Consider the following 72,089-nt stretch of genomic DNA (forward strand, 5'->3'; position numbering starts at 1 on the left):
ATCATAGGCAACGAGATGGCGGACAGCCTCGCCCATAGAGCGCTGTCTGGGAATCCTTCAAGAAAAGTGCCTCAAGAAGACGGGAGACTCTTCAGAGAAGCGGTGTCGTGCCACTTCAGTTCTTTGTGGAGCTCACCTCACAAGCCATGTGTGATCAAGGGTCTCCAAAGAAACCAAGCAACCTTACTGCTCCGCATTCGCACGGGCTCTGCTCGTACCCCTGCGTGGATGTTTAAGACTGGCCTGGCGTTATCACCATTATGTTCAACGTGTGGTGTGTGTGGTGACATCGAACATTACCTAATGTGCTGTACTGTATATAACGCGGAAAGGAGGGTGTTATTCGGGTCCCTAAAGAACACAGGACTTCCTCACAGTTCGCTTCAGGACATAGTTTTCCCGCGCGGGAACCGGTTGTGTAGGAAAGAGGTCTCTCGCCTTCTGTTAAATTACCTACAGGACACGGATTTGGCTTCCACATGGTGAACTGAGGAGTGCACATTTGTAATTGGGAGGTCTGTGTCGGATTACGTGATTTAATTATTTTAAGTGTCGCTACGGTGGAGCAATTGCCGGCAGCAACTGCAAGGCTAATCCCACCAGTAGCCTACAACAACTCAACTCAACTCAACTCACTCAACTCACACGGCTCCTCCTCAAGCCTAGCCATGGCTGCCTATGTCTTGTCCGCATGCCACACCGTACAAGTAATTTGCGGCCCGTGCAAAATTTGCGCGAACCGCGTTCGCTGGTGGTTTCATCCGTGCTGCATTCCCGTGTCTCTACTGATGGAGGTCACGTAATAAGCTTTGGAGACGCGGTGAAACGAAAAGCGCTTGCTCCCTTCGGCACTGCCGGTGCTTTTTATTACGCCTGCGTTGCGTCAGCCAGTGCTCCGGTTCATTCAGCAAAATCTGTTTATGTGTGCCTGTGCGAACGTGACTCCCTACTTTTTAATTAGCCAGCTTATGTTTACATGTTTATGCCGCCGATAAAACGACTAACCTTAGGTCGTGTAGTTGTCTATTACTCAAATGCCTTTGCTATCAGAGCTTCACGTTGTGGGCGAAACTGTGACTTATTGTTGAAATTAAGATAAATGAAGCAGCTTGTATTTCTAGTCAATCACTACGCTTTTTTACATATGTACTTATGAAAGAATGGTCCTGCCAGCCCAGTCAGCTGAAACTGTAGTATCCAGCGAAGCTGCTGGTAAACACCACTACAACTGCTGAGGGGGATACAAAATACTTTGTGGCTTTAGAGTAATCGGAGTAATCCAGTTATGGAGTAAGGGGAGTATTTATAATTTTGTCAGCACACTACTGCCCATAGCAGTGCTGCAAAAACGATGAAATCAGTTGATAGGTTAGGTACTTTATAAGCTAACTGCTAGGGACGTGAATCCCCACGTCGTAAGCTGTCGTCGCAGTGGCAGCTTGCGCAACAGTAATCTTTATCGAGAAACGTGTGCGGGTAGCATTGCATTCATGTAGGTACAGCAGACAACATTGAAATCAGTTGATAGGCTTTATTTTATATGCGTAAGGCTAGGGTCGTCCCTCCCAACGTCGCAAGCTTTCGTCGCCGCGGCATCTTGAGCAACAGTAATCTTCACCACCACGCAACGTATGCGGGAAGCGCTACGTGATTCGCATTGCATGTAGGCGCAGCAGCGCCTTACCACCAATTATGCGGTTCGGATGGTTGTTTTGAACTTGTTTTTTATTCATATGTATGCTGTTACGTATTTTCACGATTCACAAGCAGCAGGAACTGAAAAAAACAGGGAAGGACACTTTAATTATAGGTAAACTGAAAAACGATTAGGCAGGAACCTCGTCTTCTCTTCTGCAATGCGCGAGATCTTCGTCTTTCTCTACGTGCCGCGTATTGGATGTGGCATTTGCCTCCCTCCAGAGGGAGAGAGAGAGAGAAAACATTTATTTATCATGAGTTTGGGCGATTTCCTCGTAGGGTGGAGCCCTTAGTTCAGGGCCCCATTGGCTCGCGCCACTCCGCGTGCCCGCCGGATCAGCCGTCGCTGCTCTTGCGGGTCTGAGCTGGTCAGCGCAGTCTCCCAGGAGGAAGGGGAAGGTGAAGGAATAGGGGAGTAGCCCGGAGGGTGTGGGCACTCCCAGGTGCAATGATATACGGTGGGCTTTGCTCCACAATAGGGACAGTATGAGGGATATTGTGTGGGGTGGAAGAGGTGAAGATAAAAGAGGCAGGGAAATGAATTAGTTTGAAGCTGTCGCCACGCGACGGCATCTTCTCGATTAAGGGAATTATGTGGTGGAGGGAAGTGTTTCCTAGTATCTCTGTAATATTGTAGGGTTTCAGTGTAGTTCAGTGGTTCAGTCGGTTCGTCGTTTGGGTTGGACAGCTCTTCCAATGGCGCCCGGTTAGTGAGCTCTCGGGCTACCGCATTAGCGCGTTCATTGCCATGGAGAGAGGCGTGTCCAGGTGTCCAGACGATACGCACCCTGTGTAACGCTGAGGGGTGTAATGATGTAAGGATGCGGTGTGTGTAGGGTGTCACCCTCCCTTGCGCCAAAGTCCTTCAGGCGGTCTGAGAATCAGTGACCACTGTGATGGGTCCATCCGGCGCCGGCATGGTTGAAGCGTGTACGATGGTTAGGGCAATAGCAGCCTCTTCCGCCGTGCCACTGTCTACAGTGTTGAGCGTGGCCGAAGCTCTCAGAATGTCTGCACTGTCTAGTACGACTAGACATAGGGCACGTTTTTGTGGGTAGCGGGCCACGTCGGTGTACAGGACTGGAGTGTTTGATTTGTCATCGCCAAATAGGCGAGCCAGGGCTTGTGCTCTTGCCTTTCGTCGACCTTTATAACGGTCAGGGTGCATATTCCGGGGAATTGGGGCCACGTGAATTTTGTTGCGAATGCTAAGCGGAAGAAGTTTGCGGTTTTCCTGTTGTGGTTTTCTTGGTATTTGGTATCCTAGCCGGGATAGAATGTGGCACCCTTGCATTGTTCGTTGCAGACGTTGCAATTGGCTGTTAAAATGACCTTCAACTAGTTCGCGGATGGTGTTGTGTACCCCCAGGCGTAGTAGGAGCTGCGTAGACGCATGTTGGGGTAGTCCCAGCGCTGCCTTTAGTGCCGTATGGAGGAGGGTGTCCATCTGGTGCATCTCAGTCTCAGTCAGATTATGATAGAGGAGGTGGTAGGTTAATCGGCTAATTATGAGGGCTTGCACGATTCGGAGTACGTCTTTTTCTTTCAGTCCTTGTCGGCGGTTTGTAATGCGCTTTATCATGTGCGTTATTTGGGTAACTTGTTGGCGGAGCACGTGTAGGGTATGTGTGACCTTCCCGTTGTGTTGTATGTGAAGTCCTAGCACACGTAGTCTGTCTACCCTTGGAATAACGTTGCCATTGAGATGCAATGTGATGGCTGGTGGAATATCGGCGTTGTTCTGTTTTTTTAATACAAGCAGGAGCTCCGACTTCTCAGCTGCGCATGTGAGTCCTCCGGCTGTTGCATACTCTTGAACTATATTTACGGCTTCCTGTAGTGCGTCTTGAATGGCGCCGTCTGACGCTGTGGTCACCCAGATTGTAATATCATCGGCGTACAGGGCGTGCTACACGTTCGGCAGTTTTTCGAGGAGCGGTGGTAGCTTTGCCATCGCCACGTTGAACAGGGTGGGTGAGAGAACCGAACCCTGGGGAGTCCCTCTGCCGGAAAGTTTTATGATATCCGACCGCATATCACCTAGGCCGATGGTGGCTGTTCGGTCAGATAAAAAGGCTCGGACATAATCATAGATGCGCCTTCCGCATCGGGAGAATGCAAGGTTGTTTAGAATGAGGTCATGTGAGATGTTATCGAAGGCTCCTTTGAGGTCCAACGCCAAAATGGCTCTTGTTTGAGCTTTACTAGGACCATCCACAACGTCCTCCTTAAGTTGTAGGAGTATGTCCTGCGCCGACAGACCTGGCCGATAGCCGAATAAGGTATTGAGAAAGAATTGGTTCGCTTCGAGGTGAGGCTGGAGGCGATTTAGAACTACGTGCTCGAAGAGTTTGCCAATACATGAAGTCAAGGAAGTGGGTCTGAGATTTTGCAGGGACAGCGGTTTCCCGGGTTTCGGAATTAAGGTGATATCGGCGTGTCGCCATTCCTGTGGAAGCGTTCCGTTTTGCCAATTGTCGTTGTAGTATGCAGTGAGTTGCCGTATGACCTGGTCGTCGAGGTCCAGAGGGAGCATCGTCCTGATGCTCAGCTAGCGGCAGAAAGATGTCTCAGACGAAGTGTGGGCACTTCGTTCCGAACAATAGGGCTTCATGCGCACAATGTACATGACTTCTCGTGGACGCTGCTTCGCCCTGGAGGAAGCAGGACTGTCAGGGATAACCCCATAGTGATGGTCACTGAGGCGTCTTACAACCTTGTACGGACCAAATTATACCTCCTGAGTACATTTTCTGAAAGCCCTCGCCGACGGATGGGACTCCAAAATCACACTTTCTCGCCTGGCTGATATGTGATGTACCGGTGCCGTAGATTGTAACGTCGAGCGTCGTAGTCCCGTTGGGCGATTCTCACGATGGTGAGTTGTCTCGCTTTTTCAGGCCGTTGAGTGAAAGCTTCAGCGTCCGTGCCTGTATCACCGCATACATGTGGCAACATTCTATCGAGCATCGCTGTCACTTCACGGCCATGAAGAAGGCTAAATGGTGCCTTTCGCGTTGTTTGCTGCTGCGCAGTTTTACAAGCGATTGTGCTGTACGGTAGACTGTCACCCAATTTTAGTGTTTCACGTCTACGTACACACTCAGCATGTCCGCGGTAGTCTTGTTCGAGTGCTCTGTTGGGACGTTCGTTTGCGGGTGATAGGCTGGCGTCGTTCGGTGAGCCGTGCCGCTGAGGCTATCCACAGTTTTAGGAGTGTTGCCGTAAAGGCAGTCTCTCTGTCCGGTATTATCGCCGCTCTGCGCACCGTCTCTCAGAACCACGTTTTCAGTGGAGGATTGCGCTGCTTCGACTGCGTTGCCACTCGGAAGGGCCTTGGTTTCTGCATAGCATGTCAGGTTAATCAGTGGCAACTATTACCCACTTATTGCCTGTATTGGAAGTCAGGGATGGTCCGAGAAGGTCCATACCGATTTGTACGAATGGGGTTGTGAGCACTTGGACTGGTTGTAGTAGCCCAGCTGGTTTCATATGGGGTGGTTTGCATCGCTGACAATCGAGGCACATGCGCACGTAATGTTTCACAAAGGCCGCAATTCTTGGCCAGTAATGTTTCTCTTTGACTCGGGCCAGTGTTCGCGTGTAGCCAAGGTGGCCAGATATCGGTTCATCGTGGCAGGCTTTCAAGACCTCATGACGGATAGGCGTTGGGACGACAAGTAAGTGGCTGCTTCCGCTTGCAGAGAAGTTCTTCTAGTAGAGAATATCATTACGGAAGCAGAATAATGGCAAGCTTCTTGCAAATGTTTTTGGGCGCGCTTGTAATCCGGCCTTCTAAAAAAAAATCAATTAACGGGATAAGTTCGCTGTCTTCCCGCTGCTGACAAGCGCTGGTGGCCGTGTCTAGAACTTCTATAAACGCCATGTCTTCGTCATCTTCTGTGACTTCGTGCTCAATCGGTGACATTGAAAGGCAGTGGGCATCGCAGTGTTGTCGTCCGGATTTGTACACCACTGTCATATAGAATTCTTGAAGCCTTAGGCTCCAACGTGCTAGTGGGCCAGGCGGATCCTCCAAGTTCGTCATCCAGCAAAGCGAGCGATGATTGCTGACAACACTGAAGGAACGGCCGTAGATATATGGACGAAACTTCATAACAGCCCATACCACCGCAATGCGTTCCTTTTCTGTAGTTGAGTAATTAGACTCAGCACGTGAGAGCGTCCTGCTTGCGTATGCAATGACTTTCTCGGCTGAGTCTTGTCACTGCACGAGCAGAGCGCCTAGACCTACGCTGCTAGTATCCATATGAATTATAGTAGGAGCGTCCTCGTCAAAGTGAGCCAGTACAGGAGGTGCTTGCAGGCGCTGTCGGAGATCATTAAACGCTGTTTGTTCTTCTTCGCCCCATACGAAGGCAACGTCTTCTATTGTAAGGCGTGTTAACGGTGAAACTATATGTGAAAAATTGGCAATAAATATTCGGTAATACGCAAGAGGCACATGAAACGCCTCACTGACTTCTTGTCCGTTGGCGCTGGAAACTTTGTGACAGCTGTGATCTTGTCGGAGTCGGGGCGGAAGCTTTGATGACTCACAACATGACCTAAGAACTGGGGTTCCTCGAAACCAAAGTCACACTTTTCTACTTTCAGTGTTGAGCCAGCGGACCATATGATTTGTAGAACTGCCAGCAGCCGTCTGCGGAGTTCCTCGAACGTTTCCGAAAAAAATATGACGCCGTCGAGGTACACAAGGCATGTCTGACACTTCAGGCCTCACAGAACCGTATTCATCAGTCGCTGAAAAGCTGCCGGGTTTGAGCATTAACCGAAAGGCAAGTTCCTTGAATTCGTAAAGCCCATCAGGCGTTACGAAAGCAGTCTTTTCTCTGTCTCTCTTAACCACCTCGATTTGCCAACAGCCACTCTTTAGCTACATCGACGAGAAGTAGCGGGCATGCCTCAGCCTGTTGAGCGAATGGTCGATACACGGTAATGGGTATACGTCTTTCTTTGTCACCTGGTTCAGCTATTACGGTAGTCGACACAAAAACGTAGACTGCCGTCTTTCTTTTCGACCATCACTACCGGCAATGCCCACGGGCTTTTTGATACTTGGATAACATCGCCGGCGACTGTTTTCTTCGCGTGATCTTGGATAGCTTCGCGTTCTTTTGGTGTTACACGGTACATGTTTTGTCAGATTGGTCTCACTGACTCCTCCTTGATAATCTGGTGCTTCGTCAGTGGCATTTGGCCGACCCAGGATTTCGACGAGAAGCAATCGCGAAACTGGGGCAGCAGGTCCACAAGGCGCTCCCTTTCCGCTTGTGATAAGGTCGCGTTCACGTCAAGAACAGGTAACGGCGCCGAAGCGCCTTGCTCTCCTTAGTGTAATGCAAGGCTGCGCCTTTTGCATTGTGTCACCATTCCTTGTTGAAGTTTATCACCAGTACTTCTGTTTGTCCACGCATTACTTTGACGGGACGAGACTTCTGGGTACGGCAACACCTTGAGTGAGCAAAAGCGTAAATATCTGCTCGGCTATCCCTTCCCCCTCGAACTCTGTGTCGCACCAGGCGGAAACAAGACGGCAAAATAACGGTGGTACGGTCACGTCGTCTATGATGCGCACGGACTTGCAAGGTAGTTCTGCATTTTCGTCCCCAGAAAAGGTTAGTACACCTTCTGGTATGTTGATGACGGCGCCGTACTTGCGTAAGAAGTCCATACCTAAGATTATATCTTTGCAACAGTCGGGAAGATTAACAAAATTTGCGACGAATGAAGAATCGCTATGTTGATCCTTGCAGTACACTTGCTAGTCGGTGTCAGCAGCTGGCCTCCAGCACCACTAATGTGCGGCGCTGACCACTCCATTTTCCAAGTGGCAAGTCTGTCCACCAGTTTCTCACTTGAGAGGGAAAAGTTCGCACCAGTGTCTACCAGTGCCTCACGTTATGGCCGTCAATTGATACAGTAACATCGGCGCTAACAATCTCGTCTCTCGTCAAATCATCCGGCTGTTCCGGCTGATCATTCGATGGCAATGGGGGATTTTCGCCATTTTGACGTGTGCCAACCTTTCCCCCTGAAGTCGCGGCCTTCGGTTTCCCCGACGTGGGCTGGATGATCGCCGTCGGTCCACGTCAGTGGAACTGCGTCTTACAGATAGAAAATGATGTCCCGGAGAAGGAGAGCACGACCGGTACCCGAGAGAACCGGCTCGCCAGGTCGTCGAATTCGCGCTGATGTTCGCTCCACTGGGGTCTGAAGCACGACGAGAAGCCGTGGATGGAAATGCTTCACACCCTCGCGACGCGATAAGGACAATGATGGCAGATGCAGCCTGCTTCCCCACAGTGGAAGCACAAGGGCCTATAATCAGCTGTGCGACGAATGTCGGTTCTGCGCAGAGGTGCCCTCAACCCCCCCCCCCCCCCGCGCATCGGTTGTTCCCTACAGTACCAAGGCGATGCCGGTGCTGACTGCTAGTGATGCTGCGGCGTCGGCACCGGAGGTGGCAGTCGACGGACAACATCTGCGTAGCTGGGATGCCACTTCTGGGAAAGTAGCTCAGGAGCTGAAAAGGCTTGCCTTATTTCTTGGCGCACAACTTCAGCCACCGACGCTGGTGTACGTTAACTTGGCGTGGCAATGAGCTTCTTTATCTCTTCCTGAAAAAGTTCGCGTATCAGTCGGCGCAAGGAACCATCTAGGGTGAGCGCCACTGCTGCGGCGCTTGCCGGTACACTGCTGGTCAGGTAACCATAGTGGTGGCAGCGTAAATGAAACACGCGCTCTATGGCTGTCGATTTTTTAATAAATTAATCGACACTTGTCGGCGGTTTCCACACAACACCAGCAAATAGCTGCTCCTTTATATCGCGCATGAACTGGCTCAGTTTTTCTTTTTTTTTTGCTTCGGACATATCCTGGTCTGCACGACGACAAAGACGAGCCATGTCCTCAGTGAACATGACAACAGTTTCATTCGGATTTTGAATACACGATCCAAGAAGACGCTGGGCGTGGTCTCACCTTTCGGTGCCCCCGAACACATGGAGGAACTGGCACTGGAACTCATCCCAGCTTGCCTAGATTGCCTCGCGATTTACGAACCACGTGCGGGCTCCGTTTTCTAGGAGAAATACACGTGGGGTAGCTTCTGTCCAGCATGCCACTCATTATGCTTGGTCACGCACTCGTACTCCTCGAGCCATCTTCTGCGTACTCATAGGCGTTGCCGTAGAAGCTCACGTAAGATCAAGGAATCAAAAGAGTCATCAAAAGAGCCTCGTGGACCTCGTGTTACTCGTGGTAACAGGCAGACTTCTTTGTATGGGACCAAATTCTGGGCTTCAGTCCTAGTAGGCGACACCTGGCGCAGTGAACGGGTGTTTCGACACGCGGAAAACGTCCTGGGCTTGATCTGAAGCTGTTGACAGACGTCCCAAACATTTACCCAGCACTTCCACCAGTGTCACGATTCACAAGCAGCAGAAACTCCCGAAACAAGGCAGGACACTATTTCAAGGCAAACTGAAAAACGGTTAGGCAGGGACCTCCTCTTCTGTCCTGCGATGCGCGAGATCTTCGTCTTTCTCTCCGTGCCGCGGATTGGATGTGGCAGTATGTTGTATGCGGGATTTAAAATAATGTATGCACTGTTTTCTTCGCTTTCCCGAGTCCTTGTAGCCTTTACTTTTCGGTGGTATGAGCCATTGCATTCAGGGATATGAGCCATTGGTGGTGACAGTTCTCTGTCGACGTTACGCCACGAATAAATCCCGGAACCCTAGCCGTGGACCGTTTTGCTGTAAAAATATTTAATAAAATTAAAAACGCACAGATCAATTTTTTGCATTCGGGAATACGCAAACAGTGCTGAAGGAACTGCTGCGACACTAGAGTGGAAGTTTTCGTGAATACTTTCAGTTGAAGCAAAGTCCGCCGCCGTCGTAAGAGCACAGGTGCGTTTCGCATATGCTCACGGATGAGAGTCACAATTACGTGCGGTTCTCCGCAGTCGATATTTATCAGATATGTCCGTTGAATGCAAAGAACCGTTGAAGCGCTTGCATAGTTTTGGGAAGTGTAGTACTGCTTCTGATAAGTTCGTCCCTTCGGTTGATCGCTCATTTACTCATAAATTCATTTCACGAAACTATGTGTGCCGCTTTTAACCTTCTTTTTGCCTATTTTTGCCCTTTTCCCCCATTTATGTTTCAGCTACGTATGCGCTGTACGAAGCGATGCGCATGTATTTCTTTACATAACGATGTACGTGCGAAGCTGAAGAACGAGAACAGGAAGTGCAGCAATACAAGGCTTAATGAAACTATAACTTATTCGTTCAAAGATGGTATCTATCGTAAGAAATTTCTCTAAAGTTTACTATTCACATTTTTGTTGTTCCACCGCCTCAGCCAAGCGAACATTTTCTTAATATTTGGCAAGTTGTCTGATATGCCTCCCACTTTAATCTTTCAGAAGTAACAGCGTAAAGTTTGCGTCAGACTTCTGATCTATATTTGCTTAGTCACGACTAACTGCATATACGAGAACCATTTCTTCACTGTCAAGCTTATCGCAAATAGAAGTAAGAAAAAGACAATGAACGGTCAACTAGGCTTCGTTAAATATACTCGACAAGAAGGCAATCAGGAGTTCTTAATGGCTCCTCCGCTGAGAAACATGACACCCCAATTTCCCAGCTTCGCTTCACTGTCTGTTTTATTTGTTTTATAGGTCGTGTCGGACTATCCTTTGCCGCTTCTCAAATTAACTCGCTCCGCTGACGTGCGCACACTAAGTAATAGGCAGACACTTTGCTCTGCTTATTTTAGCGTAAAGGAAACTTTCGCTTTGTATAGCAAGAATAGCAATAAGCGAGCCGTTACCTAATCCGTTTTTCTCACGTTCCTTTTTTTTCGTAAGTAGACCTGTACAGCAGCAGTAAAAATATTCCATTCTTTCTTCTTCCTCGTATGCGCCACCTATGGCTGCAACCTTAATCACAGTGCTGGTAAAATGTGTTTCACGAGCACTGTTTTACTGCAATGCTTTACTAGCATTTTTTTTTTCTCTATCGATCAGCGCAAAGGATAACGAACGCGCACGCTTTTATTTTGTTGAAACGTTGACGGCTGTACCTAGCGAACCGTTCAGTTGCGGGGTGCGATTTAGGAAACACGACAAAAATAGCATGTTCCAATATTTTAAATACACAATTCATTAAAAGAAGAAACCTGCGTTAAGCAGGATGTCGTTAGGTCCATAGACGTGCTAAAATTAAATTCTATTGTTTAAGGTCCAACAACTATGCAGTAGGTTAAGGTGGTGCTATGATGAAGATAAAGTTACCTTCATTTCTGTTGCTTCTGAACTCGTCTCGGAGTTCTAGAAATAGTGTGTAAACTTGCCTTCCCCAAGCCGCGTATCTAAAAAGTGCTAAAGAAAAACACAAAAGCTTTAGTGCTTTGCGATGGCAACAATACGAAGTTACAGCCATTCTGGAAGGACGCACTTGAGTAAGAGTGCGATCGTCGAACTGACTTTGCTGCGTCGGGGCGCGTAGCCTCGATCGTGGGGCTTGAAATGCCGATAAAATAACACTCAGTTTACTGTCGGTGCCGATTCTGAAGCCACTGAAATGTTCTAAGCCACTCCTGTTCACTAAAACAACCATTCTTCCGCTGCCAACGACATCTTCTTGTTTATCTGGGGAAAACGGTTCGTGATTGTCAGGAATGCCAAACGCGCCGCGCTTCGCTTGAGTGTTCAATTCAATGTTGTCTGGTATTCTCTCGCGACGCTTAATCACGTCAACGTCAGTTTTCAGATATTCGCTAAAATAACAAGTAACTAATGAACTAATGTACTGGCTGATTAACCAATTAACGCCGCCATCGATTCCCAATGGCACTTTCGTCGGCCAGCAGCGCGCCACCAAAGTGACACTCACTGCGGCGAAGTCCATTCGCTCAAAGTGTGTCCGCCTGACTCCGCTTTGCCCTCATGATGCAACCACCTATGTATTGCGGCCTTTCTTAGCTAAACAAAAGCTTAACAGATGCTCTCCGCGTCGCATGTGCATCCTCCTTCTAGTTCAACAAATAGGTTTCCTTGCTGCTTTCTTTTTTTCTTTTTTTTTCTTTTTTTTGAGCAAACTTTTCTTTGCGTATTCCTACGACTTCCCCGCCACCACCGGCTCACATGCCTCGTCAGGGGGTGATTAGAGCAGGTATAATTTATACGACAGGGGCGCGGGATTGTGGCCCGTGAGACCTTTCCAACGAACTCCGGGCGTGTCGCCACTATGCCCTCTGGAATTAAAGGGCTTTCAACATAATGCGCTCTGGAAGGCTGTATCACGCATGGGCCCCTAGCAAAAGCATTGCAGAAGCTGAAGCGCTTACCTTTGTAATCACGCGTAGCAGCCCAGAGGGGAGATAGAATGGTCGAAAGAGGAGACAGACCGAGGCAACTCCGTGACGATATTGGTAACTGACAACCTTGTCTCTGTTCTCTTGTCGCAGCTTGCATACATGGAAGGGTCGCGGGAGCGTAGGAAGGCGCGGTAAGAAAGGCTGCTTCGTTTGGAGTCTGTTCAATAAAAAAAAAACGGTACTACTAGGCTTACTAGACATGGCGACAAGTGCGGACAAACTATAAGCAATAATCAATCAATCAGTAATAATGATAATAATAGTAGTAGCAATACTAATAATAATTTTATTAACAAGTTTTGCAAGTACAATTACAGAATCAGATTCGCCTAAGCCATCACAGTGTCTTGTCACGCGGAACACGTCAGTCAGCAACAAGACTCAGCCACAAAAACTATTTTACAAAAAAAAGCTGAAGAGCTACTCTGACAGCTATTCGCGTACGATCAAATACAAGGCACAAAACCAGGTAAAAGCGGAGAACACGTTTCATAATGACGTGGATAAGAAAATATGGCGCCCATAACCTACCCACTTAATTTCCTGTAATGTTTTGCAAATATCGTGTATACATTCGCAAGTAGAAATTCACAAGTAGAAAGGGCAATAATAGGCTCGAGTATGTCTACCAAATTTGGTACGTGTGTGAAGAACTGATAAAGCGGGTGTATGACTTAAAGAAGGGCGACACACAGTGGGTACTTCAAATGTATTGGCCCAGAAATACTTGAGTACCACTGTCTGAGCAAAAAATGTTCGTAAATTCGGCAATCTTAGCACCTGAAAAAGGTTCACATCTTGGGGGATGCATACGTCATAAATATCCCTTTCTAACATGCATTTAAGAACCCATTTACACGTTGATGTCAAATGCCAGAACAAGGAACAAAATAAAGTTATTGCATCTCTGAGTGCACTGTTGGCTAAGGATTGCGCCAAAAAATTTCTTGACAGACAGAGGTAAAAATGCTTTGATGCGATAATCGAAAAAGAAGACGAATAACCATATGCCCAAATAGTTAACTGAATCGGAAAAATTTATTGGAGGACAAGAACAATTGACATATTGGGAGGTGGGCAAACAAAGTACGAAAGTGAGACACTCTTTATTAGGCTGTGAAAGCAAACGAACCTTGGTTAGAATGTTTAATGGCAACCCCGTTTATGTAAAATCAGTCCATTAATTTTCCAGCGTCATTCTGAAATATTGAGACTGCATTTGGAAAAAATTGACGCGCGTGGCCACAAGTGCAGTATCATCTGCACTTGTAGCCTTGTAAATATTGAAATAACTTGCGAGTGGATAGCGCATTGCAAGTGTCCTTAACCTACACATTAAAAAGTAAAGGAGACAATATGAAACCTTGTGTGGCACACCGGCCTTCATAAAAGCGCCGGAGCTGCAAATCTTTGAAATAGGAAATAGGAAATAGGTTTTATCTATTGCCGAATGGAACTCGCTACCTGCAAACATTGTCTCGCTTACGGAATCATCATCATTTCATGCAGCACTGCTAACCTTTTTAGAGTGTGTCAACCTGTCAGATCCCACGTTTTCTGGAATATTTATATAAACAGTGTTTTCAAGTGCTTGGCATTGTGTAAAATTCATTCCGTTTCATCAGATATGTGTCTGTGTAGGCTGTTTACCTAAGTGTTTATCCTTAACCTCGTGTTCTGATGGGTACTGATTGTTTGCATCACATTTTATGTTCTTATGCGCGTTTCACGCTACTAAACATTGTATAAATTCGTTACCCTTTTCTTTCTTTCTTTTTTTTTTGTTTGCTTCTGCTAGATGTTTTTCATGGTTCCTAATGCCTTCATATATTTACATTGTACAGATTTCAATCATGCTTGAACTTTTTCGTCCCCCCCCCCCCCTATGTAATGCCCTAACGGGCCCTTAGGGTACTCAAATAAATAAATAAATAAATAAAAATGGAAATAAGCTGGGAACGATCTGTAAGGAAATTGTGCAATAACCCAAGAAAAGGACCACGAAAACCTAAATTGTATTCTTCATCAAGCAATATAGCATGGCACACCGAGTCGAGCGCTTTTGCGACATCTAAAAAAAAAAGTGTCCAAGATATACGATTTCTTTCAAGTGAAGAAAATAAATTATCACTAATTTCTTTTAATAACGCATGAGCGCCCTTTTACAGTACTGACAGTACTGACATTCTGAATGTCAGTACTGAAACAGTACTGACATTCAGAAAACCCTCCTGATTTATAAATATAGCTGTTCATTACTTAGAATATCTGTTTTTCTAAAGCTATTGGTTAACTAAGCAAAGTGTAAATGGGGCGATAATTATGCAGACATTTAGCATCACCACCTTTAAGGAGTGGCCGAACTCCGGCTGTTTTTAACTGCGTAGGAATGCTTCCGCTTGTAGTTATCTCGTTTAGGACTTGTAACAGGATGCTCTTCAGAAAGCCAAAGTTCCTGAAAAAAAATCAAACATGCGAATTTTATCGATTCCTGCTTACTGATGCCGGCCGAAGCTGCCTAGTAAAGCTCATTTTCCGTGATAGTGGGAAGGAAAGCGGACCTCATTACCGGAATAGTAGTGTTAGCAGTGTAGCACGATTGCTTAGACACTGCAGAAAATTGCGCGAAGTATTGCTTAATGTTGTTCACGACTGATGATAAATCTGAATAAAAATTACTCTGAATATCGTTAGTGGGATTAGAAGATAAAGCTCTCACCTCATGTATCAGAAACCACGTTTCCTTGGCATTGTTATGAGATTGATAAAATAATTTCCATGGTATGAACGTTTGGCTGCGCGAATAAGAGCATTTACTTTATTTCGAGTAGTTTTGAACTGTGAATGCTGCCTTCGTCTGCAGCGTTGCCATAGTAGGCCTTTGTCTTATACAGAGGATAATATCGCACTATCCATCCAGGGTTGATTTGCGTGGCGTTGGCGAACGTAAACTTTCCATTAAAATGATTTGAAAATAACGTCCATCGAACGCTAGAATTTAGTTTGTAGTTCGGACCTATCAATGGTTTCGAGCAGACCTGACCAGTCGAACAAGGTGACCAGTTTATCAAATGAAACAGTATCAATAACATAATGGCAAGCGTTGGGTCTCGAACATGATGATGACGAAGAAGAAAAGCGCAACTGACAAGCTGCAAAGTAGAGATCAGTAACATTTGCTATAACACTGCACGGTGAACTTACGCAATCTCCGTGCGGATCTCAAAGTGATCAATGCAAGATTTCGATAAATTATAAGGAATTCATTCTTCCCTAGTTGGAATGTTAATAATACTTTCAAGACCATATTTTGCAACGACATCCAAATAATCACATGGCGAGGGTATTGTGGAATTAGGAATGTCTATATTAATATCGCCTACTAAACATATGTTCGGACCTAACGTCGATCCTCCGTAAAATAGCCTCCAGCTCATTAGGAAACGAGATCGGGTAACTTGAAGGTGGTGAAATATGGCTAAGCTGGTTTCACATCTTCAGTACCAAAGATTCCGCGCTAGAAAAATTAGTCGCTACCTGCTCCACGCTCCAGATATCTTGTACGAAAACTGGAAATCCCCGACTCTTTGGGGGCCTTGAGTGAAGCAAAAGGAAACAAAACCCGGAAGAGTGAACAGGTTGGTCTCAGCTGAGAACATATTTACTTCGCTAAGAAGAACAACGTCCACTTTGTGTAAAAGGCTGTCAACGAGAGAGCAAAAGGCGTCCCAATGCTATCGTATAATGCGGATATCAACATGAACAGTGTTAACTGCTGATGGAAAGGAAAAATGACGATAAACTTTTTCAAAGTCCACCAACCTTTCGCACAGGGTCATGAGGTAGATTTGAAAACTCATCTCCGCCATGGATGATACGGTTATGAGTCCTTACGTTAAGCGCACAAAATCATTCACGTGGTTCCCACGGATCAAAGAAGCACCCTCCTACTTCTTTGCAAACACATTTCCGTCATTGGTGCAAACATATTTTTAGTTATTTTCCTTTCCCTTTATTTCCGGCATGCCAGAACAGCTCCCTGTTTGTGGCTGTTAGCTTATCATTTAAAAAAAGCCTGACATCTTTATCTGATCTGCATAATTACTTCAGTTCATGGCGCCAATCCATCCAAGTTTCGTTCGTGGATATAGAGGCAAGCTTAACCAGAATGGCTGCAATTTTATCTTTTCAGAGCGCAGGTCTTGAGCGCCCGTTTCTGCGGCGAGCATCTGCCTCGGAGTCGGTGTAACCAAGTGAACGACTGCAACAACGAACAACGAAAGAGCAAACGTGAAGCGGGAGACGAAAGACGAGAGCAGCGAATGGTGGACACCAAAAAGAGCGGCCCCTTCAGTAACGTGCGCGCGCGAAACTGGTGTCATGCGAACCCGCCCGACTGCTCGATGCGTACTCTTATGTGGTCTCAGCCGGCCCACTCGTTTCGTAGTATCGTCTGCTCGCGTCAGCTCTCACTCGCGTCTGTTTCGTTCCCTTGGTTTGGTCTAGTCCTACCTTGTTTCGATTGTCATGGTTTGCGATTGTTTTTACAATGATGAGTATAAACCGAGACGCCCTGATGAAAGTGTTTTGGAGACAAAGCGCCCGATCCGATCCTGTACGAGAAGACGAACCCTGAATACAAGGACGTGGAGGCGACACCTAGTGGCTCATTCTCCTTCAGAATGGAACGCGGCGACGCCGCAACAGAACAAAGCGCAACATGATTATGATCAGTGGCCGTGGCGTCGTCATCTTCGTAAGACATGACGCGTTAAGAGTGAAGGACGGAGAACGTAAATACAGCGCCGACTTGTCAGCACGCGAAGAGCACGCTAGATCTCGCAGCTACAGAGAGGAGTGAGATTTTCATGCCGTCACATGAATGCCGCAGAGGCTCGCCACCAGTTGGTGTGGCTATTAGGCGTGGTTGCTTTGCCGCAGCTGCGTTTTCACTGCGGCGTGCCGCGAGCGTTTTACAGCTAGTGCGCATGGACCTTTCTGCGGCGACGATCGTTCCAAGATAGCGCCGGAGTGGTGCGCCTCGTCTGTTCACCGATGACGCCATCGATAAAGCGTGCGGCGAGCGCATCGAAACAAAGTGCTGTGTGAGCAGAGGTCTGTTTGCGACGGCTGCTCTGAATCGCGCCCAGGCGTTCCCCGCGAGCTGCCTCTCGTGATCCCCCGATTACCGAAGCAGTCGCGCCATACTTCGCTCGTTTGCAGCGTGCCGCGCAAGATAGATTGTCGGCGCCAGCGAATATATCACTAAATGAAAACACATATACACCTGCACTCAAATTTCGCATCAGGGATTATCGTAATCGTCGGTGATTTCTATTGTTGTTCTTGTCGTCGTCATCGTAATCGTCGGTGATTTCTATTGTTGTTCTTGTCGTCGTCATCGTCGTCGTCGACCGTCGTCGTCGTCGTCGTCGTCGTCGTCGTCGTTGTTGTTGTTGTTGTTGTTGTTGTTGTTGTTGTTGTTGGCAAGAATGCCTGAGCCGTCGAAGTCTTTGATGCTCAATTCTTCGGTAAGATTCGCAGCAACAGTCCGCAAGTTCTCATCACGTGTAGCAGGAAGGCCATGAGTTTCTAGGTTTGGATGGCGACTGTATTGGTCTTGTTTGTTCATATCCGTCTTAACAGCTTGGATCTCCGTCTCCTGCTCCTGCACTTTGATCGTGAGAGAAGAAACCTCCAATTTCCTTTGATTGATTTATTTTTCACTTGCTAGTATGCTAACAAAAAATTCATCATATTTAGATTACTTGAATGTAGAAGAATTCTATATCTCGCTGACGGAAGACTGTCGCTTGTCTACAGTTCACGTCAACCCCAAATGTTCATCGAGTTTAGCAAGAAGTGGTAGGAGAGAACTGAGATCAAGTTTAAGGGAATAAAGATCGTCCAGTATTTGATTTATAGCTCTTATCTGGCTTCGCAGAGTATGAAGTTCATCTGTAGTAGAAGAGTATGGAGCCGCGGGCCTGTTTTTTCCTTGTCGATGAATACGACAATTCCGTACGTGAAGTTTAGCCGAACCCATCGAGATAAAGGTTGATTGTCAAATTACAGGACACGATGAGCCCAAATGAAGTGGTTCTTTACATATTTTTTAACATATGAAACGACCGTCATCAGGAATATGATCAGAGAAATCTGCGCTGGATGGAGGCCCTAGAAGATACACAATACCCTAATGCACAAAATACAAAATCCTCTAAGGCAGTCGGGGGCACGTAAAAAGCAAACAGTGCAAGTAAGAACCTTAGCTCACCTACGCAGAGACAAACGTCAGGCTGCGGCAAAGAATTGCCGCTGACTGCAGAAGGTTTTGAATCACAATTATTATTATTATTATTATTATTATTATTATTATTATTATTATTATTATTATTATTATTATTATTATTATTATTATTATTATTATTATTATTATTATTATTATTATTATTATTATTATTATTATTATTATGAATTCTAGGTATGGTACAGCCCGTCTCTGCTATTTCTGAAAAAATAGCGCAGTACAAATTTGTCCATGCGGACAACTCACGCATGGCCTGCAGACGCAAGTCACGTTAAAGCACCGCGACACCAAGGCAACTATGCGCAAGCGGTGATCCAGCAAATCAACACTTCAGCCACTGTGCCCAACGCTGGGAGGCCATGCTGCCTGGCGTAATCCCGGAAGGCCCTGCGGGCACTTGTCTCTCGGGCACGGGATGTGGCAGCTGTTTCTCCGAAGGCTTCAATGAAAGGATATCTCTCTCCCTCCCTCAGCGACGATGTGATGCGACGTGTGAACGAATGACAGTTCTAACGTCCTCGCAAGCAACCAACAATGGCGCACAACAATGCCCGGAGCACACACGTCTCGGCGTGCGCTCTGTGTACTACGTATACAAACGCAAGTGGCACCCGCAAGGTAACATTTAAGGGTAACGACTGTCGCATGGAGTAAAAATCACCGTCAAATATCTTCGTTGAGCACAAACAGCAGAGAAAGGTTCGCTTACATCGATTTCCGCAGTGCGCGGGATCTGCATAGTATTTTTTAAGGCAAAGTTCTTTTTCCTCTTGCTCGGGCTTTACCTTTGTCGCCATTCCCTAGCCGGATATACTTTTCTTTATATATAAACATAACTTGGGTCACTGGGTGCATAACACCGAGTATGCGCTTTAACATGCAACAGCGACACTGGGTTGTGTAGTGTCTTCGACTAGGTATGTGCCCATTCTTGGTCGATCAGCTAGAATGGGCGTTGGAGCTAGACACCAGGAGTATGCCGCTTGAATATATTTAGGCATATGTCGGGCTTCTCTGCGCATACACCTCTCCTCAACAGTCTTCCTTTGACTAGCATCAAACGCCGCCTTCATTCTCGTGACGGAGGCACGTAACATTGGTGCTTTGTGTCATTCAGTAGTGCTGCTACCTCGCAAAGTTAATAATAATAATAATAATAATAATAATAATAATAATAATAATAATAATAATAATAATAATAATAATAATAATAATGATTATGATGATGATGATGATGATGGTGATGATGATGATGAATCTCTTTTATGTCCACTGCAGGACGAAGGCCTCTCCCTACGATGCATCTTCAATTACACCTGTCCTGCGCCAACCGAGTGCAACTAGCGCCCGCGAATTTCCTCATTTCATCGCCACACCTAGTCTGCCGTCCTTCACTGCGTTTCCCTTCTCTTGGTACCTATTCTGTAACCATAATGGTCCAACGGTTATCTAACCTGCGCATTACGTGACCTGCCCAGCTCCATTTTTTTTCTCCAAATGTCAATTAGAATATAGGCTATACCCGTTTGCCCTCTGATCCAAACCGCTCTCTTTCTGCCTCTAGCGTCACGCCTAGCATTCTTCGTTCCATCGCTCTCTGCGCGGTCCTTAACTTGGTCTCAAGCTTCTTTGTCACTCTCCAAGTCTCTGCCCCATATGTCAGCCCCGGTAAAATGCACTGATGTACACCTTCCTTATGTATAAAGGTACACCTTCCTTATCAACAATAATGGTAAGTTTCCAGTCAGGAGCTGACAATGTCTGCTGTAAGCGATCCAACCCATTTTTATTCTTCTATGAACTACTTTCTCGTGATCACGGTTCCCTATGATAAGTTGACCTAGGTAAACGTACTCCTTCACAGACTCTAGAGGTTGACTGGCAATCCTGAACTCTTGTTCCCTTGCCAATCTATTCATCATTATCTTTGTCTTCTGAATATTAATCTTCAACCGCACTCTTATACTCTCTATGTTAAGGTCCTCAATCATTTGTTGTAACTTGTCCCCGGTGTTGCAGAATAGAACAATGTCATCGGCAAACCGAAGGTTGGTGATGTATTCGATGTCGATCGATTCTCCTAATCCTTCCCAGTTTGATTGCTTGAATACTTCTTCCAAGATCGCAGTGAATAGCACTGGAGAGATTGTGTCTCCTTGTCTGACCCCTTTATTTATAGATATCTTCCTGCTTTTTTTATGTGTAGAATTAATGTAGCTGTAGGACCTCTGTAGATATTTTCCAAGGTATATATGTAAGCGGTCTGTACTCCTTCATTACGTATTACTTCTATTACTGCTGATAGCTCTACTGAATCAAATACCTTTTCGTAATTTATGAAAGCCATATAGAGGGGCTTATTGCCCTCTGCGGATTTCTTGATTACCTGAAAAATGGCATGGGTGTGCTCTATTGTAGAGTATCCCTTTCTGAAGCCAGCCTGTTCGCTTGGTTCACTAAAGTCCAGTGTTGCCCTTATTCTACTGGATATTAGTTTGGTGAATATTTTATATGACACTGGGAATAAAATAATGGGCCTATAATTTTTCCATTCCTGTGCGTCTCCCTTTTGTGTATCAGTATAATTTTTACATTCTGCCACTTTTCTGGGACCCTTGCAGTCGATAGACATTACGTATATAAAGCCGCCAGTTTTCGAAGCATTATGTCTTCTCAATCTTAATTAAATTGAGTGTTATTTCATCCTCTCCTCCCTCTCTACCTCGTTTCATGTCTTCCAAGGCCCTTTTGACCTCATCGCTAGTTATAGGAGGAGTTTCTGTATCCTGTTCATTACTGTTTCCAATGGAGATCCAAAATCAAGAAAGCGGATGACAGATGGAATAGCACACTGTGGTAAAAAGGTTATAAACAGATATAAGGTTCCTCGGAAAGGCTTGCCAACGTTTCGATAAGATGACCTATCTTTGTCAAAGGCGGCCTCATCCTCCTCGGCATGTTAGTGTTAAAGGGTTAGTGCAGTGACGTCACGTGCGGTTGTTGTCTGTGGCGGATGTTTCTAGAGGGAGAGACTTCAAATAGAATGAGCGCTGTCGCCTGTCGTCTGTAAGCATGGTTCCCAAGACGAGGGGACAAGAGCAGGAGAGTTGCAAGGCGGGCAGTAAAATAAACAAAAGGAGAGAGAGAGAAAAGGGGGGGGGGCACCGAAAAGAAAAAAAAACAGGAAAGAACAAGCAAAGAAAAAGAGGGGAATTGGGGGCTGTTCGGGAAATGAGAGGTTAGGGAGCATTCAGGGGTGTCGCTGACGGCATGGTTTTGTGGCTTTAGAAGAGCCGGAAAGACCATGCCGCTGCCTTCCAGTTACCACGTGCACTGCACCCCAGACTCCCTCTCACCATCTTAACTCCTTCAAAATGGCTCCATGCATTGCTGCGACGCTACTAAAGTCACTCGTTCAACTGATGTCTTTTGGGGTCTTAGCGCATTGACCGCCTGACCGGCTCTTTTAAAGCCACAAAACCATGCCGCCAACGACGCCCCTGAATGCTCCCTAACCTTTCGCTTCCCCAGCACCCCCAATGCCCCTCTTTTTCTTTTCTTGTTCATTCCTTTCTTTTTCAGTGTCCCCCTTTTTTTCTTCCTTTTTCTTTCTTTTTTTTTCTTCCCGCCTTCCCACTCTCCCGCTCTTGTCCCCTCGTCTTGGGAACCACGCTCACAGACGACAGGCGACAGCGCTCATTCTATTTGATGTCTCTCCCTTTAGAACCAGCCACCGCCGACAACAACAGCACGTGACGTGACTGCACTAACCCATTAAAACTAACATGCCGAAGATCACGGGGCCATCTTTGACGAAGATAGGTCGTCCTATCGAAACGTTGGCCAGCCTTTCTGAGGCACTTTATCTTTGTTTATACCTTTATACCACAGTGTTTCTAATGGAGGTATCCTGACTGTTCTAGGTACTGGACAGGTCGCTATAGAATTCTTCCACTGCTTTTACTATACCTTCCAGATTGCTGATGATATTACCCTGATTTTCTTTCAGTGCATACATCTTGGTCTGTACTGAGACAAGTTTTCTTCTCACTGACTTCAAGCTGCGTCCATTTTTTACGGCTTCATCAGTCTTTCTCGCACTGTAGTTTCGAATATCCCGTATTTTTGCCTTGTTGTTCAGTTTCGACAGTTCTGCGAATTCAATCTTATCTCTTGAGTAGGACACTTTCACTCTTTGTCGTTTCTTTATTAGCTATTTTGTTCCTTGGGAGAGCTTGCCTACTGGTTGTCTTGGTGCTTTGCCTCCCACTTCGGTTGCTGCCTCTGAAGCCAGCCTAGTTAGGGTTTCATTCATTACCTCTATGTCATTTTCATCTCTCTGTACTAAGGCCGCATATTTGTTTGCAAGTGCCGGCCTGAATTCGCCTGCTTTTACCCTTAGTGCCTCTATGTTGACCGGCTTCTTATTGGTTAATTTTATTCTTTCTCTCTTCAAATTGAGGTGAATCCTAGCCCTCACTAGCCTATGATCACTGCACTTTATCTTATCTTTCACTTCTACATCCTGCACTATGCTGGCATCGGTAGATAGTATGAAATCAGTTTCATTTCTTGTTTCGCCATTAGGGCTTTTCCAGGTCCACTTTCTGTTTCTGCGCTTCCTGAAAAAGGCGGTTATTATTCGGGGCTTGTTTCTTTCGGCAAATTCTACCAGCATCTCTCCTCTAGCGCTCCTAGAATCGACGCCGTAGTCAGTGGTGTAGCAACAGAGGGGGGGGGGGGGGGGGGGCCGTGGGCCCCGGGTGCAAAGGGCCAGAAGCGGGGGGGGGGGGTCATATAGGTCTGAAGACACCCGAGATTGCCGATATCCTCGCCTTCCTCGACTACAGCCGGGGGAAGAGAGCGGGGGGGGGGGGGGGGGACAGAAGACCTATGGGCCCCGGGTGCCAGACGACCTAGCTACGCCACTGGCCGTAGTTGCCAGTTACTTGTTCACCAGCCTGCTTCCCCCCCCTTCTCCATTAAAGTCGCCCATTACTGCAGTATACTGAGTTTTCACTTGTCTCATCGCTAGTTCAACATCTGCATAAAACTGATGTACTTCCTCATCAGCGTGATCGGATGGTGGAGGGTAGGCTTGTACTACCTTTAATCTATACCTCTTATTATGTTTAATCACGATTACTGCTACCCTCTCATTAATGCTGTAGAATTCGTCAATGTTGCCCGCTATGCCCCTATGGATTAGGAATCCCACCCCGTATCACTTCTGATCTGGGAGACCTCTATAGCAGAGGACATGGCTGTTATTCAGCATTGTATAAGCCTCACCAGTTCTTCTAACATCTATAAGGCAGCTGATATCCCATACAATGTCTGATAGTTCCTGAAAGAGTTGCTAAGCTAGCCTCACTCATAATGACCGCAAATAAAGACGGGGACAGCGGGAGAGAACACATAAACAACACGGGCGTAGCCGTGTTGTTTATGTGTTCATGTAGTTATGCTTGTTCACTTTGTTATGTGAACACGTATCCATGTCAATATGATATGCAGTAAACACCAACTAGGCCAAACTGAAGTTCTTCTGTAGCCTCACTCGACAGAGTTTTGCTGCTAAAGGTTTACAGGGTCAGTTCCCAAAGTTAAACAAGCCTTACCGAATTTAAATTCCGACACTGCATTAAATTTACGTGCTTTTGCGTGCTGCAAGAAGGCTCGTAATCTCGAATGACAGCTATCCCCCAATATGAACCAGGAGGCTGGTTGTCGCTCATACAAATGCTCCAAGCCTATCCCTCCAGCATCAACTGATCCAAAACTGTTATTGCGTCTCAAGCGTTCAAAACTAAAAAATCATATTAATTTTGAAAAAAGCATGTGACAAAGTTGACTGCAAAGCGTAGTGCAGGGAAGAACCTGAAAGACAGAAAATTTCGTTTACCAAAAACATGTTGCATGCCTTCAGTCTGCCAAATATTGGAATACGGGGCGAGACAGAGGCATAAGTGTATGGTCCTCAAGAGCTTAACGCGCTTTGCGCCATGAAGTCCGTGAACAGAGAACACTCCAAAATTTCTGTAAGGTTTATAAAATGCACACAGTATAGCTTGTTATTCCCTACAAGAATAGAAAGGGCGTCAATGGAAAATAAACACAGTTTCAGCTACAGATGAGCGAATAGAGTGATGACGTCGAGAATTTCTCAGTCGTAGAATGCTTTCAGGGCACGGCAGTGACGCGGGGCAGTTGGCTAGATGGTCACTAATTCCCCCGCCTACTTGGATAACCGGTCTCTGGATGCTACATGCATGTTTTTCATCAATAATTGAGCTTTTTCAGCATTCCCATAACCCACCGCATGCAAGCTGCACTTCAGTCCCGCCAGAGCCCGGTTATCTTTGGCGGAGAGTACTCACTTGAAAAACGCGTGTGGATTATTCTGTAGAATTGCGCTGCTGACGGGTGTATGACAATTTCCTTTTTCCTGATACTTCACTCCACGTAGCCTATTTACGTAGATCGATTTGTCATATTGTATGTCCCTCCATTCCGACTTGTCAAATAATTCGACCTTCTTCTAGCTATCTCTAACAGCCTCTCTGTTAGTTCAAATGGCAGAGAATTGCCCCTAAAATGCACTCGCGGGTTCCATCTACAAATCAGCGCAAATTTTTATTCATCTTCGAAGCTTTCTTTTTGATACACTCCTATTTGGCTTCGTACGTCAGTAGCTGCGTGCCACTGGCGGAATGATGACAGTTTTTCTTTGCATGAGATTTTTTTTTTACTCGGATTTCCGCATAGCATATGTGCCTCATTCACAGTACTCACTTCTGACCGATTGCTCTAGTATGGCTTTAAGCCTTCTTGTAAGCACCATTATTGAGTGCGGGATGGGTTCAAGGCAGCGTAGTGGGCCTTGCTAACACCGGTGTCACGAGTGTGCGAAGCTCAACTGAGGCGTCACTTTCATGCGACGTTGTGGTGGCTAAGTTTCCGAAGGGATCAGCCGACCGGTCGCATAATCAATGGCCTCCTTTTAGGCCCAAACTTTCTATTTAAATAAGCAACATCTCTGACAGGATCATGTAATGACAGAGGGAGCCGTTCCCAAGTCATGTCAGTGATGGGTCAAGGAAAGGCGGAGGCATAGGCATGCTAATTAAGCGAGGTTCGAAGTGGAAAAGTATAAAAGAGACATGCAAGGCGCATTTATGAATTAGCGGCACAAAGCAAGGCATAAAAAAACGTGCCTTGAAGTACCCTACTTATTTACAAGTACTGATAGAAGAGATAAAAATAAGGGATTGACTGATAGCAATAATAATGAGTAGAAGGAATTGAGCCAGGTGAGATTAGTGGGAGATATGAAGGCGCACATGGAGGATCTTGACAGCTAAACTGATTCGACGGCGCCCTTGTGCTGGAGCCATCTGTGTGATGAAGAGAACCTTGTAGCAGTTAACAGGGAGAATGAGTGTCACGGGCAAGTAACGTGGCAATGCGGAAATAGGCAGTCATGTATAGACTGCGCCTTAGTTTCAGAAATGGTCTACTAACGACCAGACCAAATGATAATAGACGAACATGGAAAAAAAACCTGCGTAGCTATCATAGAGGGTTAACATTAAAGTTTTATACAGGTACTGACAGAAAACACGAACCAGTAGCATCATAATTTCTAAGGATGAATAAAAAGCAAATAACAGAGATCGGAAAACATAGAGAAGGAAATGAAGGCTCACAGCAGTCTGGGAATATATAGAATTGGTAGGCGTTTTGCAGCCGGATATACCACACACACGGCAAAAGAATTGTAGGTTTTGAAAGAGGAAACCATTTAAGTGGTGAAACATAGGAATAAAGCAAGCTAAAGAAGAACGTAGGCAGATTTCTATGGATCATCGAGAAGCCAAAATGTTGGGATTACACTAAAAAGAGGTACTCCTTGCACGGAACGAATACCTAGAAAATAGTGGTGAGTGAGCTCATGCAAAAGAAAATAAAATGCGCAAGTGAACGTTGGGTGCGTAACATCCGCAAAAGAAAAAGAACAAAGCCGTCCAAAAAGATTCAGGGACAATGTAAGAGCACTCGGAGCTCTAACTGAATATTCGCAAATGGCTGTCAGGGGCGAATACGGCAACGTCTCTGAAGGGGGACATGCACTGTGGTTACACCACATACGTTATTAAGGATAACTTCAGCCCAAAAGGAAGCTCAGTTTAGACTCAAACAGACCAGCAACAACAGCGAAGCCTGAGAGATGAAAATGTAGCATGGAAAGTTTTATCGAAAAAATGAAAGACTCTCCCTAATGACACGGAAGCAGGACCCCATCAAATCCCAGTAGAGCTAATCAAAAACCACGGTCCAAAGAGCAAGGCACTATTGACTAATGCCATACAGCAAGTGATTAGAACGAAGAATATTCCGGTCGGATGGCATGAAAGCAAGATGAACTTCATCTACAAAGGCAAAGATGATAAGGATAAGACGAGCTCGTACACGCCAGTTACAGTAACATCGCAGATATATAGAATGGCAGTGGAAGCCATAAAAATGGAACTGTCGAAGTGGGTGGATACACTTAGACACTTAGGCAGACACTTAGAGGATAATGTATTTCTATTAACTCAGGGCAGGTAGATTTAAGTAGCTCAGAATAAACATTTATCGATCGCGTTTCAAGATATTAAAGGAGCCTATCACACCGTATGCAGATAATTGTTATGGAATATTCTTAAGCACGAAGACATAAAGGATAATTTCATGGAGGTGCTGATGGAGACATATAGAGACAACAGAGTACAAGTTTTCTGGGAAGGTTAAAAAGCAGTGCAGGGGTACGAATTCAACAAGGACTGAAGCAAGGATCTCATCTGTATTGTTGTTCACGTTTTATGGTAAGGGCACAGAAATACGACTGGGAAACAGCGAATTGGGGTTTGATTTATCCTGCACGCCTAATGAGCAGATGGTGCAACAGAAGCTCCATGGACTACGGATGACATAGTGCTACTAGCGAGCAATAAAAGATATTTGCAGGCACTTGCAAATATTTGTGGCAACGCTGCGACGAATCTAAGCCTCAAGCTTAGCACAGAGAAATCGGGAATTACGATCTCTAACGAAGAGACGAGTAATTACGTGGTGTCAATTCAACAGCAAGTCATACCCATTGTTAAGAAACGCAAATACCTCGGGGTATGCATAAACGAAGGAAAGACTTCTCAAGCACCTACCAAAAGATTCTGAAAAAAAAAGAAGGATATCGCAGTGCTGCAATAATGACACACAGAGCACTGTTGGGCCGCAATAAGTATGAAGTGGTCCATGGAATCTGGAAAGGAGTAATAGTGCCAGTGCTAGCACTCGATAATGTCATTCTATGCCTAAAATCTGATATCTTGTCGTGGTTTGAAGTTAACCAAAGATCGGTAGGCCGGTTGTTTTTGGGAGCCCACGGCAAAACCACATATGATGCCATGCGGGATTCCATGGGCTAGGCCTGTTTTGAAGTCAGAAAAGAACAGAACAAAATAAGTTTTTAAGAAAGACTCAGGAACATCGATGAAAATGGATGGGCATCTAACGTGTCCAAGTGTCTGTACTTGAACAGCGTGGACACGGAAAAAAGGAAGAGGTCAAGAAAGCTGTAGATATACAACCAGGAGTCATCAGAAAGCAAGTCAGATAAACAGAAACAGGTAATTGGATGCAAAGAATGCAAACAAAAATGACAATGGAGATTTACAAGAATGAGAAGGAAAGAAAATTCAAGGGAAAATTTGCATAACACAAAAGGTTATTTGACGCTCGAGCCAGTTACCGAAGGACAAAAACGTACCGCAGCAAATATTTGAAACTAGATGAGGCATGTGTATCGGAGACAACTGAGCGCATCCTAATGGAATGCGAAGGGATTCAGCTAGTCAGAATCATAGCTAACGTACCCTTTCCAGAAGAGCTTCGGTTTAAAGTGGACGGAAGCGTCAACCGGTCACCAGTCCAGATAAGCAAGAGGCGTTCCGGTGAAAAGAAAGCAGGGAAGCGATTGATACGACCAGATCTGCTAAAGTCATAGCTGGTGGTATGAGGTAGATTTTGAAGGGTGAAAGCGATTAGGGAGATGTATACAATATTTCTACATAAAAACATGTATAGCAAACCTGAATAAATCAAGCAGGCTGCATGACTGTTTGTCACCACCCCGTTCCAAAGGTGATGCCACTACATCATCCTGGTCATCATCATCATCACCTTCTTCAAAAACCAGTCTTTACAAATCCTTACAAACTACACTACTACACTGCACAACAAACACAGATGGTTTTTGTTCTCTGTACTTTAAAAAAAAACACTGCACGAACTAGTGCATACATTGATGTCTCGCAGAAAGTGGGATACATTTGCTTAGCTTACAACACCTTGCTAACATACTTTCTATTTCCGCGTTCATTGTAGACTTTTTGTGCCTTTTTTCCCTCGTCTGATGTCCTATTTGACTGGTTCCCAAGGTAAGTTCTTGCAAACTGGAATGCCATCTGGACAAATGTAGTACTAACTAGACAAGTGGAATACCAGTCAAATGAATCAGGCACCCTTTTTTGAACGTAACGTAGTTCGGTAAAGATTCTCTGAACGTCACCACTACCGTTCGCAATGCAGAGCAATGTCAGTGCTTCGCTAATTTGCTTCTAGAGGGCATTACCGCCAGTTAGATGTATGCGGCTTGCGGGAAATGCGGTCCAATGCACCAGTGTCGTATTCATGTAACCACACAAAGTTATTGAATTTTCACACGTCCTTGGTGAAAGTTGTATAATGTACTGACAACACAGTGCGCATTTGCTGAAATGTCATTGCACTAAGTGTTGAGTTTTCTGTTATTTAGCCCCTGAAATTTTGTTGAAAGTATATTGAGCGAGAAATGTTAAATGGTAATTAAGCCGGCACTGAAGCTGCATTAGAGCCACAAATATTGGTTCATTCCTTTAAGTATCACCTGAACAAATGCTGAGCCCTCTTCTATATTGCTCACAAAAGTTTTGTTGGGAGTCTATTGTGCTAGCTCTGCTAAATATTTCTTGCGCCGCCATTGATACAACATCGAAACCACATTATGCCTTTCCTAATATGGCATTGAGATTTCTTCAAGATCAGACACCGAAATATACTGACAATGTTAAAGCACAATTCAATTTCTGTGTATTTACCGCTGAAAATGCACTCACATTTTACACTTTCTTTCTCTGATGCTAATCGAAAGCACATACAATAAAGAGAAATACATGTACATCACGCGTAAGAACTGTTCTTGCTGACAATGGTTTGGGGAACATCGACTCTGATTATTGCTTCTGTGAAATATCTACAAGCACCTAACGAGTAAATAAACGTTAGAAAAATAATGAATTCAGTGGTATATAAGCCCCAAATAACATGCACATGGACGCAAACGGCCCTGTAAACTGATTGAAAGTTTGAGAGATGATTGGAGGTTTGGTTGAGGCAAAACCAACTTTCTCTAGGTTCGGTTTCCTTGTGTGCTTTCGCGCGTGCAAGAAAAACAAAAAGGACGCAGATGTCTTCATCAATCTGTATTATTAGTGCGAAATGTTGCAAAGATCCATGTGAACGCTAGTGAAGAGGAGCACAAATTAGCAGTTACATCGCTAGTTTCTGAATATATAGTGTGTGTCTTACCTGGAGAACATGACGAGACAATAAACATAAGCTATCTTTGCAAAATACTCAGACATGTACAAGGCCATTAAAACGTGAAAACTCGACAACATGGTTTGGCGACAGCGGTCGCCACTAGGCAAGGAAAACCTCAAATCGCATAGTTACCCGCCCCTGCGGTGCCCGTACAACGAAGAAAGAGAGAAATAAGTTGACAAAGAAAAGGCTCTCCACCACACTGTAACAGCAGAGCGCGCGGCGACAACTGACATCGGTCAGCAGCGTGAACAAGGAGGAAAGGGAACAGAACAGCGCACTTCAGACATGGGAGAGCAACACACAACATCTGGCCTCAAAATGAAACTTTACTCTTTTTACTCCTCAAGATATCCCAAGGGATAGAAGGGTGCGTGATGCGCAACGTCAGCCATGTACGTTTGCTGATCACGGGAGAGCCGGCAGTTCAAGGGACGAAGGGTGGCCGCCACTCAGTCTGTAAAGCTTTGGTTATATTTAGTACTATGCAGTTGGCTGCAGACCAGTCATGTGTCGCTATAATGATTTTCTCCTTCATACCTTTTTCGAGCGGCTGAGCATGCAATCCCGCGTCAAGGAACACACTTGCCCCCCTCGACGGTACTCGTGCAACAAGGAAAGAAAGAAAGAAAGAAATGGTCAGAGAAAAGGGAACACCTGCCGACCATGCCTTTACTGTCTTGTGAACGGACATGACATCATGACATCATGAACATTATGAACATAGTCTGCCCAAGGAGACGAAGGAACATAACGGCACACCGCAGCACTGGGAAAGCCTACCAACGCACAACTGTTCTCCGCAAAATGCAACTTAAGTGTCACTCCGAAGTCATCGAGATATCAGCTTTCTGTTGCTCAATACGTGCTACATAGAAGTGCTATTTCTAGCATGAAAAAAAGCCCTAAAATACACGCAAAGTTGCTCTAGCGGCCAGGCGCGGCAATTTCGCATACAAAAAAAGAGGTGAGGCGTGCAGACAGGCACAGGGGTATAGAGAAGTGGACAACACGAACGCCGCGTCAAGCCCACCGCGCCATATTTCTCTTTTTTGCATAATGAATCCTTACCAACTAGCCCAGCTTTCTGTCGTTCTATATTTCGTATGTGTTCGCGGGATTCTTTCGGGCTCGGAAAAACACTTTTATGCAGCACGTATTGAGCAACAGAAGGCTATGCCGGGAGTTTTTCATGCAGCTCTACAATTTTATCATTGGCAATATATATACAATATATATACAATATATATACAATATATATACAATATATGAGGAGTCGATTATTGAATGAATTATAACTGTGTAATTAGGCGAATGCAAAAAGTAATCTGATTATCTCCAAGCGACGGCAAACAACACTGCCTTGGTTCTGTCCAACTACGTGCCATTTACATATCTTGATATTATTGTGCATGACAGTTGGGACACCTACGTTTGCAAAACTCTATTTAGAAAAAAAAACGGAAGGAAAGCTCAGCGCATATATTTTATTGCGCTCCAATTCAGTGTACAAAGTAGAAATGACCAAGTTACCTTCAAAGAAAGAAGAGGCCTATAGGTCACATTATCAGTAAATCGAGAGAAAAGTAATCGCACATCAAGGTAACTGCATCCATCCCTGCAGCTTTGCAGAAAGTAGCAAGTGCCGAGCGGGCCCCTGCGCGCAAGCCGTTGCCGTGGCTTCCATGTCCTCACATGAGTTCTGCTTTTAGGCCTAAATGCCGCTCACCTCACCACCCACTCCGCAGAAACTTATTGCCTATTGGTGCGTAATTATAGCACTTACGGCGTAGCAGCCTCATCGGAGCTGCATCCGTGGTCTCGGTGGATCACGGCACTCAAGGAACTTAACGATAAAAACCGCAGCCAACACCAACAATGCGTGCGTGTGACACTGCTTCATATACTGTAACTGCCGCTGTGTTGCATGAACCGCGCGGATTGCTGCAGACTTTCTGGAAACCCATGAGAAACTTCTACAGATGTTATTGCTAGTAAATTATGTAAAACTTACTGGATAAACTTGTTTGAGGCTTCCATGAGGGCCTACAGAAAATAATAATAATCTCAAGTCACGATAACGCACTTTCCGTGACCCCTCCTATAGGAACTATTTTTCCGTTAATCCTGCGATGTCACTTAAAGATTTTGATGAAGGAAAGCCACGACTGCTCATAAGGCGTTCGTTAAAAAGGTGAACACTGGCACTGTATCTCGTGAGAGCAAGGCTACAAGGACGTTGACAGAGCGTTTTCCCAAACGGTTGGTAATGACTGACGACCAATGGCCGCTTTCGCCATCTTACATATTTTTCTTTCTTGAATATTTTTTTTAAGTATCACGCCACATAGACGATACCATCAATAAGGGTGGCAAGACGCCCCTCAAGAAGAAAAACAACAAATAAGCAGAAGGCTTAAAATATATCCCAGGACTACTTTATTTCTGAACCGCATTAGACTGCCGCAGAAGCTGCGGCGGATGAGTGGTTATAGGAACAGGGAAGATATTTGCAAACAGCTTTTCTACTATATGGCATCGAAATGGATATTACAGATGGAATAGCAGTGCATTTTCAGAGCGCGTGAGAATAATATCGGATAAATGCCATACAGTGCCACCGTTGACCACTGAATCAAATAATAATCTTTGAGCGCCACAGAACTCGTGCCAGACACCACTTGCCTCTCAAAAAGCTGGTCGGCATTCGAAGACGAATGTGTCCCATCGAGTTCTAAAATGGATGAAAGAACCAAGGAAAGCGATTCACTTTAAAATGACAAGAATAGTCAAAGATATGAAGGAGGATAAGAGTAAGATAGGGAAAGACCGGGAGGGCTAGCTATAATGCAGAGTGACTGGTTACCCTATGCTTGGGTAATGGGGTGAAGGGAAATAAAATTGATAGGAGAAGACACGAGCAAGAAAAAAATAAAGAAAGGACTGCACACGAGTGCGTTCATGGAACCAACTATTGTCATCCACCCGACTATATATAGTGCGAGGTCGCAGAGGAAACGCACAAGGCTATCTCAGAAAGGCAGCTTCACAGATGAATAAAAAAATCATCTGAATCTAGATTTCTTCCACTGCGAAAGTTTCTTTCATAGAAACCCGCATGGGGTTTGCCTGGTAGTTTCGTGCAACAGTCCAGGGAATTTTTTTCCTTTCCTGAGCCCGCTCCTATGCGGTTCTTGTGCACACAGTACTCCATTGTGGGAATTTTTCGCCCTTGGTCTCGTCAGGTTATGCTCGCAGCGGTCCGGAAGTGCACCCACAATGCCGTCTTCAGCGGCGTACCAACGTAGGCTATGCGCTTACGTGCAGCGCATGCTGGGTAATAAAGTATTCAGCCTACTTTCTGTGAGCCGTGGCGACAATGAAGCAGGAAGAGCCCATAACATATATTCCAATAACAAACGTAGGCTAGGCTGAATACGATCATTCTTTTGTGAAAGCATGGTTCAGAATCGGAGCTTTGGGTTTTTCTGGATGTCAGCGCGTGAGTTCGCACGTCTGCAGTCACGCCATCTACAGTTAACGCGTTGTTTGGACCCTTCCGATTATCTACCGCTATAATGGCTAGCATGGCAAGCTATAACAAACCATGTAACAGTGATCATGTTGCTTGCGGAACAACCTTTAAAACATTCGTGATCGATGCGGCATTAAAAATAATCTTTCTTAATTTGGATGTGTGTTTCTTTAATCTGTTAATATGTTCAATGCTTGGCGGTAGTATAGTTTAAGTATACCAAGGCAAGAATCTTCATCGTTCGAAGTATGTTTCAGTTAAAACTGCCAAGCATGCGCTTCTTATTCTTATGTTTAACGTTGAGGTATAGTGGCAGAAATTCAAAGGCATTATATTTTCCTGCGTTCTTAATTCCATCCCCACCCCCCAAAAAAGAAAACAAACACAACCTGTAGATGAATCGCAATATTATACACGCCAAACGCAAGGTCAAGCACTTAAGAAGATAATTGAAAATAGGTCCTAGATCAATTGCCAGAAACGATCTCAGTGCTGCTATGAAAAAAACAAAAATAGACGTTACAAACACAAAACATTCCTATTTCAACTACGCGCTTATAAATTTTTTAAAACAATCAGCGCGACAATTCTGGGAAGTGCGTAAATAAAAGAAAACAATGAACAACCAAATAATTCGAAGTAAAAGCAAAAAGCAGATTCTCTGGATGCTTATTTTGCAATTGATTTGTACTCGCGATGACGGCAACTTGCCGAAGGTCCATACGCCAGTCATCTTGAACCGCTTATAATTGACGGTGCGGGTGTAGTTAACCTTCTGCTAATCCTAGACGCAAAGAAAGGCCCTTGATAGCACGATATAATCAACGGATTTCTAAGATATGCCTTATTGGTAAGTAAATACCTACTGCACTGAAACGCTTGTTCTTGCTCAGAAGGCGCTTTCATGCAGCTACACCAGATGTAAAATTTAAATCTGGCCTGGAATATGCTAATGTTGTCTTGTTGTCGTATACTAAGGCATTAACCAGCGGACTAGACAGAATTCAAAAGAAAGCAGTAAGGTTCTTGTTTAACAAGTGCAACATTACTGATGCATCATCACAACTTATCAACTCAGCGGGACTGCTTAGGCTACAAAACCACGCTATACTGGCACGACAAAAAATGGTCTACAAACTATTGAATAACGTGCTTAATATAGACAGCCCCACGTACTTGAGTAGACCTGAACATTGACGCACTCGACATAAACATCATCAAATAATAAAAGACTTGCTTAACACGTACTAGTGGGCCAGTTGGTTAGTCATGATGAAATATGGCAGCGCACTTCGAAGCGAGGACGTAACACAGAATGAACAAAACATGAGCGCTGTATAGGTTCATTCTGTGTTGCGTCCATGTTTCGAACTGCGCTGCCATATTCCATCACTAATTGATATATCAGTTTAACACTGACTGGTTCAGGTACTCATTCTTTCCGTTAGCTATTATAGAATGGAATAAATTGCCGGCATACTTAACTGGCACTTCGTCATTAAATAACTTCTTGCGCTTGCACGAGGAGCACCTGCGCGCGTTCCGATAAGTTTTCTTTCTTTTTTTTCTGTGTCAATAATAATTTGAATTACTTTCATGTCTTCTTAGTTTTTCTAGGCTACTTTTAATTGTCTGTTGTATTCTTTTTCTTCGTACGCGTATTTTTATGCTCGTAGCCTTAGTAATAACTTCAATAATATTACTTGTGCGATTATGTTCTAGCGTGGGTATTGCTGATGTATTAGTAATGTGCGTGTCCTTCCTTTATTAATCCATGTTGGGAGTTGGCATTATGCTGCAAATAAATAAATTAAAATAACTTCCCGAGATAATTCGTGGGCCCCTTGCTAGTACTGCTAGGTGAAAGGAACTCCTTCCTGCAGTGCTTGTTGCAACGTGTCGCCATCTTTCTCGCTTGCTGTAATTTACGTCAGCATGTTGGTGGCTTCCGTGATTATATCAGCGCGTTTTGCACCACGATTATCTCGGAGGCCAGCACCTGTTTCTTTAGAAAGCCAAAAGGTAACCCGAGTGCGCTCCTTTTAGATCTTTCCACATGCAGGAACCCCGGTCGAAATGTATGATTCACCATTACCAATTACTCATGTAGCATGCCAAAACTTGATTGTCTCCTGTGTGTTCTCTGTACATTCCTCTCGGCTTTCTTTTGGCTACGTTGCAACTTACCTACGAACACACTGTGATTATTTCTTCGAATTTTGTAAGTTCGCTCTGCAAAGACACCTCCAGTACGTGTTAACGTGGTGCCATCTCACAGGCTGCCAAGAAATCACCCATCAGATTGTTGTTTCTCCGTGAAATTAAAAGGTGGCGCCACAGTTCCTTTTTAAAGCTCTTTGATGTTCGTAGCTTTGCATTTTGACGTTACCTTGCTTTGCATTTTGGGATAACATAATCGTGTGGCACGATAAACCTCTTACGGGGTTTATCGTAAGAGACAAATGAATCCCGTAGTGCGGGAGCCTATTACATTGGTCGCAAATACAGTCCTACCACCGTGCTGTGTCTGAGCCACGAAAAAAAGGTTTTCTTTTCTTTTTTCTTCTGAATTGTAGACGTTAATTCTTTGGGTTTTCATGGTTAGTAAGAGTCAAAAAATTTCTGGGCCTCACTGAACGCCAGATCAAGCACTGAAATGGCTGCACTAGTGAGAACGAAACACACAACTTAGTTACCGGTGCCTAATCCCCTTTTTTCATAAAGCGACAGATGTATACAGGACATTCCATTTCCTTCACTGATTGTGGTGGCGGAAGATAAAGCGCACCGTGCCCTGATCATTTAGAATGAAACCTAATGTAGTATGTAGCTGCGTGCAGACCTGGACTGCAGCGTAGTCAAAGGCCAGCGTGGGGCCATTGAGATAATTTCGTCGCATTACATCTCCTAAAGTTAAACATAATGGGCTGTGAGTTTTCATTTCTTAGATGTGCTTCGATTATTGATGACACGGGAAATTGAGTAAATGGACATGATACCAAAAGTTTTTTATATGCGGTCGCAAGTCCTCCTACAAGCACATGGTCTTCATCATGACTGCATGTTGACTATTCCGCAGTACACCTTCAGCTGCTTTCAGTGTCCAGCACTGCCTCTCGTGAAAACGATAAGCTTTATTTGTTTTTTTTTGTTTTTTTGTTTTTTGTTTTTTCAGGTAGTTTCGACAAATGTTTGAATGCCGCATGCCCTTCCCCAAGGAGACCAACCCTGAAACAAAGCTGTATTTTCATCAGGTCCTAATCAATTCCTGCCGTTTTAGCTGAATATTTATTTAATAAATATTGCCTAACTCGCCAATGATGGATTTCGTTTTATTGTGCAAATATATCCTGCCTCTTCGAGCAATGAAGTTCAATGATTAGAGTTATGCTGTACGACACAGACAATTTGTGTTCTTATTTTCGTACAATGTACATACACGATAAATCACATGGTGTGCTGCAAGCATTACAGGTCACTCGACGACTATCTCAAACATTTGGGCTTCACCTGTCACAAAAGTGGGCCCTTGCGTTTTAAGATAACGGAAGATAGGTGAATGAACCTGTGGTGGAGAATAGTAAAAAAAAAACAGCTAGGCCGGGATATTTTAGCGACGCCTCATCCCATACTGTTCCTTTTCGGGCTTTTCGCTCTTCGTCAGTGGTCAGAGCGACGCTCCACCCCTGTTGTCAGCCGCTCGTGAAATGCGAGATGATAAGAGTAGCACAGCATTGAGAGGAAGACATAGCTAAAGAAGTGTGGCCCTTTCATCGTATTGTTAACACAGAGACCTTATAGAGCGAAAGCGAGCTCGCTCTCCGATGCTGCTGGCTAATAATGACGGCAGCCATAATGTTCTGACTCATGGTGTCCAGATATTTCATGACACCGACCTCCTGACCAAACCTGGCGCAGCTTGTTAGGATTGGGGCCTCAATCCTATAGCTCGTAATCAGTTGTCAAGATTGGAGTCGGGCATGAATTAGATGGTAGCTGGCCCATGCCTGGAAAATGCACTTCACGGCGCCTTCCCTGTCCGTGTTTTTTCGCATCCGAAACTTGAGTCATTCGCGGACTTTGTTAGAACCACAACTTTCCCATAGATAAATGGGAAAGTGCTGTTACAATTATCCTGTTATATTCAGTTTTCACCTAATGCCAAAATGAATCCTTGTTTGATGTTTTTATCCTATAGTATCCTTTGAAAAGGGACCCCTGAATACCGCAAAGCTATATACGATAGCTTACCGCTCTACCTATTGAGGAGCAATACAATTCACTTGATCTAGGCACCTCGCCAGATAAACCACTGGGGTTGCCTTATAATATATGTATAATTTGTATTTTTTTCAATTAATAAGGGTTTTGCTCTCGCATATAGATAAATGTAATGTTCGTGCTGTTGTATATTACTCTGTTTTATTAAATTTTTCCCTAATGCAAGAATGTATCTTTGTTTGATATTTTTATCCCATGCTTCTAACCAAGTGAAAATAATGATGATTTCTGCAGTATGACGTCCCAATACCAGCATTTGATTATGAGGCACGCCGTAGTGAAGGTCGCCAGAATAATTTTGAGAACCAGGGGATCAGCCAGCGAACAGCGACGGCCGATCGTACTTTTCGTTTATCCCGATTCTCGTTTTTGGTATTCTGTATAGTGCAGTAGGGCATCCCACTTTCTCAAGAAAGCCCAGGCGGGCTGGTGCTTGCCATTCGTTAAATTTGAAAGTGCGGAGTTTGAAGGTTCCATGGCATGGCGAAGGTGCATGAACAAGCATGCTCATGTTCGTAGTCGTGCTCGTGCTTGTTTATGAGAATTGCGAGTTAGTGTAGAGTTGTCGCCTTGTAGAATAAACTTAATTGCCGACGTTTTCTAGCCTTCACTTGTTTTGGTCGTCGTCGCGGATTTTGCGACAGGTGTATCTTGTGTCTTAAAACATATGATAGCACAACTGGTGTATCTCAAAGGAGATAGTGATACATACCTTTTGGAATATACCATAATACACATGCCACATATATACCCAAGGAGCATCCTAAGAGAGAATCTAAAATGCATATATATTTGACACTGTCCAGGCCCTGCTCTCAACTAAAGTTTATCGGTGAAAAAGAAAACGCATATGCATATGATGAGGATGATGAATTTTTATTTGCATCTGCTTCGAAACGGGGCGGCGACAAATAGTCACCTAGCATGCTTGAACTAATCAGTATTATATACATGCATAGCACTTTGCTTATCTCTAATCATTCCTGTCTTCATTAAAAGGTCTATCATATACGCTACCGTTACATACGTCCCAAACGACTCCTTATCTATCACTCTCTTCTCTTTTTTTTTCTACCAATAGTCAATATGTCACTTCTTATCTCGACTGCTGTCCCCCTTCTTTGGATCACAGAGCTACTGAAAGGTGCAGGTTCCTTGCGGGTCTTGCTGGGAGAATATTTTCGCGTGCCTTTACGATGTGCTGAATGATACACGGGCCTTTCCTGCAGAAGACACGTGCCTTATTAGGTTGCGAATACTTGACTCGGCATGTTTTTTCCTCAGGCCATCAGCTCAGGCCTCACATAGCCAGGCACTGCCCTTAGTGTTATCGTGTAGATACTGAGAGTTGCTACTCGCCGCGGTGGAACTAGTGGCTATTGTGTTGCGCTGCTAAGCGCGAGGTCGCGTGATCGAATCCTGGCCATGGTAGCCATCATTTAGATAGGGGCGAAATGCAATAACTCCCGTATCCCGTGCAATAAGTGCAGATTAAATATCCCCTGGTGGTCAAAATCAATCCGGAATTCCTCACTACGATGTGGATCATGATCAAATCGTGGTTGTCGGACATAAGACCCCAGAATTCAACTCAATTCAACACTGGGTGTCTTTCACAGAACTTTTCATTTTGTACCACCTGGTGGTTTTCACGACAGGCCTGCAGGAATGCAGCTTTGCCTGACCAGGCTTCGGGCCCCTCATACCCATCTGTACAGTCGAGATAAACAATGCAACTTTTATACGCGGCAATGCGAGACAGATGCCTCACGGTTGCAAGTACAGTACAGAACAGTAACAGCCCAAAATGTAAATCATTAGCATAATACGAGAATTTGTTACCGTCCAAGATGACAACTACATTCTTATTAGACTTTAGAATAGCTTTGGGGATTTCATTACATCTGACACAACTCGTACAAAACGAAAACAGTCAACAACATTTTCTATGGCATGTTAACTAAGCTGAGAACCGTACTTAATTCAACTGTGCGGGAAGTCAGTGCACCTGCTTGGTGTTTCTTGCATTGTGTTTGTCTTTAGAGTTGTTTTGTGACGTCACCAAATCATCTCGATCAGCTGTGTTTACTTTGTCATTGTATTTCTTGCGTAAACGTAGTGCCCAATATCAGCGTACGTTCTATTTCTTCGTAAGGCACGGCAAACCATGAAATCGCGGGATTCCCGTCAAATCTGAGTATAGAATTTTTACCACAAGTTCTGATTACGTTCTGTTTATCTGAGAAACTTGTTTGCGCAGAAGCTCAAGCACTTCACGTCACTGCAACTTCAAAAAAAAAAAGAGTAAGGGTTTTATTGAAATTTAATCTCTACACTATTGGAAAATTCACTTTAGTAAACCCGCGATGTCATGCACCTACATACACCTCCCTCTCCCCCTTCGGTATCATTTTTTTTCTGACATAATTCTACGTTATCTATTGTGTACTTTTGCAACCCCATAAATTTGATGCAGAAGCCATTATTTCAGCCAGTCACTACTGCTCATCAATGTAAGTAACATTATTTTAAAGCTCAGTGACGCCTTTACAACCCCTCTATCCTTCCCCCAGTGCAGGATAGCAAACCGGAAACGCGCCTCAGGTTAATTTCCGTCCCTTTACCCCTCTCTCTATCTTTCTCTTTCTCAGTGACGTCGAAAACGTGTCATTCACGCTGCTTTGGCATTTATCGTGTTGATAATAGAATGGTTTCACTGCTCGCCCGAGCCAGAGCAGAGCTGCGCCTGTGACCAAACATTCGCCACTTCTTTCTTTTCTTTTTGTTTTTGAGAGAGGAAAAAAAGTGGAAGTTGGGTATTCCCAACTTTCATTTTTCTTTACCGCTGCACTCGGGTCAACAAAACCTCTCTCTTCATTCTAGCCCCGACTCGAGCACTCGGGTGCGCAGATGTAGTCATTCATTTTCTTTCATCACTCAACGCTTCCGCAAAGCGAACGTGCATGTCTTAACAGCTCAATCAGCGCCGTGCTTTGTAGAGCGTGTTGGCGAACACGCAGCCTTTCGCTCCCTTGCAGCCCACGGCACGTGTCTACGCTCAGCTGACGCGAACCACCCCCGACACGCGGAGGAAGACCATTTCCTCGTCACGCGTTCTGCATCGAGCAAGCGATGTGCGCCGCCGCTTTCCTGCGCAGCGGCGTCGTTGCTTCGGAGGCCATTGCGCAACGTGCAACGCGAGGCGCACACGCTCGCGTTCTCATAGTCACGGCAAATTAGTGGCAAAAATTAGAGAGAAGCCGCGCTCTTCTTGAAATTCTCGCCAGCCAATCGCCACACAAAGCGCTGCGCTCAGCCATGCGTATGCAACGGAAAGAACGACCAGAAGTTATAGTTGAACACTGTACGAGGCCAAAGAGAATAAATGCTGGAGCTGTGCACCAATAGGGGAAACTTGCATGCGGCGGATGCATTACTAGGTGCGGTAGGAGAAGACATGTTGCTAACAAACAAAAATCCGCGTTTGTTATTACGTTTATTACGTTATTTTATCATGTTTAATAGGGCCCTTAATGTACTCTGATTATTTGGGCACCCCTTCAAGCACCCGCCGTGGTTGCTCAGTGGCTATGGTGTTAGGCTGCTGAGCACGAGGTCGCGGGATCGAATCCAGGCCATGGCGGCCGCATTTCGATGGAGGCGAAAACACCCGTTTACATAGATTTAGGTGCACGTTAAAGAGCCCCAGGTGGTCGACATTTCCGGAGTCCTCCACTACGGCGTGCCTCATAATCAGGAAGTGGTTTTTTCACGTAAAACCCCAAATTTCAAAAATAATTACGGGTGTTCTTGTCACTTCCTTGCGATACGTCTCTCTGTTGTCGCCGCTTCACTGTATACATTAAATTTTTGCGAATATTCATGCATGATTTATCCAGCTTTATTAAATCATTATATTTATTATTAGTGGCTCGACAAGGCAACCAACCACATTCTCCATGAAGTTTCAATAAGGCAAGGTGCTTATTTCCTTTGCTGACACACATTCCATTTATTAAGCAAAATTAGCAAAAAGCGACAAGCTGACCAGCAACATTACCATCTCTTGAAGAAAGCGGACGAATACTGTAAGCATTGCACATAACCAAAGGCACACGAAGCTGACTCGTACGTCTTTCAATATGGTCCTACATTCACAATAATAAAAGTGAGAAAGACAGCTGTGGTGCAGGGTAGCATACACATAATAAACGTAGAATCCTAAGAGTAAATGTTTGGGGCTATTAATGCGACACAGGTATTTCAGTTGACTTGCAGGAATGCAGTTTCCGCAAAATGTTTGTGATAATCGTAAAACATTTTACCAAACGTGTGGTTTACAAATATATTGCAGTTTACAAAGGAGATATGCGACAGAAATTGTAGTTATTTAGGCTAGCTCGTGATGCTTTATGTACAATGAATGCTGCAAACAGTGAGCCCCCTACGCACATAAAACATATAAGCTTGCACAAGTAGAACACTAGAAGCAAAAAAAAAGCTAAGAGCACAAGAGGAAGCAATAAAGCTTTCACAGGATATCAACTGGGAACTTCGCTAAGCATGACTTCTCCATAAACCAAAAAGGCAATCAACACTGAAATAGCGAGACGAAGGCAATAACATTACAAAATAAAACAAGCCTAAGTAAAAAATCAGTGCTAAACAAGGTGAGCAACCAACATAAGCATTTATGCAAGCGCACAACGCACATGCGAATAAAACCAGCAACCCGAAGCAATAATTACCCACTACTACTAGGAAAAGTTATTCAATACTTATAAACAAATTTTCAGCACTATGTAGATTGTCATTCTTGTCATTCTCATGTACTATCAGCACTAATTCAAACGCTCACAACTCAGAAACTACTCTGATGAGTTGTTCCGTTCCTCGGTTGAGCAGTATTTTTAAATAGGAGCCTAATTCAGACTCCAAAACGGCCACTTAGGACAAGACCATGCTCAATAACCTACTGCAGTGCGATTACACACGGCACTTCCATGTAGTTATGCGTAACAAGCGTTCCAATCAGTTATCTCTTGTTCGCGTTTTAAATTATACAGATTGTACAACCCTCGTATAATACGTATTCATTCAAAACAGCACTGTCGACGTCTTCCAAAACAATAGTTGCAAAGCAAGAGTTAACTGTCTTTGCTCACGCTACCAATAACGAACGTAGCTCAAAGCTTGTTGTTCTGGTCACCATTTCACAAGCAAGCCGTACGGCGCGGCAAGACGCCTAATGACTCTGTTCGAGGCGAAAACAATACATAACGAGCCTATTGTAGTAAGGCTTGACCCTGGGTCCAGGGACAAACCGAATGAATGCGAGACACGATACGCGAAGCAAGGACACACTGTGCCAGGTGACAATGGCTTGGGCCTGTGCTGGCTATTGAGCACGCGAAGAAACACCACTGCACTACTTAGACCACGGGCAACGATCAGGGAAAGGAGGCGGAGCGTTAGCGTACGGGTCACGTGGACTTAACTATAGGCATCTCTGCCTAGAGCCCTTATTTTATACCTTGCTATGGCATAGGCATCTGAGAGGACTAAATGTATGCAACGGATGGTACTAAAAGATTCGCACGTGCTGTGCCAACAGTAGTTTGGGTAACCTCATCTTGCAGCCTCTGAATTTCGCCTACTTGACTAGGGAGAGTGCATTATGATGCCATTAGTACCTAAAAAAGGCGAATTTACTTTCATCAATTGAAGTTCTTGCTACTACAAGATTGACTTCGCTCGCGTGAATGTCAGCATCATTGATTGTCAAGATTGTCAAGATAGAGATTTTTATCAATCCAGGCTTATTGATCCCGAAATGGTCAAGCTGATATTTTCTGTTGTTTCGTGCAGAAAGCGTGCACTAACTTGCAGCATCTTGCTCTCGGAGTGTTGAGGAATGGATGTTAATTTGTCAAGCGCAGTTCTATATCGTTTTTTTTTTTGACACGGCTGCGGGAATGCGCAATGGCTAAGCTTGAGACAGTAGGCAGTGTCGGGAACTATTATTTTTTTCCCTGCATTTTACCCTCGTAATTTAGCAGCAGCAACGCATTGTCTTACTCCGATCACGAATGGTATAAAGTTTGTAAACAGGGATAAGATGCCTCAGAAAGGCTGGCCAACGTTTCGATAGGAGGACCCATCTTCGTCAAAGGCGGAGACGCCTTTGACGAAGATAGGTCCTCCTATTGAAACGTTGGCCAGCCTTTCTGAGGCATCTTATCCTTGTTTACAAACTTTATACCACAGTCTTCCATCTGCCAGCCCCTTTCTTGTTTTGGACTCCGATCACGAATGATATTTGGGAACGGTATATATACACAAAATGTGCGTTGTTGACAACTTAGAGGGAAAAACACAAACTCGACACACGTATAGTCTAGTATTCCGAAATAGGCAAGGTACAATATCATGTTCTGGTCACTTTGAAGTAAGAAAATATTTAAAGCATGGGGCCGAAAACACGAATGTTCGGGGGTTTTATATTCTTTGCTAATATTGTACACGTTTGTAAATCAGCCCAGCACGTTTTATCTTCTACAAATAAGTACGGGGAGCGGAATTTTAAAGAAGAAAGCTCAAGCAAGAAACCTGAGAAATGTGAAAATGTGAAAATGAAATTTCGCGAATGAAATGTACTCAAAATAACCAACCACCTCGTATCTTTTGAACAACAATCTCGCCAGATGTGACAGAGTAACTTGCATATATCAACAGCTGGACGGACAATCCCGCAGCAATAGCACTGAAGTGATTCTCCGATACTTGTAGCTGTCGGTAAACCAGATTTGTAGTTTCCTATAACCACTTAAAGTGCTGCAAGCGCAATGTCAAACTACACTCAGCTCTTCCTGTCATGCAAACGCACTAACAAAAGCGGCCACGTGTCACGGCAAAGCTTTTGTAAGGCTAAGTGACTTCCTCTAGGTACACCGCTGTACTGAGACCTTCCACTCCGCGTTTGTTATTCATTATGCAAGTCAAACACGGCTCTATACACCGTGAATTTGCGGCCTTCATTCTGAAACATAAACAACAGAAGCCAAAAAAAATTGCTGGCTTCGTTAACAGCTTCCGCGACCTTCTGAAGCATGTACTTTCTGACCTTCCGTCTAAGCGTCCATTCTATCCACTTCCTTCATGAGCCTTCTGTCTAATGCTGCTATTCAGTCTTTTTAGTTCTCCATAAGCGCAGTAAACGTAGTGCGTTGTGAAATGTGTGCAGTTTATTTTTCTGCCCTTTCCAGACGCGCACTACTGATGCCACGCACTCCGTTTACCGATGCTTTCTTGGTAACTTCTGGGAAAAGCTTTCCACTATTTCTATTTATTTTTTTACACCAGCCACAGTTTCCATGCGCGTTTTATAAAAAAGTATTTTCCTCGTGTAGCTAAATGTATTCCACAAGTGAGATGCCTGCGCTGTAGTTGAGCTACAGAAAAATATAGAAAATTTCAGAGCAGTATCTATAATACAGAACGTTATCTCAGTGCTGTATTTCCTTTGGGAATGCAAATTTTAGGAGTGGTTAGTTTCATACGATTACAATGACCATAGCACATAAGCAGTTCCTCGTTTCTTGTTCACATCGCTAACTGGTAGGTTCATAGTTCCTTTGGTTGCTGGCGCCACTTAGCATTTGGGACTTCGCCTTCAGATTGGCTTTAAACGTATATGTTTGCCAAGGCTTTCTCTCATATCGGTCAAAGGCCTTTTTTCCATCTCGTCACTCTCACGAGAGAATATAGCATAACTGGTAAAAAGGTCACCAAATGAAGTTCAATCTTTTTTTGTACCAACAGTCAAACTTATACAGTTCTCCTCTTACTTACTTACATTAACATGAACATTATTGTGCTCAAGACTTTCACCATAAAGCTCAATAACATCATTTCCTTTTACTGGGCCCAGGGCTTGATTGAATTGCTCATAGAAGCTATATATTAACGGTCCCTTTCGCTGTTCTTTGGGCAAAATAGGCTCGCTGCCATGCCAGGTTTCGTACTCGTACCACAAACCACGCTAAGGTCATGGGGCGTACTAACACCGTTTTTGCAGTCCAGCTGACACCTTTCCCCAAGTTCTCTCTCATAACTTGAGATCACAGTTTAGCCTGAACAAATGTAGATTTGCTCAATTGGCAATGTGCCTGCTGATGTCAACAAAGTCGACATCAAATTTAAAAAAAAAACTGCCACCATCTATAGCACACGTGCAAGGCCTCCGAGGCGAGTCTCATTGTATTCGATAGTTGCAGCACAATAGCCCTTTGTTCGCATTCACAATATTTCTCCATGGCCTCTATCGCCTGCGTAACGAAATGCACAGCTTGTGAAAGCTGGTGGTTGAGGAAGAAAATTACTCGTCGGAGTGGTCACGAAGGCGTCCCAACAACACGCATGCGCCTCGAACAAGATGACAGAGCTTTGCAAGTTCGCAAGTCCTTGAAGATGGCTTTGCTGTGTTTAATGCCATAGATGACTCGCTTTGGTGGGAGATAAAATCTTACAATATTCTCTGCTGTGCTCATCATGCGCCAGTATTTATTAGCATCGTTAAAGTAGATTTAGCTTCTGTCGGGGATTTTATTAGCAAAAAGGGCGTTTTGAAAAGCAAAAGTTATGACGCACATGTCAGCGACCTATGCTATTTCTTACAATACTATCTATCACTCATATATAAGCTTGACGACTTTGCCCCGATGTGTAGCCTTGTGCTTCTACCTCCAGAAGATGTTAAATGTCACACGACACAACTGCAAAGTAAGTGGTACGGACAAAACCACGTGACAGCAATATCAGATCGTAGCAACAAAGGCGCAATCATCACCAGGCGATCAGTATACTATGAAACTGAAAACGCACAAATATTGCTCGCCCGACGTTTAGCTCGGTATTTCTAGGGTCTACACAAAAATTTGCCTAACGCTGTGTTTTATTCAAAACATGTCTCTAATAGAATGCGATTACAATGATTAGCTTGAGCCATTTCATACACCACGAAAGCCTTCGCAAACAATATTCTTACGTTGCTCTCTCTGTATGCCGCTAATTTACCCTAGCATTGGCTACTTCTCTCGAGACGTCTGCTTGAAAAATTTCCGAATCTCTACAAAATATATCCTTAATAAAACCAGCTCGCTCGTGCACCACATCATCGTCATCATGACCATAATTATCATCACAACCGCTAATCACATGCTGTCAGATCCGAATACAAATAAAAGTAGGTTCATTCTTCACCCTAGCATGCATGAAAAGCACGCATTTCCATTTCCAATCGTTTTGTCAAGCTTCATTCGGTCGAGGTTTGCCCGTCCGTCACTGTCCAGTCGTTTACCTCTACGTGAGCATGTATCGCCCATTCCCTAGTTAATGACCGGGACCTCCGCCCCCGCTGGACAGCATTCGCACGGCTGCCGGATGCTGGTTTGCCGTGCCGGGCTCATTTGTCAGCACCTTGGCTCGAAATCCATGCTTGTCGGCCACGTAGTGCACCTGCCGGAAGCGACCCCACGCGTCCGTGAAGCCGTAGCTTCCCTTCACGCCGCCCAGACCATTGCTCTTCTCTTGGCGGTGCTGGGTGCCGTACTTGTCCAGGACTTGGTAGCCGAAGCTGTACGGTTGCCACAGCTGCGATGAAATGCACAGACACGCTCGGATTTTAACGTCAATTCGTCTTGAGCACTGCACATTCTTTGCGAAAAGTATGGAGGCTACACGACGCGTGGCCAGAGCTAAGCTGGGCACGTGTTACATGATCGCCTTTGAATCCAGGCGTGCTCATCTGCGCTTATAACACGTGGTTGCGCTTGTAAATACCTGAGGGTTTGCAAGCTCGTTCCTGTCGTAGTAGAGCGGGAATAAGAGTTCTTTCATAATCGTATAAATAAGTAAGTAATGGTGAAAACCTTAAAACAGTTTATTACTATTTACGGAATAAGTAATTCATTTTGGCAAAGAAAAATTCCACTATTCCAAGGCGTTGGACATCGAAGTAATTTTTTTTTCCACATTGCACTTACGTTTGATCTTCATTTCGCCGTAAGCCCAGCACACACCGACGTGCTGTCCTAGCTTTTCAACACAAACACAATCATATTGCACACATGTCCTACAACACGTTACTGAGCAAAAAATTCACCGACTGGTACTATATATGCTCCATAGTGCAAAATTTGAGCCCGGCTCTCTACGTGTTCTCCTTTTATGATATATTGACACAGAAAATTTCAGAGAGACATATAGCAGAGTCGGTAATCGTCGAAAATCTTATCTGCAGGTCAAGTGCGTCGGCTTTTATACAGGTATCGTCGAAGGTACCAGCGTAATCGCTTGTGGCTCTTGGCCTCCATAAAGTGCTCCACAATTCGTGTCGTGAATACAATCAGATTACAAACAATCGCAAATCATGACAATCGAAACAAGCGCGAACGCGACCAAACCAAGCAAACCAAACAAAGTGATCATGTGTTTAGCATCCCATGCCACTAGCTTACCCCAGAAAAAAAAAGAAACGTGTAAAAGTGTCCGCAGGCTTCCTTCCACGATGGCTTGATATAGCCATGGTGGAAGGAAGCCATAATATAGCCTGTAGTCCACCGCGGCGAGTTAGTACCTTTCTTTTGCTAAGCGCTTACGAGAACGAGTGTTGTGAGCGTAACATGATTTTACCAGACTCACAAAACAAGGATGAGCAATGGAGGGCAGTGCAGGACTAAGTGGTTTGATAAGATTAACAAATGTGCGGACATATAGTGGATATCGTTGATACAAGACAGCGGTAACTGAACATTTCGGAGATACACATTTGTCCATCAGGGGGCATATATACGCCGATGATGACGGTCAAATACCTTTCCGTAGCCCCCGCCACCGTAGCCCCCACCGCCATAGCCGCCGCCGCCGTAGCCCCCGCCGCCGTAGCCTCCACCGCCGTAGCCTCCACCACCGTAGCCTCCGCCACCAAGACCGATGCCTCCTCCACCAAGATAACCGGCGTCAGCAGGTGTCAGCCGAACAACAGCTACCATGGCGCACTGGGAACAACAAAGCACGTTTCTTATATTCGGCTGGAATTTGCCGCAAGTCATGTAGGAAATGAAGGAAAATGGAGTGAATAGTTCCAACTCCACATCGTGCAAGAGCTGCACCAATGTCATTTACAAACTTTTTATCCGTCCCTAGACGGTTGTAGCCTACAGAGAAGTGTGGCTTAAGTCCAGCCTTTTTTAATATCTTGAGCCTGATCGCCCACGTTCAGGGCTCATCGAAAGAAGGCGTCGAGAATCTGAATTTGCTAAAGGAGCAGAGAACTCGAAGCCCTTTCTTTGGTCGTCTTTCGTCGATCACCGAGCCCAGATAAAGTATGGTGCAAGAACCACTCCAGCTTGAAGCCTCCGAAGAGGCCATTTCTCCGCCCTGCTATGGTTAAGGGGAATGAAGAAGAGACACGCGGGAATGAAGGCACGTGTGTTCCTTCAGAGGCTGGACTTTCGTGCCATACATTTCATGCTCTGAAAAAAAATAATTCTGCACCAGTCAAAACCAGAGGCTGTGTTTTGGTAAATATGGCCTAATGCAGTTGAGGGTCAGCTTGACTTCGCGGAACTATTTTGGCTGCGGTGACATCGAAACATAATGCAAAAGTGCCCTCTACTGCAATTTTTGCGCTCCTTTTAGAAAAATCGTTGGTAAGTAACGATCCGGAACCACCCACAACGGCGTCCCACATAGCCCATGTGCGTACAGAGTGTCCCACGTAACTTGCTCCACAAAATAAAGATAAGCGAGTGCCACGTAGCTGAACAGAATCAAGTCAGTGTTGCTTGCCGTCACCTAGAATAAGACAGACATCTTTTGTGTGTTTTGCCTAGTTAATTTGTGTTTCGCTATAATCATAGCGAAATTGTCCTTGAGAAAATTACAGACCACCCTGAAAAATTCCCGATCCATCTTTCTGTTGCTCAATACGCGCTACTCAATTTTTTTTTTTTTGGCAAGCGTTAAATAAAGTCTGCAAAACACGAAAAGTTGCTGCGCGACTGGCTGTGCTCCACTTTTCGCGAGCTTTAACAATATGGTTAATGGAATTGACACCAACAAGTGCAAATTCATGCGTGCATCCCGCCCAAGCTCTACAGAGTCACAAGTCTACACTGCTCGCACTACTGGTCCAAAAGAAATTCATTCTAGAAAATTTCGAGTGCAGAAATATGATACTTGGGCTTTTTTAGATTTTTCAAAAGCCTTTGACCTCATTAATCATGATATTCTGCTTCAAAAACTGTATCATTATGGCATAAGAGGTATCGCGCATAAAACTAATCAAGTAGTATTTGCTATACCGTACTCAATTTGTTGGCATTGAAGGAAAACATTCCTGAATAAAATCTATTAAAACAGGTGTCCCACAGGGAAGCATCCTGGGACCATTTCTGTTCATACTTTATATTAATGATATTGTCCACTTTGATGAAACAACCCATTGTATGATCTACACTGATGACACGAGTTTATTCTTTTCAGGCAGCTGGTGTGCCGATTTGGGTAGTTGAGTGAATAGCGCACTGTCTGAAATAATGCATGGGCTCAAACGAACTGCCTGAAACTAAACATTAATAAAACGAAGGCTGTTTTATTTCACCCCCGGCCACACACATATCCAGTTACCTACCGTTTCGTTAAATAACTCTAAAATTGAACTGGTAAAAAGCTTAAAATCATTGGGCGTGTATTTTTCAGAAAACATAACATGGGATAATCACGTCAACTACATTAATAATAAGCTATCTAGGACAACCGGCATTATGCGCCGCCACTGCTACCATTTTCCTACTTCTGGTAACATGGTCATATATAACTGTTTATTTTCTTCTCTATTGAAGTACGCGCTTCTTGTATGATCCACACCAACAGCTGCAAACATTAGCAAACTTACCGTACTGCAAAAAAGTGTTTTACGCCAAGCCTGCAAAATCCCATATTGCTACCACACTGCAGACTTGTTTAAGAAGCACCACATCATTAAGGTTCCATCAATGTATGATTACAAGCTATGCCGTTTATATAAACTCGGTTTGCTGAAAAATAATGTTGCCATGACAAACATAGCAAGGCGAGAGAAAAGCTTCCTTGCTTATATTGTACGCCACCCTGAAGTGTCGTACGTCGCCAAATGTAGAAACAATTACGGAAATCAAATGTTAAAATTTCAGTTGGCTACACTTCTAAACCATATAATAAAAGAAAATGAGATTGACATATCTAGTACATCACCAAAACAACTGCGCTTAATGTTTGTATAGTAATATGATACGATGATTTCCTTTTTCTTTATGACTACTGTATAATACTCTCTTCAAGTGACGTTTTGTATCTTCTGTAAGTGTTTCCTCTTAGTAGGTCGTGCTCCCTTATCCGCATGCTTTTATGCTTCCCCGTTTGCTAGGGGGTCAGTGCTCCTCAAGCTGTTCTTACAGGTTTTACATGTCCTCCTCGTAACTTTTTCTTGTTGCAGAATAAAATTCAATTCACTTCAATTTATTAAACAATCTTCACCTTGAATCCATGTTGTCATTATCGATACTTAGGTGTGGTGATTATTCCGACTTTAAATAGGAACCAACATATCGCTATAATAAGGGCTAATACTAACCGCACGTTGGGATATTTAGGACGAAATTTTTATTAAAGCTCCAGACCCACCGCGGTGGCGTAGTGGCTATGGCGTTGCACTACTGAGCAATACCATCAGCAACGCTTTGAGCAATGCCAATTTAGGAATGAATCCCGGCCGCGGCGACCGCATTTCGATGATGGTGAAATGCGAAAACGCCTGCACGTGCATTGCGCACTGTGCATTAAGTGCACGTTCAAGAACACCAGGTGGTAGAAAGTAATCTGGAGCCCCTCACTGTACGGTGCGCCTCGTAATCAAATCGTAGTTTTGACGCGTAAAACCCCAAAATTTAATTAATTCATAAAGCTGCCGTGTCACTAAAGTATTACTTCTCTACAAAACATTCGGTCTTTCTGAGCTAGAATACGGCCCGTTCATTTGGGACCTCAACCATTCTAACCTACAATACGTTCCTTAAGTAGTCCAGAGTAATAGCGTGAGCTTTAGTCTCTTTAACTATAACCGCATGGCCAGCGCTATATCTACAAGACCAAGTTTATTGTCACCTTGCTTATTACTCCGGATAAACGTTTTACGTTTTACATCACAAAATCCATTGTCTTCATATCTACGCAACCAACCCATTCCTAATTCCACATACCACTCTTCCCGTATTCATCATCGGCATCAGGTTGGAGTCTTTTATCCTCAAGCAAATATTTTTATTTACTGTTTTATTCGACATACATCCAACGATATTGGATATAGCTGGTATTGCTGATATTGCATCCATATCCGATTAAAGTCGATCTCAAAAAGTGCTGCTTCCCTTTTTTTTACTGTGATGACGCGGCGTCAGTAAAAGCGGTGTGTTGTTTATTTATCGTCCTCATAGTGGAAAGGTGCCAAGCGTCTGATGTCGCTCTTGTTATTGTTTTGTTCCTGTTCTATGTCATTTTTTTGTTTTCACTGTTTTCTGACTTACTAAATAGGGTTGATTCTGGTTTATGGAATATGATGTTCGCTCGCTTTATGACCTCGCGTGATATGTTCTTTGTTTAGTTTTTATTTTCGCATGTTAATTGCCTGCCGTGTTCGCAGTTTCAAATGCGTAAGCTTTTCTGTGCCTACCCAACGACGAAACCCGTCCGTCCATCGCGTAAGACCAATGCTTTCAAGATAATGCCCGCCGCAGCGAGAGAATTGACGTTCGTGCTGCCTCTCACTTCAACGCGAACTATGGCCAGCCCTTACAGTGCCTTTATATACCTAGTGTTCCACAACATCGTGAACGACAATAAACCTGGTCGCATTTGGTGGAGGTTGCCGAGATCCTTCGCCTCGTCCTGGAGCTCCGCACTCGAACCCTGCCAACAACATCGCCCTGCACTACGCCTGATCCCGCCACCTCGTTGCCTGCACCACCAACTGCCACTGTCATCTGTGCTGGCGTCGCTCGTCAACGCGACCCACCTATGTTCAGTGGGACCGGCGAACACGACATGGAAGACTGGCTGTCATCGTACGAAGGTGTAAGTGCTCATAACAAATGGGATGACCAGTCTAAGCTGACCCACGCGCCTTTCTACTACACCGACGTAGCCAAATTTTGGTTCTTGAACCACGAATCCGACTTTACCAGCTGGTCCACGTTTAAGACTCTTTTTGCCCAAGTGTTTGATCGCCCAGCTGTGCGTAAGCCACGGGCTGAACAGCGTCTACGCCAGCGCGCAACGCACCCTGGAGAGACATTCCCCAGCTACATCGAGGATGTTCTCGATTTGTGCAAGCGGGCGATTCCCAGCATGTCAGAGGATAACAAGATCAAACACATCCTCAAGGGCATTGAGGACAGCGCATTCCAGATGTTGCTGGATAAAAGCCCAACTAGCGTGTCAGTCCTCATTAACCTCTGGCAGAGCTTTGACGAGCTGCGCCGCCAACGTTCCATCACCCGCCTATGTTCTATTCAGCACGCCGATTCCGTCTCGAGCATCGCGGTTTCTACCAGGAACCAACCGTTCTCTCCCAATAAATGAATTCTTGTCTCTACTCCCTCAACACTGCGCCTAAACTTTTTTTGTTGCCTATTGTATTTCTTTCTTGTACTATAGTGTATTATCCACTCCTGCTATAGCCCCAGCAGGGGCTGCAGTATGTGTAAATAAATAAATAAATAAAAACCAACTCGACCCTCTCGCAGCATATTAAAGATTTTATTCGTGAAGAGGTGGTCAGCCAGCTCTCGCTGCTGCCTCACCGCTACGCACCTCCGCCAGCTTTGCCTCCAATGCTGCAGCAAGCCATCCGGACTCTGATGCCCGAAGCGCTTCCTGCAACTCCTACGACCCCCCCCCCCCCCGGCCCCACCCAATCCTATGAGTGTGCCGCTGGCCCATACCAATTTTGCCACTCACCCTACGTTGCTCCCACTCAGTTATGCAGCTGTGGTTGCATGGCCACCTGCGCCGACAGCTTCCGTTTCATCACCCATGCATCCGGCTTCATTTCCAGTTGCCCGACCATCAACACAGTTTTTTCGTCCTACCGAGACGTGGCGCACTCAAGACAGCCGGCCTATCTGCTTTGCCTGCGGCATTGCTGGCCATGTGGCGCACTTCTGTCGCCGCCGCGCCCCAACTACGCGTACCACCTTTGACACGCCCAGCTAGGCACGACAATACGCCGCCACGCCTCCATTTTCCCCACGACGTCTTGACACTGACCGTCGGTCGGAAACTCGGCATTCCCCTTCCTCTCGTCGGCGTTCGATTTCGCCCCTGCGTCGTCGAGCTCCTACTGAAGAGGGAAAGTGACTGGTGCAGTTCCTGAGGCAAGAACTGCAAATACATCGACGTTCTCAAGACCTCAATTTTCGCCGCGAAATGTTGTTACCGCTTTTGTAGAGGGAGTACCCGCAGTGGCACCAGTCGATACCGGAGCAGCCGCTTCCGTCATTCACTCGAACCTTCGTTGCAAACTACAAAAAGTGACTACAGCTCCCTCCGGCCTGGTGCTCGCCACTGCTAGCGCGCAGCCAATTCACCCTTAATCTGTATGCACGGCCCGTGTCGTCATCAACGACGTTCTGTACATAACCATTGTGCTCTCAGGACCTCATCCTTGGTTGGGATTTCCTGTCACGTCATCATGCTGTCATTGACTCTTCGTATGCCAGAAGTGTCGCTTTTACCACTATGTGAATCACTGCTGACCAGCTCTTCTCATTTTGCCGACAAACTCACTGTTGATGCCGACACAACGATACCCCTGAGTCGTCAATGGCTGTTGTCCTGTCGTCTGATGCCGCATCTGACGCCAATGTAGTGTTCACGCCGTCCGATGTGTTTCCTCAGCGCAAGGGCAAAGTTCATCCGTTTGCCATGCTCACTATAACATCTGGGTCAACTGTGATGCTGGTCACCTACTACTACCAGTGCCCGATCAGCCTACTGCCTGGAGAGACCATAGGATACTTCCAGGCGGTCGAATATGTTGACGATCTCGATGCTCCTACAGACTCCGATGTTACGTTGACGCCATCGCTTCGCTCTCAGACTCAACACCTTTAGTGGGTTTCACAACGCCATCGACACTACTCTTTGCCCATCTCATCACCGCCAGCTTCTCGCTGTCTTTCACAAGTTTCTCTCTTCTTTTGACTGTCATCCTACGTTATTGGACCGTGCCACCGGTGTTTCTCACACCACCGACACCGGTTCCCACTCCACCTTGTGTCAGCGCCCGTATTGTGTCTCCGCCAAAGAGCGCCGAATCATCATGGAGCAAGTGGACGACATGCTCAAACGTATGCAGTCATCAGTCCCTCTCAAAGCCCTTGGCCTTGACCTGTCGTATCGGTAAGAAAAAGAAGATGGGTCCATTCGTTTTTCTGACGACTACAGACGCCTAAACAAGATAACGAGAAAAGACGTTTATGCACTGCCTCGAATCGATGACGCTCTCGACTGTTTACAAGGCGCAGCGTATTTCAGTTCCTTGGGTCCGCGCTCCGGGTACTGGCAAGTTCCAATGGCCGAACCTGACCAACCGAAGACCGCATGCGTCACACCCAATGGCCTCTACGAGTTTAAGGGCATGCCCTTCGGGTTGTGCAACACGCCTGCTACTTTTGAGCGTATGATCGACACCGTTCTTCGCGGCCACAAATGGAAGACCTGCTTATGTTGCCTCGACGACATCGTCGTCTTCCCAACCAATTTTCCGAGACATCTCGCTCGCCTGAATGACCTTCTGACCTGTCTCGCATCTGCCGACTTACAGCTTAACCTCAAAAAAGTGCCGTTCTGCAGCAAGCAAGCTAAGCATCTTGGGTCACGTTATCTCAAAAGACGGCGTCCTCCCGGACCCATACAAGCTCCGCGCCGTTGCAGGCTTCCCGACGCCCACGTTTATCGAAACCCTCAGTTGTTTTATTGGCTTATGTTCCTATTTTCGTCCCATCGTACGCAATTTCGCATCCATCATGGCGCCCTTGACAAGTTTACTTTCCGCCAGTAACGGCATAGCAGCATGGTCACCTGAATGTGATGCAGCATTTCAGCAGTTGCACCACTTGACCTCACCACCGATTTTTCGCCACTACGACCCTGATGCTCCCACTCAAGTTCATACTGACACCAGCGGAGTCCGCCTTTACTCAACGTTCTTAGCTCAACTGAAAGCTCACTATGTTGAATACGTCGTTCTTATGCGAGCCGTACTCTAAAGAAAGCAGAATTAAATTACTCCGTCACTGAAAAGGAGTGCCTGGCGATCATTTGGGCACTAAGCAAGTTTCGCCCATACCTTTACGGCTGTTCTTTCGCCGTAGTTACTGACCACCACGCCCTGTGTTGGCTTTCTTCCTTGAAAGACCCGTCGGGACGCTTGGGACGTTGGCCGCTTCGCTTGCAAGAGTACGACATCCGCGTCATGTACCGCTCCGGTCACAAGCGCTCCGACGCAGATGCGAGCTCTCGCTCCCCACTGACGCCTGATGTGGCGTCTTTGTCAGCTTCCTCGTCCACCCTGTCACCGTTGACCATCGCTGACATGCTCACAGAGCAGCGCAAGGACCCAACACTGGTAATGTTACTTGACGACCTTGCCACTCCGTCTGATGTCTGTTCGACACGAGCACTGCGCCACCAAGCAACACACTTTTCCGTGCGGGACAACAATCTATATTGCCGAAACTACATGCCCGACGGTCGGAAGTGGTTCCTTGCTATACCTCGTCATAGGCAATCTGACATCTGCGCGTCTTTTCACGCTGATCTCCTAAGCGCTCATGCCGGCATCCTCAAAACTTACACAACGTCGCATCAGCGCTGTTATTGGCGAGGCATGCACAACTTTGCGCAAAAGTACATCCGGTCTTGTACTACATGCCAACAAGGCAAGACACTTACCCAGCGTTTCACACGACTGTTGCAGCCGCTACCATGCCCGGCTCGTCCGTTCGACTGCATTGGCATCGACCTCTACGGCCTGCTTCCATGCAGCGAGTGGGGAAATCGGTGGATTATTGTCGGCGTAGATCACCTTACTCACTGCGCTGAGAATTCAGCTCTGCCAGCAGCAACCACCCGTCACGTTGCTTTTTCATCCTTCGCAATTTTGTTCTTCGCCGCGGTGCTCCCCGAGAACTACTTCGTGATAGGGGCCGTGTCTTCCTGTCGGAGGGCATCCAAGCCCACCTCGCTAAGTGCAGGAAAATTTACGCTCAAATCGACCGCGTAGCATCCCCAAACCAACGGTCTGACCAAGCGGTTCAATCGCACACTTGGCGACATGTTGCGGATGCACTGATAGATCAAAATTTAGCATAAAAACTTTTATGGAAAAAAGCTGACGAAAATGTCCCTAATAACACCGCCGCAGGATTCGATAAAATCCCGATACAGCTAATCAAAACCCTCAATCCAAAGAGCAAAGCACTGCTGAATACTGCCATTGAGCTAGTGATTACAACGAAAAAAATTCCATTTGGATGGCGTGACAGTAAGGTTAACCTCATCTGCAAAGGCAAAGGTGATAAGAATAGAAAAAGCTCGTAGCGGCCAGGTACAGTAACGTCGAAGCTATATAGAACTATATAGAATAACAATGGACGCTATAAAATTAGAACCGCCGAAATGGTCAGAAATAAAGTATGTACTGGGGCAACTGCAGAATGAGTTCAGACAAGGCAGGCGCTTATAAGATAGTACTTTTTTTCTAACTCAGTGCAGAAAGGTTTCAATAGGTCGAAATAGACCTTATGTATAGCATTTTCCGATATTAAGCGAGCCTACGACAACGTAGACAGTTAGCTGTTATGGGATATTCTCAAGCACGAAGGCATAGATAACGATGTCGTGGAGCTGCTGCGACAACGAAGTAAAAATGGAGACAACCGAGCAAAAATTGTACAGGAAAGCCGAAATTGTAATAAAATGGTGAAAATTCCCCAAGGACTGAACCAAGGATGCCCTCTGTCTCGACTGTTGTTCAGGCTTTATGTTAAGCGTATATAAAGAGAACTGAAAAACAGTCACTTAAGATTTGATTTATGATACACGCGTAATGGGCAAATGGTGCAAGAGAAGGCTCCGGCGCTGATGTGTGCGGACGACATTGGGCTACTAGCGGACAATGCATGAGATTTCCAGACACTGGCCAATATGTGCAGCAACTTGACGACAAATGTGGACCTTGAATTTGCCACAGAGAAATGAGAAACTTGAGCTTTAATGTGGAATCGAGTAACTAGGCGATGTCAATTCAACAGCAAGTTATACCCATGGCCAAGGAATATAAATACCTCGGCATATATATAAACGAAGGAAAGACTTAGTCAAGCACCCACCAAAAAGAATTTGCAAATAAAAGGACAGCGGAATGCAGCAATAATGATATAACTATATGAGAACACAAAGCGCAGTGTCTTGCTATATGAGGCCTGAACTGGCTGTCTGAGGACAAAAACATACTAGAGCCAACATGCGCCACAGAGTGAGGCATGAGTGGGATAAAATAAAGGAGCAGAAATGAGTCAGCACATAGTAATTTAATTCGAAGGAATTCGCTCAGCTAGAGCCATAGCGAACGCCCACCTTCCAAAAGCGTTGGAATTGTACGCGAATCGAAGCATTAACTGGCCAGCAGTCGAGATAAGTGAGAGAGAGAGAGACAGAGGAAAGGAGAAAGGCAGGGAGGTTAACCAGAGGGGAAGATCCGGTTTGCTACCCTACGCTGGGGAGAGAGGGGAGGGGGAGGTAAAATGATAAAGTAGCGATAAGTGAAAGACGTTTACAGGAGTGGTGGAAAGAAAGCAGCGAATAAGTTGATGGAATAGGCGTCACTGCAAGCGTAGGTAACAGTACAATAAATAGATTGGGGTTCAATATATTGACGAAAGTAGATATCGAGATCAGATAGGCAGAATACTGGAAATTGGTAGATGTTGTAAAACCTGATTTTACCAGGTAAACTACCTGACTATTTGTCGCCGTCCTGTTTCAAAAGACATTCCAATAAAGCTCATCAACATCAACATCGCCCTCGTCATCGTCGGAGTGCGAGGGAAGAGCCCAGCTACAGTTCATGCGTCATGCTTGACTAGTTTCGGCGGTAGCAATGCATTGTGTCGCTACATTGCTTCAATGCTAATCGCGTCAATTTCGACGTTCTTTATGAGATGGGTCCTGTCGAAATTTCTTTTGCCGACCTTAGTGGACATAGAGTATACTGTGTAATAATCAATCAATCATTTATTTAGCGCACCTAGGAACAATCCCGAAGCCTGAGTGCTCGCGCATGCATACACTAAATACAGAAAAGAACTGCAGACGACTTGAAATATTGTTAAATAATAATAATGATAATAATAATAATAATGTATCTTGCTTTAGTTGTCAAACTTTTCAGGGCACTTGGTTTTATGTTTTGACTCCCTTGTGGAACCCCGTGTGGTATGTTAAGACGGCAGCTGATCTAAGCCGATTCGGCACTCGCTTAAACTTGTGGCTTCGCTTTTGCAATATGTTTCTAGTATTAGCAGACACGGATGAAACCGCGAAATTTTCAATCCAGTGGGTCATTTTTCTAGTATCGACATTTCCGATGCATCATCATTAGCGCTAAACCCACACGAGGCAGCATGGTAAACGTTCAGTTCTACCCACCAGGAAGGTGACGTAGCTGGGCATGACGTAGCTAGACGAAGACGAATCTTTTTTCCGTAGGTAAATCCGAATGCAAAGCGTCGGTGTATGCCGACCGGTCCACAAAAGGCACTCGCGCACGCGCACTTGCAAGAGTCGAGGCTGCCACGGCGGATTTCGGCCTTTTAAAGGACTCCCGTGGTCGAACCTCGCCGCCAGGCAAGGGAAGCATCGCTTAGACGTGGGAAATCGTGGTCGTTCACGCTCTGCCGCTGATGCCGCTTGGGCACCCGTTGCTGACGCTTCGGGTCATGCTCGGCGCCTTACCTCATGCGTGGACGATTATATTCACGAACGAGGCGTGTAGTGGGCGGCAGTGCTCGTGCAGCGTATCGCGCTATGGTTCTTCCCTGCCGACAATGCATAACCCTACGGGTCCCACCAAAAAACTTATTTTTTTCGCCGCCGTTGTTCCTGTTCCGCGAGCTACCGGATCGGAATGCTTTAGAAAGTGCGTTGTGCCGCAACCCTTAAGTTGTTGCCCGGTGATTAAGCCTTTCACTATGTTTTAGTTCGGCCCGAGAGTATTGTACAGGTGCCAATTAGATTGTTCATTCTCAGTTGGGAGGCGTGTCAGGTGAGTTGCGAAATCACTTTATTTTCTTTTCGGACGCAGACGCGAGCTAGGCGTTAACGAAGCAACGCGACCGAGCACGTACCAAGAAGGCATTTTAAAATGTTACCGGAAGCCCCATTGTTGCTCCATGCCCTCGATACAGTTTTACTGAGCGAAAAACAACCTGGGAAAGTGCATAATCCTTGACACAGAAATGGATGGACAAGCTGGTGATTTCCTCGTTAAATAGATGCGACAAATGAGCTTACCTAGGCCTTGAAAAGTCTTCGTGGCACGCCAACCGCAGTCGTTTAGTAAGGAAGCAGTTTGTGCCTAAGGGTGGCCCCACGGATATTATGAAAAATCCATCCAAGTAATTCTCTATATTGCTCAAGAACCACAGCTAAGTACGTAAGTTTAATGGCCTATAGGGCTTAGAAAAAAAATTATTGTTTGCTCTGTTCCCCACCTCCACCTTCTTGCTTGAAAACACTGCGCACGTTTTGTTAGAACTGTAGATACAACAAGTAGGATATTGCATTTTGCCGAAAGCTAGTGGCACAATCTTGCACATCAGTCTTTTGAGCGGGGCAGTGATACCCTGACCGAGTAGCTGGCCTCGAGCCACAGACTGACCAGATCCATTAGGGTCTGACGTCAACTCTTCATCAGAACTGTGTGTCATCACTGACATTCCGTTGGGCAAAACGGGAAGCTTCGCGCCTGGAGCCGTACGATGCTTCATTGTACTGCTCACACTGCACCGCCTGTTTCAGAATAAGAAGGCAGAGACAAAAACCATTGCCGCGTTTTTTCACTTTCAGTGTCAGTAGTCGTTCTAGTACTCTCCATTAAGCACGCTAAAACCTAAAAATTATAACTATCACATGAAGGTGATGGACAAGTGATGCTTTCTACAAATCTCTATATGACCGCACCTTACTCGGACCATGGTGACATTTAGCAAAATCGTTCTGCTCGGGAAGAGCACGCACGAAGAGCACGCATCGTGCTTCAGTTCTTCACTCACATGAACACTATACTGCGTTCATTGCGTACGTAATGGACAGGACCAACTTGACAGCCCGGGTACGCCATGTGACAACTTCGCAGGAGACCCCACGCAAGTTTCAAGTGAAGTCGTATAACCTGATCAACCTGAAAAGGCCTGCTAGTAATAACTATGCAACATGACCCTACAGTACATCCCGTCTTCTGGTTTTGTAGAACGTGGGGACGGTGGTGTGCGTCAGTGCCTGTGAGCGCCGACTACCGGAGGCACCGCTGCTTTTAGGCAGTTGCGTTTGTGCGCAGGCGTTCCGGTGTGGTAAGCCACAAGTGTTCTAATTATCTTCTCGCAATGATGAGGAATCACACAGTCTCAGCTCCACTGTCTGACTTAACTAAGACTCCCTTGATGTCGGGTGCGGCCACTGATAAGTTGATGTCACAAAAAGCAAAGCAAAGACAAACGCGAGGTGAGAGGTCGCCCAGTCACTTCATGGGGCCTCTTCTCGAATCATAGAATCACTCTGTCTCGAACCATGACCCCCCCCCCCTCCCTTGTGAATGAATAAGCGCCAATGCACACCGAAACATGTTTCCGCAGTGTCCTACTTTACCTAGGATGCAAGAGATTTCACTTCTTCCGTGCATGCGTACTCCATTTACGACATTCCCGAGGTGTAGACGTTTGCATCAGCACTAGTGGCACCATCTTTCAATGGCGACTTCCCACTACCGTGCAATGAGTTATTGAAATCGTAGGCAATATGCAATGTAGCTGTTACCACAAGAGCGCCAGCAGCATCATATTCATGAATGCACAGTTGCTCTATTTTTTTTCCTGGAAAAGAACAGCATATAGGCCCAAAAATGCTCGCGACACTTTGTGATTAGACAAACGAGCCCAATATACCGCTACCAGCGCTCTTGTGGGAGCCCATGTCTCCGGTGCTGTGGCTTTCAGTAAACTATAGCACGAATATGGGGATGTTAAGAAAACGGACTGGCTAATGCGATCTGGTGACTTCCACCCACCTTTGTTTTTTCAGCTCAGTGCAATACTGAACATTCGCCCAGGCAGCGTCCACCACAGGAAAGAGGGACACGTACACGGTATCTTGTAAGCGATTCCCTTTATATTCCAAACATCCTTAATCACAACGATGTTCTGCGCCGGCCGGAAGCAACTGCTACTGTTCCGAGGAGTGAGAAATGAAGTCATGGAAATGAAAGCACCGATGCCACTGCCGAAAGTCCCCGCGCTGCGATGCGTCCCGTCGTGTCTGCTGCATGCGTGCTCAACCCTGCCGCGACACTCCGGGCACGTTGCTGTCGATGACCGGCTTGTAGCCGCTCTCGTCGGCAGTGTACTCAACTTTGACGTATTGCCCCTCCCTGTTGGTCATGCCGTACGAGCCGCGTCGGTTGCCCCCCGCGTCGCTCGACTCCTCGTGGAAGTGACTGCCTCCTTCCGGGTCCTTTATGTCGTACTTGAACTGGTACGCTCCGCTTTGGTCCTGGCGAGCGAACGTGAAACACACACGCACACAGAGATCAATCAGCAATGAAAACTTGGCAGCACTGTGTAATTTCGCTAGCTGCACAAGTTCGTCTGCATTACGTGAAGAGATTTTTGAGTGCCTGAGTGTTTAGACAGCTTGCGCATTGTCCTGTCTCGTAGCTGAGCTGAGTTCCTGTTTTCCAGGAAAACTTTTTCATGACGTGCTGTTTTAGACATACTTGTAAGGGAAAGTTGCTCGACAGAAAGCAGTCTGTCTTTTCTTTCTCACTCTTTTAAACCGAAGCATTGTTTCAGTTCACCCCCCCCCCTCTTTTTTGTGTGTGATGGCTGTTGGTTGTTACCTAGCAGGGTATACCGTCACTTGGGCCACTGGGCAAGGGCCAGTGGGTATACGCCCGAATAGAGAAATTGGGTCAGTGAGTGTTTGCAACTGGGTATGCCGAGCTGGGTATCAGAACTGACTGAGGGACAGATTCGCTTAAAATTTGGCTGTGATTTTGCATCGTCGCACACCTCTACTTTGTTGTTGTTGTTGTTGTTGTTGTTGTTGTTGTTGTTGTTGTTGTTGTTGTTGTTGTTGTTGTTGTTGTTGTTGTTGTTGTTGTTGTTGTTGTTGTTGTTGTTGTTGTTGTTGTTGTTGTTGTTAACATTCTAAATAAATAGTGATTTTTTATTTAGTCACTTAGCGATAGATGTGGAGAAACCGCCAGCTTTAGAACAGTTACCTCTGCGCAGTGCTAGAAAGCAGTGTTCGAAATTAAGGAATATAACAGCTAAGTAGCCCCTGTGCCCTTAAATTTGGTAACTGGCGTAGAAATCAGCCTGCCAGTAGCGCCTAATTTGGAGATTTCTCGATATGCTCAAGAACTTTGTCAGTGCCATGCAAGCAATTAGATAGATATCTGAAAACTCGTTAGTCAGCGTTAACCAAACGACTTTCGCACACTTCAGAAATGTACTGCTCCCTATACACGGTAAAGGTGACTTGCAGCAGCAAAATAAGTTTTGCTCCATTTCCTCACAGCTTTCATTATTGGCAAAACATACTAAGCCCTACGCCTACGTACATGCAGAATGACCCTACAACTTGCACACATATTGTTTCAGCCATGGGATGCGATCACTGTGAGCGTATATTTCTACGAGCTGGTGGTTGCCAAAAAGTCTTACGTTCTGTCTATTTCCAATCGTCTCACGTTTTCTCTGTTGTGTGTTTTTTTTCTTTAATGATTGCGTAGAGATGCACGTTCGCGCCTGCGCGAGCGTGCGCAAACACTCTTCCCCCTCGATTACTGGGAAGCGAGTTCTGCCTCGTCTTTCAAGTTCTCTCTAAAGATTGCGCAACCCTTTCAGAACGCAGAACCTAATCTTTAAGCTCGAAAGCAAATACAAAAACAAAATTGACCCACCTGTTGCGCGTGAACCATGGTCACGGCTGCAACGACGACGCCTAGCAGAATCACCAACTTTGCCTTGAACACATGAAAATTAAACACACGAATATGCAATACCAGAAGGCACATGACTGTGTCGACACCGGCATATAGCAAAATAATCTTCTAGCCCGGCTAGATCAATGCAAGCAAGCTGAATTTAATAAATTCTGGGGTTTTACGTGACAAAATAAAATCTGAATTTGAAGCTCGCCTTGGTGCGGACGCCGAAATAATTTTGACCACATAGGGTTGTTTAAAGTGCACCTAAATCTAAGTGCACGCACCTTCTTTCACTTTTTTTTCTCATATCATATGTGGCCGCTGCGGCGGGTATCGAACCCATTATCTCGAACTCAACAGCGAAACGTTATAGCTAGTGGGATACCGCGGTGGTTCCGCGGAAGCTGTCAATGGTCAATAAAGGACAGTCTAAAATGAGAAGATGCGTCTTCGAAAGAAACCATCTGACGCTTACAGTATACCGTTAGTTAAGTGCAAACCTGAACCACAAAGAGGAACCTGTTGCGGTGAAGTCTGAACCAAATGAGAACGACCAGTACGCGTGTAGCCAACACAGCGCATTAACCTGAGCAGGTACGCAATCCCAAAGTCACACTAAAGGACCAGATGTTTTTAATTGGGCAAAGTAACAATTCCTAGAAACAAAATGAATTCGTGCAACGGCATTGGATTCATTGCTGCAAAGCTATGTCACATGGAACGCAGCGCGTTTCTCATGTGGCACTTTCATGAAGCCGGAATTTCGACATTCAAATCTTGCGCCATCAGTAAGTCTACTAATCGAACAGTGTCTTGTGCAAACAGCGTCTGAGTCCTGTATGTGCGTCTTTATGATGCTCACAGGAGGCACCGACATTTTCTCTCTACTAGACGAAACGTATATGGCACTCGCACCTGCGTTCTCATTCGAATAGAACTTGCATGCCGCCGACGTAACGCAAAATTCATAGGAAGGATCTCCTACGAAACTATTAAAGAAATAAGTAGTAACTGATGAAATAAAAAGCAATTCGCCAAATTTCTAACGTGGACATTATCCCTTTCATAACCAACGCTGCATGAGTTTGGATCACGATGAAACTGGCAAAGTGCGACCGTCCAATAAATTACTTTTTCGCAAGGTAGCCGCAAGTTACAGTAGGCGCCATGGTCGCAGGAGTCATGACTAGTGCTTCGGACAAACAGGCTAATCGACGTAAGAGGCGCAACTTACCACACGTAAAGAGAAAATAAACACGCACATACAGTCGCTTAGCAAAGCTGTATCGAATAAGGCGGTAGCGTCTGCACTCAAAGGGAGCCTAAATTTTAATAAGTGGCTCTGGCACAAGCATCGGGTTCAAAGGACACTACTCTAAGCACTAAATCCATTTCCCCTCATAAATAACGGTTTAAAAGACATATCTTCCGTTAATTTTATGAAAACAAGTTCATACCTAGACTTGAAAATAAAAGCCAAAGCTTCTATTCTTCAATTCGCATAGAAGCACCAATGCCAGTGATGAATTTCAATGTTTCGTCAGTTTTTTGTGCGCGTACATAGGTCAATGTGGCTTACTAAAAGTTCTTTAAACTTGCTAAGTTCTGCCTTTGGCTCTTTAAGCGCTCGTCCTAGTCTTTTCAGAACCCCTCTGTCCGGCTCCACGCTGCACCATTTAGTATTAGGGAAAGCCAAATAGCCCAAACCATCACCCTTTTAAGAACGCGTTACGTTCCATCGTTAACGCTAAAAAATGGCCTACGACTCAGAACATGCCACCAAAAGCGATGACGTCACTGCAACAAGCTAAGCTAGTGCGGGAACTTATAGGCGACATCGCCAGCGGCCTTTCGCGTGTGCGTCTCTTTTGGCTGGCCAGAAACTGGACAAAGTCTTGTTAACCTCCCTGTCTTTCCTACCTGCCTTCTCTCTCTCTCTCTCTCTCTTTCTTTCTCTTTCTGGTTGACCAAGACCCTGCTTCCGGCAATTGTGAAGTTTTTTAGCACTGTAAATGTGTAATTTACGGATGTAGGTCGAATTATTTTTTCTACTTCTGTGTTCATTTTGCGTGGGCACAGGCCAAGAGGATGCGCTATTGGGAACCTGGTGCCTAACTCACAGCTTTTTTCGACTGAAGTGCTTTTTGCCCTTGACCGGCAGCCTTTTCTAATAATAAGTTTACCACCAGCATTGACTGAGATATTCTGCAACGAAGAATTCTAGCGTAAGACGTTTTTGGGAAAATACGCATCCTGAAACCGAATTTACAATTTTTTTTTGTTTGCTTGCAAGTTATCTTGTTATTGGCCAGCTGCACTCTTTCATAATATCTCAAGCACCAAGATTCACTGAAATTCGTTAATAGTTCTAGCCTAAGAGCTTTTTTGTGAACCTTGCGGAGACTTGTAGAGGACGCGCAGCATTGTAACAGTATCGTAAGTGGAGGTGTGGTTTTGGAGGTGTTTTTCGCCTGACATTGGAACAAGATAGGATACCGGGAGCCATGTTTCGAAATCTGAACACCAACAGCGTATTGAAGCAGAGTTTACTCACTGCGAAAGATTTCCTGGGATCAAACGTTTGCCTACGTGTACAGCCTATTGTTTCAAGGCCAACGACAGTCTCCAGCGCTTCCCTTGTCCCCTTCGTCCTTCCTTGTTTGTGCTGAGCGACGACAATTGGACGATTGTGTCGCGGGTTTAAATGCGGCACTCTCACAAGTGCGGTTGTAACATGTACGTGAACGGAAGCTCTGGCAGTACTCTCTTCAGACGTGGTGTGTAAACCGTGGACAGCGACTTTCTACATTTCCAAGTTTAAACTAGCATCAAGATAATAACTAGTAACTAACAACGACATAAAAACTAGATTATAACTAGTAAGATAATAAATACAAGGTGCAGGCGACATAATATGTTAATCGTGAAATTGTTTTGGTGCCATTGAATTTCGGAAAATTCATATTTTGTGTTAAACAATACCACTGCGTCGTCACTGACGACAAAAAAAAAATGAAAAAGAGAGAAAAACTCATGAGCCATTCCGCTCTGTGAAGGTGGATGACCAGCGAAGCTGTTTAGCACACGACATGGAGGTGACACATAATTTTGAACAAAGGTACGAACTTGTTTACCGTGATTTTTATGTGCATCCGCGTGGACCATGGCACCGCCACCCCGAGGAACCGGAAGAAACTACAGACGCGTCATGTTTAGACGGAACCGCCACCACAGGACAGTGGAAATAAAGGAAATGAGGTGCGCAAGCGCTTCGAATGCCAACAAAGAGATCGCTGTGCGAGCGTAGACATGGCCGACGCGGATCAAAGTGTAGTGCTTGTTCTTATCAAATTATTATCGGATACGGGTTCTATTTGGACTCAAGACATTAAACTTATTTTGCAAGTTGATGGAGCGGTTGAAGGCTGCTTCACCTCCGCCGCAAGTCGGCCCATAGTTTTTGGTATACGGTCATCGATCCGCTGGAAACTAGCCATATACAGCTTTGTTGTAAAAATACATAAAGGAAAGGCAAGAAGGTTAACCATGCTTATCCCGAATGACAACCCTGCACTGGGTGGACTGCAAGATGCGAAGGAGAAGTTCACACTTTGTGTATATGCACACATAATGAAGTGGCTCGTCAAAAACGTTCATACGGATTGGTGTATCTCAAAAAGCGCAGCAGCGCATTGTGGCTTAGCGCACTGCAGACGCACGAGGTCAGAGTCAGAGCTTGTGCTCTTTTGTTAACAGCTGTTTATCTAGGGCCCTGAATTTGTCCGAAGGGCAAGCCTCTCGTCTTCGTTAGGTAGCGGTCACAAAACAGGTGTTTTATGGTTTCTCGCATGACTGCATGTGTTGCAAGTGACCCAGTCGGCCATTTCAATTGTGAATGTGTAGGCGTTCGTTAGAGAAACTCCTATTCGCAGACAAAGAGCAAGGTTGTTTTTTTCACACGCTGTAAAAGAAGGAAAAATTTGTGACATGAGTCCATAGCGTGTAGGCATCAGTTAGCGAACTCCGGTGTATTTTATTTTAGTAGTGTGATATTATGGGCAAGATCTGTGAAGTGCAGCGCTGCATCCGTTCTTGAAAACTGAATCAAAGGGCCTTCCCTTTCTCCACGTGCCTCACGGGCAGCTTTGTAGGCCCTTTCATTGCGAGTGATGATGCAGTGCCCCGGCAGCCAGTGAAATACCATGTCATGGGCTCTGCAAACTTTTCTAAGGCACTGTGATGATATCTCTAAAGCCAACTGTTCATGTCATCCGTGGCACAGAGCTCACACGAGAGATCTCTGAGTTGCTTTTGAATTGCAGAATATAGCTCAGAAATTTCATGGCTTTCAATTCACATAAATGACTGCTCTGGCGGCAAGTTCGCAACCTGTCGATGTTGTGACGTGGCTGATGTTGAACTATTTGTACGTTGACGTCGACGGAATAACAACCGCATGAGTGGAGGTGGTTAGAATAGGATGAATGAATGCCTGTATGAGTGTCCTTAAACTGTTTTTCCTTTGGGTCCTCCTTCTATGTTACATTAATTTTGCTCCTTTCTTTCTTTATCTCCACTTTGTTATCACTTCACCTCCCCCTCCCCTCTCTTCCCAGCGTAGGGTAGCAAACCGGATCTTCCTCTCTGGTGAGCCTTCCTGCCTTTCCCCTTTCCTCTGTCTCTCTCTTTCGTAATAAAAATATACTTGCAAAAGCATGTGAATAATTTTGAAATTTCAATAACTTTTAACTCGATTAGGAGTACGTATCGTGTAGCATATGAATATTGGCTTTCCTTGCGGCAAAAATCAACAGGTCCGACATCTTTTCAACTCTCCGAATTAAGTTTTACAACTAAGCACTTTTGGGTGCCGGAGTCGTCCCAATGCACATGGTGATCTTGCGAAATCGGATGAAAGAGAGGAATGGTAGGAGGCTGCAGTGCTTGGATATGTCGTACCTCGTCTACTTTCCAAACGAAAATCAAGGTGTTGAGACTGGAGCAGGGAAAGGCGTTGAAAACTCGTTGTAAGCTTGTCAATGGTGATATGTACATATTGATGGGATGACCTCTGGCGATGGCCACTGTTGCGGATGTTGAGGCGCTTCGCGAAAGACAAAGGCTGGTTCTGAGCGTCTTAGCTTGCATACTCTCAAGTCCTCTGAGATGTCAATTCTGGAAGCTTGATAACACAGGAGAGATGTAACGCAAAAAAACCCATGAAGCGCACTCTCTGCAGTTGGAGCCTGCACCACACCGACCGTCCTCATGTCTCTTCCAGTGACGACTTTCAAAAGGTGATTGATGGAGATGTGTCTCTTCCTTGAGTAGGCTACTTGAGGGCTGATGCCTAAAATATTATGGGTTGTTTTATGCGAAATAGGCGGCCCAGTAATGGATTCTGGGCATCAAGTCATCGGCTAACCGACGAGATGTCGAATACGAAAAATGAATATGTTATACATTGCGAATGCCATCCCATCAAGCGGCAATCAAGGATAAAAAGTAAAAAGGGAGAACTGCATTGCGATGTTAAACCTGTATTTACGCGTTTATGCAAATAAAATACGCTTTTATCTGAATTAACTTGAGAAATAGACTGACTAGTCACATGTAGTGTTTTGTTACAGAATCGTAACAGAGTGGTCCACACACATAAGGAGAAGTGACCCTGATTTTGACATCGAATTAGCTTTAAATCACTCTTCCAGACATATGCCGTACAATTCGCAACCTTACACAAGCTATCACAGTGGATATGTTCTTTTTTTTTTCGGTAATCGCGCAGCAATCTTACGTCCACGCACGTAACTTAAGCTAGTTTCGCTAACTACCGGTGTCTTTTATCGTAGTCTTTCGTTTAGTATATAAACATTCAATATGGAGTTGCCTTTCACCACAGTGTAATCAGCTTCTGCTGCGAGAGCAATTCCTAATGTTACGACGTCAGTGCTTGTGACGATGTAATGTGGGTGCAGGGTGTGAACTCAACTGTCTTTCGCGTGGTCAACCTTTTGTGGTAATGAAGGGACAACTACGGAGGTGGAGTTTCTGCACGTATGTTGCGGCGCCGAGTATTCCGGCAGCGTTTGACGCTACTTTTGGTTTCTTGGAACAGATACCGATTCTGCGTAGCTTCCACCCCTGACAGTTCGACATTAGATGAAGCGCGGAAAATAAAAGCAGGGAACTTCGTGATATTTAACAATGACTGCGCTATTTCATCCTATTTTACTGTCGTAAATAAAATATACATATCTGCTCCTCTCCAGCTCTGATTAGTGCGGATGAGAATGTGGGATTTTTTTTTCAAGAGCGCTATTACATGCGCGCGTATTCTGTAGCTTTGCTTTCAGAGCCAGAGAAAGCAGTGCGGGAGTTGCCTTCTTCTGTATTTTTTTAAATGGTATAAACTTATTTTTATGGTATTTATTCTTATTTGCTGTGTTGTCTTTAGTCCTCCAGAACATGATGTAATTGCTTATCTATCGTGTAATCGGCCATTGGCAATACATTTCTTAAAATCAAGGCCATTTTCCCATATACCCTCCGTGGCTATGGTGGGCTAATACTGAGCACAAAACCACGGGATCGGTTCCCTGCTGCAGTCGCTGAATTCTGATTGAGGAAAGATGCGAAAGCGCTGTAAATTGTTCGGCGCAATTTAAGGAAAACCATTATACTACTATGTTGCTTTGACTCTCGTCAATGTTGACTCGTCAATAAACCTATCTTTCTTTCCGATATCCTACGCAAATCTGTCTCAGTCAAGATGCCTAACGTAGCATTGCCTCTTATATCCGTTAGCTGATCAGACAGCCATGCCCCAACTCTCTTCCGCCCCCGAAGGGCACCTCCGGAATGTAGCAATAGTAATCATCGCGGCACTGTCGTCGGCTAGGAGGCGTAGACGCGCCGCTGCGCGGGCACCTTGACCTGGACACCGCCGAAATCCAACTCGATTGCAGCTGTGGTCGGGATCACAAGCGGTCAAACAGAGATAATGCTTCAGCACTGGCGGCATACCATGCCGTTCACTTATTGGCGGTTTCTTTCGTTCACCTATTCCCAACGCTGATTAGCTGGCTAGAATGCAGAGGTTCAGTCAATCTTTCCCCATCCCTCATTTACTATTATAATGAATATCTCGCTCTCGCTGTGAGGTCTCATACCTCCTCAAGAAATCCTACGTGCATATACCTTCAGGGACGAAAGGATAGCGTAGTGGATTTGAGGACAAACACTCGTTGACAAACCAGCTGCCATCATTAGGCAGGCGTAGATTTAAGCAAGGTAGATTTAAACACAGCAGTAAGAGATGGTGGTCGTTGAAAGTAATCGAATAAATACTGAAACGCAGGAAGAAAACGTAGCATGAATCAATATTTTCCAAGATGGAGCGCTTATATAGAAATTTGTAGAGATTGTAGATATATATATATATATATATATTTGTAGAGATTGCAATGAAGGATCATGCTCACTCGCAGTGCTCACTGTGACAGCTCAGTGGTTACGGTGTTGTACGGCTCAGAACGAGTACGCGGGTTCGCTTCCCTGTCGCCACGGCCGTATTCCGATAGGGGTGGTATGCAAGTACCTCTCTTTTGATGTACCTGAGAGAATCGTGGTCAAAGGTATTCCGGACCCACACTATGGCGCCTCTCAAAGAGCGTTTTCTTTCCACGTTAAAGAAGTAATTTCTTTTTCTTGTAGGGAACACAATTAGGCTTATGTTACTGATGATGATGATAACGCAACTAACAAGCGAAGCTGTTCCAATTATTAATTTCA

General features: G+C 45.2%; 2 protein-coding genes across 2 annotated transcripts in view; both read right to left on the bottom strand.

The window, feature by feature from the left end:
* Positions 1–44,196: 44,196 nt before the first annotated feature.
* On the bottom strand, positions 44,197–59,853 carry LOC135906900 (eggshell protein 1-like). The gene is made up of 3 exons (XM_065438533.2): positions 59,738–59,853; positions 48,802–48,984; positions 44,197–47,578 (listed from the first exon to the last, which is right to left on the bottom strand). Exons 1-3 carry the CDS (start codon positions 59,759–59,761, stop codon positions 47,318–47,320), a joined length of 468 nt encoding a protein of 155 aa, XP_065294605.2. The 5' UTR covers positions 59,762–59,853; the 3' UTR covers positions 44,197–47,317.
* Positions 59,854–62,453: 2,600 nt separating this feature from the next.
* Positions 62,454–72,089, bottom strand: part of LOC135906840 (adult-specific rigid cuticular protein 15.7-like) — a 9,846-nt gene continuing 210 nt past the window's right edge. Inside the window, exons 2-3 of the mRNA XM_065438433.2 lie at positions 64,269–64,331; positions 62,454–62,854 (exon numbers count right to left, since the gene is read on the bottom strand). Of these exons, the coding sequence (XP_065294505.1) occupies positions 62,636–62,854; positions 64,269–64,331 (282 nt within the window). The 3' untranslated portion in view covers positions 62,454–62,635. The remainder of the gene's footprint in view (positions 62,855–64,268; positions 64,332–72,089) is intronic.

Source organism: Dermacentor albipictus, chromosome 5 (genome assembly GCF_038994185.2).
Source record: "Dermacentor albipictus isolate Rhodes 1998 colony chromosome 5, USDA_Dalb.pri_finalv2, whole genome shotgun sequence".
NCBI classification, from domain to species: domain Eukaryota; kingdom Metazoa; phylum Arthropoda; class Arachnida; order Ixodida; family Ixodidae; genus Dermacentor; species Dermacentor albipictus.

Bases quoted from the DNA above. Each gene is read 5' to 3' on its own strand.
- LOC135906900 (XM_065438533.2), bottom strand. From the start codon at position 59,761: ATGCCCAGCTACGTCACCTTCCTG. The intron at 48,985-59,737 runs GTGGGTAGAACT...TGTTGTTCCCAG, and splicing joins CCAGCTACGTCACCTTCCTG to TGCGCCATGGTAGCTGTTGT. The intron at 47,579-48,801 runs GTATTTGACCGT...ATTTCATCGCAG, and splicing joins GTGGCGGGGGCTACGGAAAG to CTGTGGCAACCGTACAGCTT.